General features: G+C 38.5%; 4 protein-coding genes, 2 long non-coding RNA genes and 1 pseudogene across 6 annotated transcripts in view; 5 read left to right on the top strand and 2 right to left on the bottom strand.

The window, feature by feature from the left end:
* LOC121764152 overlaps positions 1–1,377 on the top strand; it is a 1,427-nt pseudogene extending 50 nt beyond the window's left edge.
* Positions 1,378–1,826: 449 nt separating this feature from the next.
* Positions 1,827–10,009, top strand: LOC121763982. The gene is made up of 5 exons (XR_006042535.1): positions 1,827–2,227; positions 2,302–2,362; positions 3,574–3,638; positions 9,323–9,387; positions 9,958–10,009. It is a non-coding gene; the product is annotated as an uncharacterized LOC121763982 (long non-coding RNA).
* A 1,876-nt stretch (positions 10,010–11,885) lies between these two features.
* LOC121764786 (LRR receptor-like serine/threonine-protein kinase RGI2) lies at positions 11,886–15,699 on the bottom strand. Its single transcript, XM_042160810.1, has 2 exons — positions 12,622–15,699; positions 11,886–12,526 (listed from the first exon to the last, which is right to left on the bottom strand). The coding sequence occupies exons 1-2, from the start codon at positions 15,488–15,490 to the stop codon at positions 12,048–12,050; spliced, it is 3,348 nt and encodes a 1,115-aa protein (XP_042016744.1). The 5' UTR covers positions 15,491–15,699; the 3' UTR covers positions 11,886–12,047.
* Positions 15,700–21,228: 5,529 nt separating this feature from the next.
* LOC121764151 lies at positions 21,229–30,569 on the top strand (the record flags this gene model as incomplete). Its single annotated transcript, XM_042160214.1, has 2 exons — positions 21,229–21,681; positions 30,531–30,569. Coding segments are annotated over 2 exons (492 nt in total), but the record flags the coding sequence as incomplete, so codon positions are not given.
* A 1,169-nt stretch (positions 30,570–31,738) lies between these two features.
* On the bottom strand, positions 31,739–41,684 carry LOC121765471 (sterol 3-beta-glucosyltransferase UGT80A2-like). Its single transcript, XM_042161648.1, has 14 exons — positions 41,462–41,684; positions 41,133–41,311; positions 39,358–39,597; positions 39,092–39,203; positions 37,563–37,733; positions 36,165–36,228; positions 35,788–35,845; positions 35,508–35,685; positions 35,171–35,301; positions 34,557–34,659; positions 34,387–34,463; positions 32,496–32,543; positions 32,260–32,409; positions 31,739–32,059 (listed from the first exon to the last, which is right to left on the bottom strand). Exons 1-14 carry the CDS (start codon positions 41,625–41,627, stop codon positions 31,895–31,897), a joined length of 1,842 nt encoding a protein of 613 aa, XP_042017582.1. The 5' UTR covers positions 41,628–41,684; the 3' UTR covers positions 31,739–31,894.
* A 2,106-nt stretch (positions 41,685–43,790) lies between these two features.
* Positions 43,791–45,114, top strand: LOC121764150. The gene is made up of 3 exons (XM_042160213.1): positions 43,791–44,106; positions 44,151–44,332; positions 44,587–45,114. The coding sequence occupies exons 1-3, from the start codon at positions 43,791–43,793 to the stop codon at positions 45,112–45,114; spliced, it is 1,026 nt and encodes a 341-aa protein (XP_042016147.1).
* A 22,730-nt stretch (positions 45,115–67,844) lies between these two features.
* Positions 67,845–72,089, top strand: part of LOC121763270 — a 4,391-nt gene continuing 146 nt past the window's right edge. Inside the window, exons 1-2 of the long non-coding RNA XR_006042417.1 lie at positions 67,845–67,914; positions 71,678–72,089. The exon at positions 71,678–72,089 is cut by the window's right edge and continues 146 nt beyond it. This is a non-coding gene — a long non-coding RNA (uncharacterized LOC121763270). The remainder of the gene's footprint in view (positions 67,915–71,677) is intronic.

Raw genomic sequence — 72,089 nt, 5'->3', positions numbered from 1 at the left:
CTATGCGATGCACGGTTCAAATGGGGAGAGGGCGATGAGATTCGACTCTTCTGCAACTAGAGAGGCCAGGAAGAATAGAATGGCGCGACAACGGCCCTCCTTGTATTCGCACCATAGCCGTCACTCGAATCAACAGCAAAACCGACTGAATGATCCTCGCCTGGGTGATGACGGCGGTGCTTCTCCGAGGGATTTGGGGTACTGGTCTCTGGGTGCCTCTTCCCCGATGTTCGCAGCAGAGCGACCTAATTCCGACATGCAACTGCAACGGCAGGCGGCGGCGGCTGCTGTTTATGATAGGCAGCAACAGCAGGTTGGTTGATTTTGTATGTTAGATTTTTGCATGATTGAGTTAGAATTAATATTTTTTTTTGTGTGTGAATAGGGTTGGAAGACTGAAAAGAACTTGGAAGTTTTTGCTGCAGAAAGTGTTGAAGCAAAGTGATGTTGGCAACTTGGGAAGAATTGTGTTGCCAAAAGTAAGTATACTTGTGCCTTCTTTGTTTTGTTTCATAAAATTTAATACTCTCTCCGGTCCCCTTTAAATATCTCATATTTTCTTATTTGGACGGTCCCAATAAATGTCTTATTTCACTTTTACTACTATTAGTAAATGAACCTCATATTCCACTAACTTTTTCCATCCACTTTCATTTACGAAGTCAAACAATTTCTTAAAACTAGCATGTGGTGCATTTAATGGGGACCGGAGGGAGTATGTATTTGGGTTGAATTCTTGATTCTTGGAAATTAAACAAAATTGCAATGGGGTGCCAGAAAGAGGCTGAAAGCCATCTCCCAGAACTGGAAACAAGAGATGGGATTTCCATTGCCATGGAAGATATTGGAACTTCTCGTGTTTGGAATATGCGTTATAGGTATAATTTTGAATTGAATTGGATATTAGAATTACACCTTTCTATAATTTCCATTCAGATTATATGATTTTGGAGGTTTCAGGTTTTGGCCTAATAACAAAAGCAGAATGTACCTTCTTGAGAACACAGGTAAGGTAACGAGGAGTACATCAATCCGACCATATTCTTACTACCAGGAAATTAATGATTTACCAAATCTTATGATTTTAATCATGCTTAGGGGATTATGTGAGGGTCAATGAAGGAGATTTCATTGTCATCTACTCGGATATCAAATGTGGCAAATATGTGAGTTACAACTTTGCCCTTGTAGTTGATCTTTTCTCGGCGTCCTATTTATTCTAATGCTGGCATGATACAGATGATAAGAGGAGTGAAAATGCGACAGCCGGTTGGAAAATTGGAGGCCAAGAAGCCGGCAAGGAGACACATACGGAGCTTATCCTCGCTTGCCGGTAACAGCTCCTCACTTGCACCTATCAGACAAGCTGTAAGATGAAATTGGAACAGGAATTGGGCATGAATTGTGATGTAGTATGATATTATTGGCTTCAATTAACTTCGTCTTGACTGGCAAAATCATCATGGTTTTAGAACCAAAACTGTGTTATGCATAGTCATGTAGTTGGGAAACGATTGCGGTACTTAAATATTTGGGTTCAAACTCTTGTATGCAGTTTGTATTGCTGTTAATTAGTATCCCTGTGTAACGCCCCGTTTTTCTAAACCTAATTTTTTTTTGAACCACAAAGTACTTGCATTTAATGCGATTAATTTTGTGAGGGCCCGTGAATTAATTGTTGAGTTGAATTTGTCGCTGGACTAGAAATTGTGAAATAAATTACTACGTGAAGTTAAAATAATTCCTTTCCGTGAGGAATAAATATATTGGACTCAATTCGCGAGCTAGATCGAATAAATGGGATAAATAATCCAGTCCGTGATAAATAAATTGTGGGCTGCACAATTTAAAATAAAATACAATGGGCTGTGAATTAAACTAATCTAATTAAATATTTTCCCTGTTGATTTGGTCCTCAATCAACACTAATTAAATTTTTTTCTTAAAGATTCTGTAAAGATTATCCTCCTCCGTGATGAGATTATCCTCCTCCGTAATCTGCAAATAAATTCCAAACAAATCCAAATTAATCAAAAATATATATAAAAAAATATGAGGAATTTGAATCCTCCCCCTCAACCCACGTTAAAAAAAACGTTCTCTCTCTCCCCTAAATCTCTCTCACATCTAAACCATCCCTCCCTCTATATTATTTCCTTCCCAAAACCGTTCTCTCCTATCTCTGCCATCAAGAAGACAAGACTTTTCCTCTCAACTTTAATTCAAGGTAATTCTGCAGAAATTTCCCTCGATTTTGCACGTTTCTTTTGGAAATCAACTCATTCAATTTTCTTCCGGCAGAAACCGTGAACCAAACTCGAAAAGACGGAGCTATCGGTTGTTTTCTCAAGCTCTGTTCAAGGTATACTCCCTCCCAATTCCAATTCCTACTGGAGCATACCATACAATTAGAACTCAAATACTGCTAGAACACATCAATTAGGCATCGAACCAAACTGAAAGAAACTGAAACCAACATCAAGCGAACTTTATAATCGAATACCGCGAGGATTAATCGGAAAATACGAAAGGAATATAACTTTGTAATAGACTCATCTTTCGGGGTAATCGGGACTGGTGAGGGGCTGTTCCGAATCAGGGAAATAATCGATCCGAGAAGCAAGTCAAAAGACGAACTTCATCCTGTTTCGGAGCTGTTCGGGGACCGTTCGAGCATTGTCAGCAACCGGACAGCGACAATACGGAGCAGCGACAGCAGGCGCCTGACTCAACGCTGCTGCTCGGCTGCGGTGACTCCACGGCGGCGAACCAGCGCTACCGCCGATGGTACAGCGGCGTGCGACGGAGGGGCGAACAGACACGGCGACGACAGCAGCGGCTGAACGCCGACCATTCCTCTCGCTGCAGCGACGGAGGCTGGCGAAGGCTGACCCGGCGACTACACCGTGATAGCAACATCGTTTCTTCCCGGTGAGCAGTGGTCGGCGGCGTGGAGTGAATCGGGAAGGCGACGGGAATTTGGGAGAAACTCTCTAATTTTGGGACTGAATTAAATGAAGGAGAATGGATGGGAAAGACGATGGTGAGAAATAATTTTTGGGCTACCTTTTTGGTTTGGGCCTCACAAATTGAAATGAAGAAATAATTGGGCTAAGTAAATAATTATCTTTGGGCCTTATAATTAAATGGGGGGATTTATTTAAAGTTTGGGCCCTCTTTTATTTTTATTTGGGGCCTCTTAATTAAATTGGAGATATAAGGTAGGGAATTAATTAAATTTTGGGCCGACAATTAATCGTGACGAATATTTAATTAATCTCCGGAATAATTTAAAGAGTGAATAATTTTATCGTATGTCGGAAATAATTAATTTGAAGAGAAATAATTGCGGGAATTTAGTTACTCTCTTAAATAAATATTGAGATTAATTTCTACATTTTGGAGGGAAGTACGAGGAGCCAACGGAGGGATTATGGGCACAAGCGGCCGCCGAATAATAAAAAAAATATGCGAAAATCGAGAAACGAGATAAAAGACTTTACTTAGGATGCATGCATTTTTATTTATTTATTTGAAGAGTGTGTTGATATATATATAATCTAAATGTTAAAGGTGAATCATTGCAAGTGAATCGTGATACCAAAGGGAAGAGAGTACTTGAGATTTAAGCAGTCGAGGTGGGCTTTCTTTTACTAAACTCCTTTACGTTTTCAAAAGTATGATTATGGTGTAATAAGGGTGGTTTAAACTGTTATGTCATGCCATGTTTGTTTTGATGATGAGATTGTTGCCTGATGCCTAGTTTGTGAGTTCGCTCCATTAGGCTATAGGGCTATGTTGTGATTGTTGCCTGATATACCAACCAGAAGTGTAGACATGACCAATAGAACGAGGCGATGAATATTTCGCATTTACGAACCGCTTGTAATGAGCTAGAAATTGAATGTCGTGTTATGTACATATTTGAGAGGAGGAAAAAAATGTTAAGAAAATTTTAGGCACATGGGCCTGATCGTCTGGTACGGTGTAAAGATCTAGGTGAAAATAGTTGATCGATCGATACGGCAAGTGTAGACATGACCAATAGAACGAGGATGATGAATAAAACTAAGTGAGCAGCGAGGAATGGAGTATTTAAAGATCACTGCTACAATACGGCAATTGTCGAGAAAATAGAGTATGTTAACAATGTGACACCATCAACAAAGAGAGAAACGTTCGAGTCAAGATATGTCGAGTAGGAAAGGAATTGAAAGAAAGAACGCATTGTATCCCCACCACCTCCTCAACCAAAGTAGAGAATTAGGAACATTATTATAAGAATTTTCGCAGGAAAATGGAGGGAATGTTGGAAGAAGTTTTCAGTGATATGTTCACATCTTGATGAAGTAGACCGAAAGTGAAAATGGCAAAATAAGTTTGTCTCTATTATAGACATGAGATTAGGACCGTTAAAATGAAAGTCATGTTGGATTACCTTTCCTAACAGATAGACAGTCGTATATTACAATTGACTTGGAACCATGATCAACCCTAAATATCTAGGACATCATACAAAATGATGACTAAGGAGTTGGAAGAACTCAAGATGCAACTGCAAGAACTGTAAAAACCTGGATTTCATCAAATTCAGTGTGCCACCTCGGGGTGCACCAAAGCTATTTTTGAAGAATGACGGAACGCTGAGAATGTGCATAAAATATCGAGAGCGGAACGAGATGACACTTTACAACATGTTTCCGCTAACGGGAATAGATGATTGGTTTGTTCAGCTTCGAGGAGTCGGTGTCTTTGTGAAAATGGAATTGACATCTGAATACCATCAATTGGAGTCCGACAAGATGTATCCAAGACGGCTTTCCGAACTAGATATGGTCATTATGAGTTTATAGTAATGCCTTTTGGACTAACTAATGCCCCGGCTGTGTTCACAGACCTTATGAATCGTGTGTTCCAGCCATACTTGGACAAGTTCGTTCTAATTTTCATAGACGATGTCCTTATCTACTCAAAGAACGAGGAGGAACATAAAGAACATTTGAGGGCTACCTTGGAGACGTTAAGGGCCGAGAAACTCTACGCCAAGTTCAGTAAGTGTGAGTTTTGGCTCAAAGAAGTGAATTTCCCTGGGCACATAGTGAGCACAGATGGAAATTGAGTAGACCCCGAAAAGGTGAAAGCTGTACAGAAATGGAAAACACCAACCACACCTAACGAAATTCGGAGTTTCCTAGGACTGGCAGAATATTATCGGAGATTCATCGAGGGATTTTTTTTAAGATAGCAAGGCCAATGACTCAACAACTCAAGAAGGGGTAAAAGTCAATTGGACCCCGGAGTGAGAGGCAAGTTTTCAACTGTTGAAGGAAAAGCCAACTAGTGCACCGATTCTAGCTGTGCCAGAGCCTAGAGCGAACTACGTGGTATACACTGACGCTTCGAATGAGGGACTTAGATGTGTGTTGATACAGAACAACAAAGTGATTGCTTATGCATCACGACAATTGAGGCCACACGAGTTGAACTATCTAACCCACGACTTGGAGCTAGCAGCGGTAGTACACGCCTTAGAGTTGGAGACATCATCTCTACGGAGTTCGATGTGAGATCTTTACGGACCACAAAAGCCTGAAGTATCTCTTCGAGCAGAAAGATTTGAACATGCGGCAGCGAAGATGGCTTGAATTGGTGAAGGACTACGATTGTGGCATCAACTACCACTCCGGAAAAGCAAATGTAGTGGCAGATGCGTTGAACGGGAAGGACCATTCCCAACTGGCCACTTTTCTCACCAAAGAAGAAAGCCTGATTCGCGAGTTCAGCAAGATGCGTTTGGAAGTGGTGAGGGCACCTGAAACAGTGGAAGCACGAATCGTCACTTTAGCTATTGAACCTGATCTAAGGTTGAGAATTAATGAAGCAAAACGGATGGATGCGAAATTGGAGGAAATTCGTGTAGAAGTGCGAACCGGCGAATCTATGAATATTAGTGAAAAGTGTGACAATGCCCTTACTTTCGAAGGAAGACTATGCATGTCGGATAACGAGGAACTCAAAAACGAGGTTATGAGTGAAGCGCATGAGACTCCTTATACCGCCCATCCAGGAAATACGGAAATGTATCAAGACCTGAAGAAGTCCTTTTGGTGGAATGGTATGAAGAGGGACACAACGTCATTCGTCGAGAGATATTTAGTCTGCCAGCAAGTGAAGACTCTACATCAACGACCGTATGGAAAGTTACAACCGCTAGAGATTCCTAAGTGGAAATGGGAGCACAGCGCCATGGATTTCGTGACGGGATTGCCGAGGACTCTGAGAGGGAACACCGCTATTTGGGTAATTATAGATCGACTTATCAAGAGTGCGCATTTCATACCGATTCTCATAAGCTATGATCAAACGAACTGGTTCAAATTTACATAAAGAAGATAGTTCGATTGCATGGAGTCCCAGTGACTATCACGTCCGACCGTGACCCAAAATTCACCTCAAGATTATGGATAAGTCTACAGAAAGAGCTTGAAACCAAATTGAACTTCAACACAACGTTCGACGCGCAAACCGATGGACAGTCCGAAAGAACGATCAAAACTCTCGAAGATATGCTGAGAGCCGTAGTACTCGACCGAGGAGGAAGTTGGGAGGCAGCACTACCACCGATTGAGTTCGCCTACAACAACAGTTTTCCGGCAACGATAAACATGGAGTCGTATGAGGCATTATACGGGAGAAAGTATAGATCACCGCTCTACTGGGACGAAGTTGGCGCGAGAAGAATACTTGGACCCGATACAGTTGAAGAAATGGTGGGAATCGTTCGGCAAATTCGAGAAAGGATAAAAGAAGCTCAAGACAGATAGAAATCATACGCGGATGTTCGACGAACCGACTTACAATTCCAAGCTGGCGATAAAGTTTGTCCTGAAAGTATCTCCGTCAAAAGGGATAACACGATTTGGCGTCAAGGGCAAATTGAAGCCGCGATTTTTTGGGCCTTATGAATTTCTTGAAGGAGTGGGTCTCGTCGCATATCGGTTGGCGCTACCACCATACCTTGGAAATGTGCACAACGTTTTTCATGTGTTACAATTACGAAAATACGTGTTCGACTCGAAGCACGTGATCCGTTTCGAAGAAGTCGCCTTGAATCCAGATTTGAGCCTCGAGGAGAGACCTCAATCTATTTTGGACCGAAAGATCCAGAATGTGAGAAATAAACATGTTGCTTGTGTAAAAGTACTTTGGGAAAATCATGGGCATGAAGAAGCCACATGGGAGAATAAGGACAAGATGATGGAATTGTACCCAGAACTCTTCACTTGAGGGTAGCAAATTTCGGGACGAAATTTCTGTTAAGGTTGGTAGGATGTAACGCCCCGTTTTTCTAAACCTAATTTTTTTTTGAACCACAAAGTACTTGCATTTAATGCGATTAATTTTGTGAGGGCCCGTGAATTAATTGTTGAGTGGAATTTGTCGCTGGACTAGAAATTGTGAAATAAATTACTACGTGAAGTTAAAATAATTCCTTTCCATGAGGAATAAATATATTGGACTCAATTCGCGAGCTAGATCGAATAAATGGGATAAATAATCCAGTCCGTGATAAATAAATTATGGGCTGCACAATTTAAAATAAAATACAATGGGCTGTGAATTAAACTAATCTAATTAAATATTTTCCCTGTTGATTTGGTCCTCAATCAACACTAATTAAATTTTTTTCTTAAAGATTCTGTAAAGATTATCCTCCTCCGTGATGAGATTATCCTCCTCCGTAATCTGCAAATAAATACCAAACAAATCCAAATTAATCAAAAATATATATAAAAAAATATGAGGAATTTGAATCCTCCCCCTCAACCCACGTTAAAAAAAACGTTCTCTCTCTCCCCAAAATCTCTCTCACATCTAAACCATCTCTCCCTCTATATTATTTCCTTCCCAAAACCGTTCTCTCCTATCTCTGCCATCAAGAAGACAAGACTTTTCCTCTCAACGTTAATTCAAGGTAATTCTGCAGAAATTTCCCTCGATTTTGCACGTTTCTTTTGGAAATCAACTCATTCAATTTTCTTCCGGCAGAAACCGTGAACCAAACTCGAAAAGACGGAGCTATCGGTTGTTTTCTCAAGCTCTGTTCAAGGTATACTCCCTCCCAATTCCAATTCCTACTGGAGCATACCATACAATTAGAACTCAAATACTGCTAGAACACATCAATTAGGCATCGAACCAAACTGAAAGAAACTGAAACCAACATCAAGCGAACTTTATAATCGAATACCGCGAGGATTAATCGGAAAATACGAAAGGAATATAACTTTGTAATAGACTCATCTTTTGGGGTAATCGGGACTGGTGAGGGGCTGTTCCGAATCAGGGAAATAATCGATCCGAGAAGCAAGTCAAAAGACGAACTTCATCCTGTTTCGGAGCTGTTCGGGGACCGTTCGAGCATTGTCAGCAACCGGACAGCGACAATACGGAGCAGCGACAGCAGGCGCCTGACTCAACGCTGCTGCTCGGCTGCGGTGACTCCACGGCGGCGAACCAGCGCTACCGCCGATGGTACAGCGGCGTGCGACGGAGGGGCGAACAGACACGGCGACGACAGCAGCGGCTGAACGCCGACCATTCCTCTCGCTGGAGCGACGGAGGCTGGCGAAGGCTGACCCGGCGACTACACCGTGATAGCAACATCATTTCTTTCCGGTGAGCAGTGGTCGGCGGCGTGGAGTGAATCGGGAAGGCGACGGGAATTTGGGAGAAACTCTCTAATTTTGGGACTGAATTAAATGAAGGAGAAGGGATGGGAAAGACGATGGTGAGAAATAATTTTTGGGCTACCTTTTTGGTTTGGACCTCACAAATTGAAATGAAGAAATAATTGGGCTAAGTAAATAATTATCTTTGGGCCTTATAATTAAATGGGGGGATTTATTTAAAGTTTGGGCCCTCTTTTATTTTTATTTGGGGCCTCTTAATTAAATTGGAGATATAAGGTAGGGAATTAATTAAATTTTGGGCCGACAATTAATCGTGACGAATATTTAATTAATCTCCGGAATAATTTAAAGAGTGAATAATTTTATCTTATGTCGGAAATAATTAATTTGAAGAGAAATAATTGCGGGAATTTAGTTACTCTCTTAAATAAATATTGAGATTAATTTCTACATTTTGGAGGGAAGTACGAGGAGCCAACGGAGGGATTATGGGCACAAGCGGCAGCCGAATAATAAAAAAAATATGCGAAAATCGAGAAACGAGATAAAAGACTTTACTTAGGATGCATGCATTTTTATTTATTTATTTTGAAGAGTGTGTTGATATATATATAATCTAAATGTTAAAGGTGAATCATTGCAAGTGAATCGTGATACCAAAGGGAAGAGAGTACTTGAGATTTAAGCAGTCGAGGTGGGCTTTCTTTTACTAAACTCCTTTACGTTTTCAAAAGTATGATTATGGTGTAATAAGGGTGGTTTAAACTGTTATGTCATGCCATATTTGTTTTGATGATGAGATTGTTGCCTGATGCCTAGTTTGTGAGTTCGCTCCATTAGGCTATAGGGCTATGTTGTGATTGTTGCCTGATGCCTAGTTTGTGAGTTCGCTCCATTAGGCTATAGGGCTATGTTAAACGAATTCGGGTCTGAGTAGGGCCGCAGACCCTATCAGGCTAGTGTACACAGGTGGGATCGTGAGCCGTCCTTGCTAGTCGGCCGGTATCGTGGGCGAATAGTGTGGCCACACTTTCGTCGCACCATGGAAAGAGGATGTGATTGAATGATTGATGAGAAAGTGGGGAGATTGTTTTGACTGACCAGTCTATGAAATTGTTTTGTGATACTCGATGATATCTATTTTCTAAATGTAAAACTCGAGTTCACTATGGTATGGATGACATAACTTTCATCAAATGTTTTCGGCATAAGCCCACTGAGTATATTAAGTACTCAGCTCTGCATGTATTTTCCCTATGTGCAGATTGAGCGGCGACGAGCAGTTGGTGGTGTTGAGCAATTTAAAATTGAAGCATGGTTTGGTTAGTTGTGAACTACGAGTGTCGTTGTGTCTCCACACATGACGTCACTCTTTCTCTTGAACGCTTCCGCTGAGACATTGTTTTTATTCATCAACCTTTTAGCTTTGAACCTAATTATTTGGATAATGTCAACCCCTTGACCCCTTTATTAAATATTAGTTATTGGTCAAACTCTTTATTAACCCTAGTTTCCTTCGTCTGTTTATTAAGTTCTTTTAATCACGATCGCCCGTATTTTATAACCCTAAAGGGCGGTCGTGACACCCTGTGTCAGTAAGTTGACTGTTATGAGAAGATATATATGTTCTGAATTCTTACATTCTGTTTTTCCAACAGAGGATGTTGTATGATTAGTGCCTGTTCGGGCACTATAAAGGCCTGAATAGAAGCTTGGATATAGTTAGTATTCCCTCCATACCACTTAATATAGTCCGTTTTTCTTTTTGGATTTTTAGTTTATCCCATATAAGATTGACATGTTTTTAAATTGAGAATAATAATGCAATTTTCTCTCACCAATTGTTACATTCAACCACTTTATTCTCTCTAATTAAAATATTCTACTCTTTTGTTTGCAAAATGTTGTCCACATTTGACTCGTTACGAGTTTTAAAAAATGTGAAAAAAGTGAGTGCAAAAATTTAGTGGAATGTGAGTTCCACATTTATATAGTTTTTTAGTAATAGAATGTAAGAGTAATGAGTTAGTGGAAAGTGAGCTTCATCTATCAAAAGTGAAAAAAAAGAAGCAAAGTGGACAACATTTCGTGCACGGACCAAAATGGCAAAAGTGGATAACATTTCGCACACAGAGGGAGTACTCTTTTTCTCTCTTCATTAAATACTTATACTCATTTTTTCTTTCTTCAGTTAAACACACTAGTCAACGATAGTCTAATTCTCCCATAATTTAAGGCAATCCACAATCCTTCCCTTTAATTTCATTTCTTCACTTAATTAATCATGGGCTACACATCAATCTTTACTCCATCTCTTACTCAAGAGATAACACCCACAACCCTCCCTCTCTTTCTTAACTATTTGTCACACCTCAACCTCTTTGACGTATGCATTTATAATAAACAAATACCACTTAAAGTAAGGTAATTACATAGGAATAACAAGACCACCCATGTACTATAACTATACAAAAGAGAACATTTATAAGATGCATATTTTAAAGCATTTTGGATTGTGGTGGGACCCTCTCACTACTACTCTATATGTTAAGCATTTATGTACATGCAAAATGATGAGGAAAAGGTTGTCAAAATGCGTCAGTTGCCGACCATGATAATACGTGGAGTTTGTATAACTCACGTTAGCCAAAAATAGTATTCCATATATCCCGTTAAAAATGAAATGTTTTCCTTTTTTGGATTTCCCATTAAAAACGAAATAATTCCTAAAATAAAAACAACACCATCTATATTTTTTCATCTCTATTACTTTATTCTCTTCTTATTTAGTCATAAAACAACACTACATAAAATTCTATGTAGAAAAACAAATGTTTCATTTCTAATGGGATGGAGGGAGTAATACCTTTTGAAATGATATAGATTTTAACATATAATTGGTAAAGTAAATTGAGGATGAAAGAGAAAATGAAGTGACAATAATGTTAATGAATTGTAACATTCGTATTATTAATAATGTTTATTTATATTATTAAGAGTGTTTATTTAAGTTGTACTCCTATTAGTTGACAGTGAGATTCACAACATATTATATTGTTAATTGTTAGTATGATATAAGATGTAAATTAAATAATGTGTAGTGTATTATGTTGTTTAAAAATTACCTAAAATAAAAAAAAATAGTTGTACATAATTTTAAGGGCATGCAAAAATGAAATTAAGCTCTATTTGTTATTTTTAATGCACGACGTTATTCTATTATAATTTCAACTTTACAAGGTGTGGTCATTGGCTTTTGTAGTGCAAAAGTTTTAATTCTTTCCATCAAGTTGGAGTATAGCACAAAGAATTACCGTAGTAAAATTACAAAGGCAGGTATTAAAGGAAAAAAAATTATTCCTTAGCAAGGCCAAATTTGGCAATAGAGGAATTGGATTGCAGCAATGAAGATGCAGAGTTAGTAGTAGTCTTCAAACACAACCCCTGCATTGCTGATGATGGCTCTCCATTGCAGCTCCTCTTTTCCTGCATCTCTGACCCTTTGCTAATCTCCTCCCTCTCTTGCCTGATCTCCTTCAGCATCGCTGCCACGTCCCTCATTGTCGGCCGGTCCTCCGGTGTCGGATGCACACACAGCATAGCAACTCCTACCGTCTGCATCATCTCTTGAATCTCCACCTCCGTCGTGTGCCTTAAGCTCCGGTCCAGCACCTCGGCTCCCTCCATTCTCTTGCGCCGCATCCAATCCACAATGTGAAGCCCTTCCGGTATGGTGGGGTCTATCGGTTGCTTCCCCGTTAATACCTCGAGCATCACAACTCCAAAGCTGTACACATCGCTCTTCTCTGTGATCTTCATTGAGTACCCATACTCTACACATTACAAAAATGCACGATAAGAATACACATTTTAAGTTATTTTAGGTCAGATAATTCCTATCTAGCAAACGGAAAGCGAGAAAACGGACCAGGGGCTATATAGCCATAGGAGCCAGCGACCGTGTTGGAAGATCGCGTGAAATCCCGATCATGGACGAGCTTGGCCAGTCCAAAATCGGCGATGTAGGGCTCAAAATGGAGGCCGATCAAGATATTATTAGCCTTTATGTCGCGATGCACGATGGGCGGGGTGCAGTCGTGGTGCAGATAAGCCAAGCCCTGAGCAGCTCCGACTATGACTCCGTACCTGACGTCCCACTCCAGGCACCCTCCGTTCCTCCTCTCGTGTAGGAAACTCCCGAGGCTCCCGTTCGGCATGTAGTCGTACATGAGCAGCCGCGTGTTGTCGTTCCAGCAGCACCCCAAGAACTTGACTATGTTCTTGTGTCGTATCGACCCCAGCGTGCTCACCTCGGCCGCGAACGTGTCACGCACCCCGCCCCCCACCGTTGTCGTCGGCCACAGCTTCTTCACTGCGATCACCTCCCCATTGTCCAGCTCCGCTCGATACACAATCCCCGAGCATCCCTTCCCGACCGCGTTCGACTCCACCAGGCACTCCACCACTTGCTCGATTGTGAAATTCAGCTTCTGAAACGGAGTGAACTTCCAAGAAAACGCACCACCACCACCACCACTTCCCAATTCAGCATCCCTCTCATCTCTATTTATTCTCCTAACCCTCACAACCGCCATTGCCCCGACCACGGCCAACACGACCGTCACTGCAGCAAGCAGCGCGATGGCCAGTTTCAGCCTCCAGGGCCACCCCGAACGAGTCATTTGCGCACGGTCTCTAAGAAAGCACGAGTCATGCCCCCGCCCGCACAAGCCCTGGTTCCCGGCCAAATCCGTGCTCGATAACTGCCTAAAAAGCTTGTTATCCGGAAGGTAGCCGGTGAAGTTGTTGTACGAGATGTTCAAGGAGACGAGGTTCACGAGGCCGGAGAGAGGCGTGAGTTCTCCGTCGAGGCGGTTGTGCGAGAGGTCCAAAACAGAGAGCTTGCTCAAAGCCACAATCTGAGGCGGAACTTGCCCTGTTAGGGCGTTCCAGCTCAAATTCAGGGCAATTTCAAGAGCCTCGATCTGAAATATCTGCACCGGAATGCTCCCGAACAGCTGATTCTGGCTCAGCTCGAGCAACTGAAGCCGCGAGCAGCGACCGAGGGTGGCCGGGATTTCGCCCGACAATAGATTGCTGCTGAGCAAAAGCCTACTCAGAGAGAAAAGTTCACCGAAGCTGCTAGGGATTGAGCCAGCAAGTTGATTCACCGAAACGTCCAATTCCTCCAGCTTACTGAGATAAGAAATTGAACTAGGCAGGTTTCCGGTGAGCGAGTTTCCGGCGAGGTTGAGCATCTGCAGCTGGTTGCAGTTGCCGATCTCATCCGGAACAGGACCACTGAGACGGTTGCTGGAGATATCGAGAAACATCAGATTGCTTAGCAATCCGATTCCTACCGGAATTCTTCCATTGATCTTGTTCCCGGCCAATCGCAACCGGATAAGAGACCTGCATTGGCCTATCTCTGGCGGAATAGCGCCGGATAAATCGTTGTAAATCAGGAGAAGCTTGGTGAGATTCGTGAGCTTGAAAATGCTCGGGGGCATGATTCCGGTGAGCGAATTGCGCGACAAGTCCAGCGCCTGGAGGCTGCTGCAGCCGCCCAATCCCCCCGGAATGCTGCCCTCGAGCTTGTTGTCCCACGCGAAGAAGACCTGGAGCTGGTTCAGCGATCCAATTTCCGGGGGAATGGAGCCTGAAATCTGATTGCTGTCCACCTGAAATTGAATCAGGCTTGACGTGTTGGAGAGGACGGCGGGGATTGAGCCGGAGACGTTGTTGCTGCTGAGCATCAGTTCTTCGAGATTGGTGAGATTCCCCAACGATTGAGGAATAATTCCCGTCAATGAGTTCAACGAAACGTCAATCACGACTAAGCTTCTGCAGTTTCCGAGCTCTGGAGGAATGGAGCCGACGAAATTGTTCTGCCATAGCAGCAATTTCTCGAGTCTCTGAAGCTTCCCGAGCTCGCGCGGCAGCGCGCCGGAGAGGCTATTCTCGTACAGATACAATTCCACGAGCTCCGAGCAGTTCCCTATCTCCGCCGGAATCTCGCCGGAGAGCATAGTCGTGTAAAGCGACAGAACCTGAAGTTTCCCCAATTTACCGAAGGAAGCAGGAATTTCACCGGAGATCTTCGTCTCCGCCAAACCTAAAACCTCCAAATTCTCACAATTAGAAATCTCATCAGGAATTCTCCCATCTATATCCTGATTGCCGCCGGCGCGGAGGATTTCTAAACTGGATAGCTTCCCGATCTCGCCGGGGATGCTTCCGCTGAGCCTGTTATCGAACAATAGGAGATTTTTCAAACTAAGGAAGCTGCCAATCTCGGGAGGAATCCTCCCCGTGAGCTGATTAGAGTTGAGAATCAAATCCTCCAGGTTTTTCAACTTTCCGATCGTTGCCGGAATTGTTCCGGTGAGGCTATTGGAGCTCACATCGATCGCTCGGAGTGAAACGCAGTCGCCGAGATCGGGAGGGATTTCTCCGGTGAGATTGGCAGCGGAGATGGTGAGGGTTCGGAGAAATGCGAGAGAGGAGAGATTGGAGGGGAACGGCAACGCGAGGTGGAGAGACCGGATGTCAATGTCCGTCACGAATTTGGCGGAGGAGCAGGAGATGAATGACCAGCCGCAGGGGTCGGGATCGCGAGGGTTCCAGGTCGAGAAGGCGGGAAAAGAGGAGGAAGAGGAGTGGAGCCACGAATAGAGCAGGGCGACCTCGGTTTTCGCGGCGGAGATGGGAGAGAGGGATGTGTGTGAGAGGAGGAGGAGGAGAGAGATGAAATAGTGGTGGTGGCGGCGACGGAGGTGGGAGGAATGCCTCGGCATTGCGGTTGGCCTCAAAATCAAGATGATTTTCTGGGGTTTTGCATTCGCATTGGGTCTCTCCCTTCGCCTCCAACTTTTCTCGATCTCTCTGCTTTCTTTCTTCTATGCCTAAATCTTGTCAAATTCATAATACTATAAATTTGATTCGTTAATTTACAACTATGTGACAAGGAAATGTGTGATTTCACATTTGAGTTACTGAAGTTGGGCATTTTATTCCTCGGGATTCTGTGTTCCGTAGTTTGTGCATTCTGTGTCTTTTAATATTGAGGAATTTAAATTCAGCAGAGAGGTCATGTGGTAATGCATTGTTTTCCTCAATTAATCACTAAAGATTAATGTCTGGGCCATACTATTAAAGTTTGTCTACCCTCGATAACTTATTCTTTCCAAAGTAGAATTTTTCTTACCGGCTTCCATTCAAAATTTTACTGTAATTTCGTTAGTTAGTATACACATCTGAATGTGCTAGTTTAATAGTAGTATTCTTCTTCCAAAAAGGTTAAACCCCAACTCCACGGGTTCCATATCCCAGCCTGACAGTATTTTTTTTAGAGAGGTTTAATTAAGGTATGCAGTGGTCCGCTACGTTAACTCACTGTCTTGACAGAAGCCCACCTCCCAAGGATTCACACTTGTGCCCTGAAGATATTGCAACTACACGGCAGTAGGGGAATCGATCCTTGTCCATTCTTACAACTCTGTCATTCGGAAACCAATTGCGCTACCCATATAGGCTTATTTTCTTGTATAAGAAGTCTTCTTCTCTTCTTGTTGGTCCACTTCAATATGGGTTTGATCAAGTGTTTTTTTTTCCTCTCTCTCAAGGCTAACACTAGGCTTAGGTAATATGGGTTTGATCAAGTTAGGAGCAGAGGAAATGGGATCACGAAGATAAAGGAGGTCAAACATGTAAAATAATTATTTAAAAATATTTCGGCGGGCTCAATCACTTTTTCTTGCTAAACCCTATACTTAACCTAATTTACTAACTTTATACTAAAACCGTGTAGTCCACTATTAAGAGACAATTGATAATGGACCAAGGAAGAATAAAATATCTTGCACTAGTTTTAATGACTATTCACATTTATGAATTATAGTAATATTCAACAATTTATTATTTATACAAAAAATTTCTTTCAACTTGATTTATTACATATAATTAGATTATATGAATATTGTTCGATTTGGTGGTTTTGTTTCAATACGTACAGTGCATTAGGATTAGTTATAGTTATGGCTTGTGAGTTCTATAATTTGATTTAATGTATGTAACAACACTCCAATTATATACTCACGTTGACTTAAAAAACACACATCGTCCCCGAAATAATCTTGATTTCATAAAGAAAAGTGTTCGACCAAAATGTTTAATGGAGAATTAAGCATTAATATAATCACTGGCGGATCCAGGTGGGGTCGGGCGGGGTCGGCCGACCCCACCACCTGCCACGGAGTGCACCGAAAAGCTACTTTCTTCGGCCTCCGACCCTACGGCGTTCACGTCTCCGCCACCACCTCACGTCCTCACGCTGTGTGAGATGATGAGGAGACTGATCAGAGAGAAAGGAAGGAAGTGAGGCAGCCGGATGGGTAGACTGTTGTCGAGAATGAAGGAGTCGGAGGGGAAGAGTCCTTCCGCGGTTTTTGTTTTCGAAGAGAAAGAGGAATGGTATTGGAGATGTCATTATTGTTTTCTCATCCCTATATTCACTCGTGAAATAGAATAAACCGGCATCAATAAATTTAACTAAGTTTAAAAGATTAAATATCTTAAATATGTTATCTAATTTTAAAATGGGCTTTGAAATATTTTCTTTATTTGAATTAATTCTTAGAAGTCCATTAAAAATATTTTCTCTATCTTATCAATTAATGTTAAATAGTAGTAGTAGTAATATTTTTTTTACAGTATATAAAAATCAATTTATCTAAATTAACCACCTACTTATATAAAGTAAATATTTCTTAATTTCTTCTACTCTTAGTTTTATAATTTAAATTTTCAACCTTATTATTCATATTCAATTTTTTAAATCTTTAAAAATTTGGTATGTTACAGAAAAATTATGCTATGTGTATGTCATTTTTTTGTCAAAATACGTAATATAACATAATTCTGTATTTATCTAAGATCATATTTTATTCTTTCTTCAGTTAGCTCCATAAACGTCTTTTTCTTAAATTCTGTATCCAAAAGAAGCGTCTCGCTTATAACGGGACGAAGAAAGTGGAGTATGTTGTTTTAAGAATATCGATACTCGCATGAATTATTTATATTAAAAAATATATTTATAAAAATAATTAATTTAAACAATTATTTTAAATAAATATTTACTATCTTGTTCGACCCCACAATAATTTGTTCCTGGATCTGCCATTGAATATAATGCTTGATTCCATACTCTACTCAGCCTCAGATGAGCATATAACTCATTCTTTGCGTAACCAAAATGAGGAGATTGCTAAATCCAAAATAAAAGATTGATAATAAATTAGTTCTTCTGTAATTATATACTATATCAAAGAGTGACTAACCTAAACAAACCTCAACCTTTGCTTCACTACAAAAGAGTCTTTTTTTTTTGTTAATTATGTAGCCTAAAAGGAAATGAATTGATCCACGACCATATCAATGATTTCCATACAATTTATATTTATGCCCAACGAGATTATTGTTATGGATAGAATTAAGATTTGCTATTTTTGTGTATAATAACCAGTTTTTATTATAATTGTCAACGAAAATTATAAAGTGAAACCTCCAATTTAGCATATATAGCCCTTAAACATAGCTACATATCTTATTGAATTAGGTAATTAATTTTTCCATTTATCTCATTGTTATGCATAATTATTTTCATTTATTTCCTAACATTTTTAAGATCAAAAGATCAACTTGTGGACAAAATTAATTAAGTGAAACTACATACAAATTTATGTTTTAATCATACAGTTTTTAGTTATATATACTCTTCTTTTGATCGTAAGGGAATAATTTGATGTTTGTGTTCTCAAATTGTCTTGTGGAAACTGAGAGTTGGTTTTTCATAATATTCAAATGAATATAAATTTAAAGGTCTTGCTACAGTAAATTCGAACCTAAAGTAAAAAACTTGAACCGGAAACATTTCACCTCGAGCATTACGGCTCTACTGCTAAACCCAACTCACATACATTAAGGTGGCGTTCGGTTGTCATGACTAATATCATGAGACTATCCATTTATGATTAAGTTGTGGGATTATTTTAATTGGATGGAGGAGACTATGACTAATTATCATGAGACTATCCATCTAGGATTAAGATGAATGGTTCAATCTTATGAATGAAACATGATACATATTTAATCATGAGATTTAATCTTGTCAACCGAACACCCCTAAATTGAGAGGTCGCTTAGTTAAAAGAAGCGTAGTTAAGGTATTTGGGAGAAATACCCTCTTCTTGCCTAGCTCCAAAGTTTCAAACAAATATTAGCAAATTAAGAGTTTCGGTGATAAAGTTCTTTGACAACCAAATTATAAAAAAGGGTATAGCAATGAAGACTTGATATATCTCAAATAGTCATAATTTTTGTAACAATAGCTTTTTTATGATAGCAGTGGTATTGGATCAATTCCCAAATATGAAACTTTCTAATTTTAGAATAGTTAAACAACATATTACCTTTAGACGTCATTTTATTTATAATTTATACCATTATACTATATTACTAATGAAGTTCATACCATTTTTTACTAACCCTACTTACTCCTTTTACTTTATCAATTATACATTAATATCCACATGAAATCAAATATTGACACTTTTCAGAGATGGATAGAATACCAGTATATTGGTATCGATGGTTCACATCATATATTAGGCAATCTCCAACCATTTACACCAAATTCAAACCAATTTTTCCAGTTCTGTCACATCAAACAGTAATTCTACTCCAACCATTTACACAAAACCCAAACCCAAAAGAATATTCCATATTCACCTATTTTTTTACTTTTTCAATCTTACCTACATATTTATTTAAATTACACATTAACCCCACAACACTTTATCAATAATTTATATTCCAAATTTCATATATATTTAGTTTATTTACTTATATACTTATTATATTTAGAGTACAATCTTACAAATGATAAAAAATTTATATAAAATGAATTTTAACTAATTAGTTATATCGCCCAAAACCTAAAGGAGATCTCTAGTTAATTCATTTATGCATACCTATATTTAGTTTATTTACTTAATTAGATACAATTAAAAATAGGAGTACTAAATTAAACCCCAAAATAACGTGAGACTTGGTCTTCTTCATCTCTCTTTTTCGTTTTTCTTTCTTTGCGTCGGCAAATTTCTTCCTTCACTGGTTCCGCCAAATTCTCCATAAATATGGTAACTCTCTTTGCTTTATTCGAAAATAGATGAACAAGAAAGGATTAAATTGCAATTTCCAGAAATTGGAAAAGTGAATTTGCGATCGCTACAGTGCTACTCCATCTTTGGGGTAGCACTGTTCAAAAACGCAAAAAAATGACGATTTGGGATGAGTTTTGGGTATGATTGGAGGTGTTTTTCACTGCAAAATTGCGTTTTGGGGGTATTGTTGGAGATGCCCTTAGTGACTTCCCATACTTGGGAGGGGAAGTTCATTACGTATGCAAACGTGCACAAGAATAATTCAACTGATAAAAAAATAATCTATAGGTAATTTCTTGAATTCAAAATTTATTACTAATAATAAAAAAATACAAAATAATTAAACCCACTATTAATAAATAATAAGTATTTTGAAAACCATATTAACTAAAAAAGAAATAAAATAAAATTACATAAATTAGAAATAACACCGAAAAAATAATAAAAATACTTAACTAATGTTCAATATCCAAATTCCACCGTACACTGTAGCATATCAATGACTTTGGATCCTTAGAGCATGCGTAACGCTTGGGGCCGGGCCGCAAATTGCGAGTCCCGGCCCGTCCCATGCATTACACGGAAGTGCGGCACGGCTCAGGACCGTCCCGGTGACGCGTGACCGGCCTGGGGAGCGTCCCGCGTCCCGGCCCGGGACGGGGTTGCACGGAGACGGGCCGCAAGTTTCGCGTCCCGGCCCAGCATTGCACGGTGACGGGCCGGGCCGCAACCAAATATTATTATTTTTTTATTTTAAATTCGAAATTTTTTTCTATAAATACTACACTATTTTCATACACATTCAACTTCACATTCAACTTCAAATCTCTTCCTAAAATTCGAAAAAAATGCCTCCTCGTCAAAGAATATTCGAAGATCAATTGACCCGAGTGTTAGGAGAGGCGGTACCGGCAATCCAAGAAGAAATGAACAACGAAGTTGAACGCTTCCAAGCTGCTATTCAAGCTCGGAACGAACAACGAACCCGGGTACCACGTACCCGGATGTATATTCACCGAGACCGTGAACAAGCTGCCTTGCGGCTTTTCACGGATTATTTCTCTAGAGATCCGCGATGGAGTGATCAGATGTTCCGTCGCCGGTTCCGGATGCGGAGGCCTTTGTTCATACGCATTGTCAACGCCGTTGTAGCTCGTGACCCGTATTTCTGCCAAACTACCGATGCTGTGGGCCGGGAAAGTATATCGACGTTGCAGAAATGCACGTCTGCCATTCGTCAACTCGCTTACGGAACTACATCAGATATGTTCGATGAGTATCTCCATGTAAGCGAGCCTACTGGACGGGAGTCCCTCGCTAGATTCTGTCGGGCAGTCGTCGAAGCATTCAAGGATACGTACTTGAGAAAGCCAACGACCGACGACGTTAGCAAGTTGGTCGACATGCACGAGCGGGCCCACGGCTTCCCGGGGATGCTTGGAAGCATCGACTGTATGCACTGGCAGTGGAAGAATTGTCCAACGGCTTGGAGAGGACAATACACTAGCGGGCACAAGGGCACACATCCCACGATTGTGTTGGAGGTCGTTGCCGATTGCAGATTGTGGATCTGGCATGCCTACTTTGGTGTCGCGGGGTCCAACAACGACCTCAATGTGTTGAACGAGTCTCCATTGTTCAACGACTTGTGTGCTGGGCGAGCACCGAACGTAGAGTTCACGGCCAACCACCGTCGGTATAGTATGGGGTACTATCTGGCAGACGGGATCTACCCTCGATGGCCCGTGTTCGTGAAGACTATCACAGCTCCGACAACCGATCGGAGGGCAATGTTTGCCCAAAGGCAAGAGGCGGCTCGGAAAGATGTCGAGCGTGCATTCGGAGTCCTCCAAGCGCGGTGGGCTATCGTGAAGGGAGCGGCCCGTGGTTGGCAGCGGTCAAACATCGCCGACACAATGTATGCATGTATCATAATGCATAACATGATCGTTGAGGACGAACAAGATAACGTCACTTTGTGGAGCGACGATCCGCTCGCCAGCACCGGGAGTAACTACGTTGTCACCGAGCCGCCCGTGCAGGGCCTTCCTCACGACATCCGCAATGTCATGGCTCGTTCAGCTGCGATGCGCCAAGAGGAACAACACACTCGCCTCCAAGCCGATCTAATCGAAGAAATTTGGACTCGCAACAACGTTTTCCAGCATTGACGTTATGTTTTCATGTATTTTATTTTCAGTTTGAAAATTTATATGTTGTAATTTTGCAGTATTCGATGAAATTAAATTTTCCGTGTTATAAATTTACAGCGTTTTTTATTTTACTTTCAAAATAGGTTGGAGTTGTGAATAGTGTCATTTATTAGTTGCGGCCCGGGCCGCAACCTGCAGGGTTACAGCAGTTGTGGCCTGGGCCGCAACTGTAGAGGAATGATGACGTGGAGGGGACTTGGGGCCGGAAATGGGGACGGGGTTACTGATGCCCTTAGCTGATTTCACAAACTAGGGCGAATTTCAAGTCACTCCGACATAATTGATTTTTTTAGCATCGGTGTCCTTTCAAATGGAACTGCGTCAGTTTGTGTCAAAATAATGGAGTCCCAAAGTCTAGTCCATTAGTCTCATACCTTTATATATCTTGTTGATCCACTTCATGGATTTAACTTTTGTGCTTCTCTCCGCTTGCAATAGTATGTTTTAGCTCTCTAACTATTTTTTTATTACTTCTACATTTTCATTTATTTTTTGTTTATATGAAAAATGTAGAGAGAGGTGTAGTTGAAAGAAAAATAAAAGTCGAATTAATAAAAAATAGCTGCTGCTAAAATAGCTACAGGTATCATATTCATATATACGTTTAACATGCATCAGTAGTAATCAGTTAGAGACTATATTTCCAGTAGTTATACTACATAATCATGTATCATTAATTGTTGTTATGGAAATAGGGGTGCGTTAAGGTGACACTACTCTTAAAGTGACAACGTGACAACAACTAACATGCAATCTACAATACATATACAAGCAATATGTGATACATAGGCAAACAATTCGGTATATGGTTCCATGCAATATGAGATACGAAATCAGAGCACTATCGTGACACCATAGTTAAAATGACAACCTAGACAGGCTATCTGGATACATAGGCAAACACCTCAGCATATGGTTACAAGCAATATATGTGTTAGAAATAAAAAATAACCAAGTAATCTACGATACATAAGCAAGCAAGTCTGCCACGTGACAATCTAAGATTGAATGTGCTTCTAAATCTAAGGGTTCTTATTAGTGGTATATTGTCATTTTAAAAGTGGTTGTCATCTTAATATAACCCTTTGGGAATATATTTTATATAATCTTGTATATTACAAACCCTATGGGAATATATTTTATATAATCTTGTATATTACAATGTACTCTTTTGATAGCTACTGTAGATCGTGTAAAAATCAATGGTCCAAAATTCCAAATTCAATTCTATATAGTATAAAAAACGAATGTTTCAATACAATTATTCCTCCGTTATACTTTTTCCATTTTCAGTAAATATTAGTACTACTAGCTTTTTACAAATATATATACTCACGAAGTGTGTAGTTATACTAAATAATTAAACTTAATATTGGATTCGTGAAGCTCTAATTCGAATAAGGAAATTCAAAATTGGCGGTTTACAAGAAATTAATCTAGTGGTTTTGAATTCGGCTGGCATGTCTATTACTTGAATTAATCTGTTAATCGCATCCCAATTATGAGAATTACTTGATAAAACTATATATGCACTGAAAAATTTAATAACAAGTGAATCAACGGCCTAGTTTGTTGCTTCTATATTCAAAGATAATTATTATTTTGAGATGTTAGAACATTTTTAGTAATTTAGTAACACGGTTGATGTGGGATTCTGATATTATTATCTTTTGTAAACAAAAGAACAAAAATAATCAAGACTAAGATAAGCTATTGTCACTAGTGCTCTGGGTGGACTAAATTAGATTTTAATTAGCCACTACTTCACGTGGTCTCCCTCAAAATCTGGGAAATGTTGAGCTTTGCTAATTCACCTTTTCTTTGATAGTATAAAATAGAGGTTTATGTAGTAGGATAATTTCTGAGGTCATAAGTAACACAAAATATGTACTAATTGTTAGATAAGCGAATATAAAGAAATATTAATGCCAACTAAACCAAGTAGAGTACTTTATTGTTTCAAAATTACCATTTTGTAATTATCATTATCAATTCGTATCATCTATTACATCCTAATATAGGCGTACTTGTGAATTAATAATGATATTATAAATATTTTAATAATATTATATTAAGATGACAATCACTTTTAGAATGATAATGTATCATTAATATGAGAACCTTAGATTTAGGAGCAGATTCAATCTTAGCTTGTAACGTGGCAAGCTTGTTTGTCTGTGTATCGTAGATTGCTTAATTATCTTTGATTTCGTATCACATATTGCTTGAAAATGCCGAGTTGTTTGCCTATGTGTCACAGATTGCTTCCCTACGTACCGCAAATTGCTTGTCTAGGTTGTCATTTTAACTATGGTGTCACGATAGTGCTCTGACTTGTATCTCATATTGCTTGGAACCATATGCTGAATTGCTTGCTATGTATCATATTTTGCCTGCATACGTATTGCAGACTGCATGTTACTTGTTATCACGTTGTCACTTTAAAAGTGATGTCACCCTAACGCACTCCTATTTTAATAATTATAATATCTTTGAGATGAATTTATTTTTTTCTCTCCCGCTTTATAATCCAACCGATTTGATCATAGATTGCAACACTTTAACTCGAGCTACAAAAATTATTAAATAAGAAAAGAGAGAAAGGAAAAGGGAAAAAATGATGAAATAAAATAATTAAATCGAATGCACACAAAAGAAAGTTAATCAACTTCCAGAAATTAAGGTCACACGTGAAGTCCATATTCCTTTTCATGAATAAATTAGAACGAAACATTAACTTTTGGTGTATCACTGTGATATAATGCATTATAAGTCAAGAAAGGAACGATACGAAATTATTTCTTTTTTCCAGTTTTTCTCCACTAATCTTTAATTAAATGGCAAGATTTTGTTATAAAAGCACTTTATTTTCAGCATCTTCAAAATCAAATGACAAATTATTGACGTTGTTTTCCATGCATTTATTTGATACATCATATATTTCGAATCCATTAGTTGCAATTTTCAACACTTTCGAAATAATTTGTCATCTGGAGTTGTGTATTGAACACAAAAGGTTGAAGGTCTGAGTTTCATGACGATAGCATTACAACTTTATAATTCACCGACGATGTTGTATGACGATAACATTACAATTTTATAATTTACAGACGATATTTCATGACGATAGAGCATTACAACTTTATAATTTATCGACAATGTTTGATGATGATAGCATTACAACTTTATAATTTATCGACGACATTTCATGATGAAATAGCATTACAACTTTATAATTCACTGACGAAAATAAATCATTAATATATACCACAATTATAGAGAATAAAGTGTATGCATATTAGAATATAACGTGCGAAGAGTGATACGAGTATCTGAAGATTGGAGCGAGAATTCACCGGATAAAAAGAGAACTGTTCGCTGAAGGAATTCCGTCGAGCAACCTATGAACAAAGACAAGAAAAGTAAATAGCACAAAAGTAAAAGACGATAAAAGATAATTGTTACTATATTATTGATATCGAAATGCAGTGAATTATTAAAGGGTCTAAGTCCAATAAATTCTGAAAAACAGTTTAAAGTCAATGTTAATTTGAAGCCCTAAATACTTCGTTATACCCAATAAGGCTCAGTTAATTTCAAGCCCATGTAATTGATTTCTTCATTTCAACACAAATGCACTAAAGGTTAGGCACCTTTTCAACAAATCCCTTTAATATTGACATCGAATAGCTGTAACTTTATGGATCTTTAAGAACTAGAGTAAAATTACCAAAGTTGAAAAGAATCAAAGAATTTCGATTCTATTCAATATTTGGTTCACCTACATCGAATCATCTGTGATTGGAAGATCATCCCGACATAGAAAAAGGAAATCAATTAATCAGAAAAATCATTGTATCTTTCTCCATAAAATTCTACGGAGGAATTAGCCACACATGTTCATAACAAAATTCAAATAAATATTCAAGAAAATATTCAATAACATTGTTCAAACGGAAGCAAATTAAAAATATGAACTCCTGGAACTCGATTGAGCGGATTGGAAGCCTCATCTTCGATCTTTCGATGAATTGTCGTCCTCCGTTCGTTCTTTTCTTATTCCAAGGAGAAAAACTGAGTTTTGGAGTGTGGGGCCATGAAAAGGTGAGTTGGGAGGCGTTACCTAGGTATTTATATACCTGAAGTTCAATTTCAGCGCGTAAATGAGGAGGACGATCCCGGTGGGTCGTTGGGTTCGTTTGCATGCGAAACCTGGCCGGTCGCCGGTTTTGCTTCTGCACAACATAGTTTTTGTAAAACGGCTATAACTTTCTCTTCCGAAGCTCTTTCAAAAATGAAGAGAACGATATGCATTAGTGGCTGATTGGACTTCAAAATCGCCAGCAAAATTGTCTCGAATCAAGGCTGATGCACATCCACATATTTTATGAAGTACATTTTTCTAAACATTCTTTACACAATGGTCCAAATACCAACATAATAGAGAAGTAGATATAAACACGCCCAATAATAGACGAAATGCGATCAAATTCAGAAAAAATTACCCTCTAAAACCTGCAAGTATGTCAAAAATCCGTGTTTATCAACCAAACAGCATGGGACGAATCTTGACAATTGAAAGTCACAATAGGGGTACATATTTAAGTTATATGGATTAACTATAGCATGGAAGTCAAGCTTACGGTATGTGGTGGCTCTTTCCACATATTACTCATAGAGCATATGATTGAAGGGTATTGTTGTTGAGTTCAGCATCAAGCATAAGAGAGTGGAAATACACTATGATAGTAGTGACTTATTTTCATCTTCATGACCATTTCTTATTTTTTATATTTCAAATCCCTTGGCATCTTTCTTAAACAAAACATTAAATATGAATTGCATTCCATTTTACAATACTAAAAAATGCGTTTGGCTATTCATTTTGCGCATGGTTGGGTTTATTTTCTTATTATCATTCAATATCCATTTTCCAAAAGAAGACCTACATCATATAGATATAAGTTGTAAACCATTGGCCAAGAGGATTTAAGAAAAAAACATATTTTACCTTTCTTCTCTACTTTCTCTCCTCCCTCAAATATACTCTTTTTTATTTTCCAAGTTACTATCCAAATCTGCTACTGTAAATTACAGAAGATCATACAAAAAATATCTATCTTGATAGCAAACACAATACCTTTCGAAATTAGCCCAACTTTCTTGTATTATGTCAATAATATTTAAAAACTTACTTGTTTGATAAAATACGAAATAGAAATTGATAGTATAATACTCTCTCCGTCCCATAAAAATATGAGCGGATGAGATGACACGGGAATTAAGACAAAATTGGTAAAGTAAGAAATAAGAGGAGAATGGTATAATAAAGTAAGATAGATGAGGAGAATGATAGTTAAAGTAGAGTCAGTGGATAGTGAGACCTATATTATTAAATTGATATAACTTTTTAAAAATAGAATGCACATATTTTTATGGGACGAATGAAAATGAAAATTGCGCTAAGACAGAGGGAGTAGTATTACTTAATTCATTTCAAATATATGGCCAACTTGATGACTTTTGGATTATAGTATTTTATAGTACGGCTACTCTATCGGGTTAATCGAACTGGGTTGCATCTAGCAAATTAAAAAAATTAAAAATTAAAAATTAAAATTGTTTATTACTGTTTATGAATTGAGCTATAGAGAGATTTGTATAGTAAAAATAGCTTAAATTTTTATAAGAACGGTAAAATTAGTTTGAACTCTAACGAAACACAACACATGATTTAAACAAACTATCATGAAACACTTTAAAATGACTACGAAAAATACCCCTTCGTCCCATGCTATTTGACATACTTTTTTTTCGTAGTCATTTTAAAGTAATAAATACTGTAGTTCTTTTCTAAGCTATTATCTTCCTTAAATATGGAGTATCATTTTTTTAAAAACTGCAAAAAAAAGTGTGTAAAATATCATGAGACGAAGGGAGTATAAAATAATATAAGTATGTAAATCGCGAGCTCTTCTAAACATATGTGTGATACATAGTTCGAAAATGCCATACTATATGATGTAAATTCAAAAATTCGTTTAAGTCAGTATCAATTTTTATCTATCACTCTTCGTATATAGTAGCTCTTAGGTGGGGCAAATGCCCCCCTAAAATATTTGCATTTTGACTAATTTATCTTCAAATTTACACATTTATTTGAATTCCTTCTTAAATGCATCTTTTCAATTGTTCAAATTGCTCCCTTTTATATTGTTTTCAAATACTCTACAATACAAAATATTACACTTTTTTTAGTTTGTCCAATTAAAGATGTCACATTTTCATTTTGAAAAAAATTCTCTCTTACATTAATATAAAAATTATATTTTTTCTTCCACTAAATATACAAAACAAAACTTCCTAAATTATCATGTTATAGATAGGTGTGACATCTTTTGTGAAACGGATGAAGTATTTGTTTACGCATATTTTCGCCACTCCTAAGTTTAAATTAATTCTTGGCACTGGTCCTACATATGGCTTTTCATACTTCCTGTCCATAAACTAAAAATAGTTTCATTTATGAAAATAAAATGCTTTCTCTCAAATTATTAAATTCTATGCACTTTTCAAATTGCCATAAAATTTAAAAATAGTCACTCAAACAAATTTTTTTCCTAATTCAAAATCAACCATATTTTCCCTATAATTCACAACTAAAAACCTTCTTGGTCGCGAATTAATTAACTGTATTTTACGTACAATTCATCGTCACAAAAGTTCTCTGAATTGTGAATCCTCCAAGTAAGAGCATCTCCAATGGCGGCGAGCGGGCCGGCTAGCCGATTTCCGGCGCTCGCCGGTCCGCTCGCCGCCATTGCAGGCGGCGGACCGGCAAGCGGTCGGCGAGCGAATTTTAATTTTTTTTTCGAAACACTATATATACGCGATTTGCACGTCATTTTCATTCACACCACTTGTTTTAACGAGTACTCTCTCTATCTTAATTTCTGTACAAGATCAATAACGCGAAATGGAGAACAACAACGAAGGTACTCCAGTGACGAGCGGGTCTCAAACTCCCCCGGTACCCGTGGGAGGTGGATGGGGTCCGATGCCCGGGTACTACAATATGTACTCGTGGCAGCAGATGATGCCCGGGATGGCAACCGGGGGAGTATGCCGGGGGGTTTACCGGCTATGCCGGGGTGGACACCAGGGATGCAGATGATGCCGGGAGGGGTACCGACGACGCAGGGGACGCCGCGGGGGTACCGGCGACGCAGGGGACGCACCGGGGGGTACCGGCGACGCAGGGGACGTCGGGGGGGGGGGGGGGGGGACGTCTATCGCCCCAGTTTTGATTTTTCGACTGATTCTTCACACACATCGACCCCAACGGAGGCGCAGTTCACGCAATATGAGACTTTCTCCTTAGAGGAGTTGGGGTTTGATCTTCTCAGTGTTCCGGAAACTCCCGTTCAAACGGGGGGAGTAGGGCGGGGTCGGGGCCCGCAAAGAAGAAAGGCAAGGGGAAGGACAAGAGGATCGGCCAGTCGTCGCAGCCAGTTGAGGATGACCCCTCGGTGCGGAATTGGGCTCGAATTATTATTTTCTAATTCCCTCATCTTCTTAGCCCAATAACATGCAGCCCAATTCCTAAAAACACTAGCCCAAAGGAAAAAAAATGACTACTACATAACACTAAGCCACCATCTTCTCCCTCATTTCACAAAATGCATGGCCTCTCTCTCCCCTCTCTCTCGTCGCCGCCGATCCGCCGCCCTGCCAGCGCCGCCGCTCCGGCGGCGCCCCTTTCTCCCTCCCTTCTCTCCCTCTCTCCCTCTTCTCTTTCTTCTCTCTTCCTCACGCCGCCGCCGTCCCCTCTTTCTCTCCAGATTCGCCGCCACCGCCACTGTGCATGCACAAGCGGCGGCTTCGCCGTCCTCTTCCCGGAGTCCGGCCATATCAGCAGCGGTCTCTCTCCCTCGGTCGGTCTCTCTCTCTCTCATTGTTTATAAAGATATTATTATTATACTTTTTTTATGATAAACTTTGTTAATTACATTCAAAATTTCCAGATTCAAAGGAATGAAAATGGACATATGTGTTTTTGGAGCGTGGGCTGTTATTGTCGGTGACGGAGTGCCAAGCTCGCTGCCGGAAGTTCTTCGGCAGATTTACATATTGCTTCAAGATAAGTTCCTATAATTAATTGAGAAACTGCCATTTTATGCTTAGATGTGTCATAGCAACTATGTTCTTGATTGGTTATATTACCTACTTGCAACATATTGAATATTGTGGCTATGTTCTTGATTAGCTATGTTCTTCAAGACTAAGTTTGCCTACATGTACGGTTTTAATATGTGGATAAGTGAGTTGTGGTACTTACTTTTGTTTGATTGTGAAAGAGAGTTGTTGAATTTGTGCTTTCGTGTGATTGTGAAAAAGTGCAGCTGGATTTGCTTCCTCCTCTTGCTTCAGCTTTGTTGTAAGATTGATGTGGGGTAAAAGTTTATGTGGGGTTTGTGAGGGGAAATTTTAGGATATCTGATGGTGATGTGTTATGGTGAAAGAAAGTGCGTAAATGTACCTATTCATAAAAGATGGCAAGTGCCGTATCTTGCAATTATTCTTCAGAGAATGATCACCATATGTGTCAGAGGATGACGATGAGGATTTTTTTTTCCATACTTCATTAACGCAGCACTCTTTATTTCTACTACTCATTAAGGCAGCATTAAATGTTGCCATGACAATGGTTCCTTCTCGGATATTAATTATTTTTTATTATTATTAATTATTTGAGTATTTGCTTACTTAATCATTTAATTTGGTGTAGGAATAATTGGTTCAAGTTCGTGGTCTTCCGCGTTAATGTACCCGCTTTCTTAAAACATACGATGTATAAATTTTGTTGGACTTTTGTTGGATGTATCGGACACTAAAATTTTTATTATGGGACTTTATTTATTTATTTAAATTTATTATATTCATATAGGTGTAATATTTTTACGTGTTCTATTTACTTGCCTAACGTCAAAACAAACAACAACGAAAATCTATCGTAGCTCGGATTTAATCGCATAAAAGTCACTTATAGATAATCAAGCTAATAATATTGTTTCTAATAATATCGTCTTAGCGGGTCGTTACATTAACAACAAGTAATGCTGACATTTGATCTATTTGTGGAAGCATATTAACAACTTGAACTACTTATCATTTAAATCGATACATTTGTTGAGCCTTAGCTTTGTCAATGGAATATCATTAAACCTACTCAAATAAACTAACAACAGTGTTTCCAAAAAAAACTAAGAAAAGTGAAAGTCCAATGCAGCACAAAAGATACATTTGGCTCTATTTTTGGTTTACATTCTTGAATCCAGAATCCAAATGTATATTCTCTGGCACAGGATCATTTCCAAGAATTAATCAATTCATCTACATGCTGATATGCATCTTGTACCAATTATTTAATTTTAGTTTTTTTGTGATATTACCAAAGAATGGGAATTCGAATAATGCAATAATCGGTTCTAACCCAATTTGGCTTTCAATAGAATCCCAGGTAATCGACTCATTTATTGATTCACACAGCAAAACCCAAAACTGGCAAATATAATAGCAAGAAGATGTCAGATACTTTGACAAACTCAAAGAGGATATAACTAACTCTTCTTATTGCTACAAAACACATTGATACAACAACAGGGGATGCAGTGGCAAAAGGGGTGAAAAGAATCAAGATCAAATAATAATTGTTAACAGAGGGATCAATTTATGAGGGAATAATAAATACCTCATCTGCCCAAACCTATGAACAACCAAAGCATGAACGAACTGAGAATAAGCTCGATTTTGTAGATCTGCGGTCAGGCTCGAGATTCCTGCATAGATGTTTGAGAAATGCATTTACTGCTCCACTAACCCCATCTTCATTTTGCATGGCTTTTGCAAGTTCAATTGCCTGCTCCTTCACCTGCACAAAGTTAAACATATTTGAAAATCTAGCCACGCAAATCATCTCCTATATTTACTAAAATTGAACTCGTATTAAGTTAACAAACCAAAAAAATTTAAAAGATTTCTTGCTACTTTTTGTATTGAAAAGATTTCTTGCTAGCTCTTTTAAGTAAGCTGTTGAGGAAGTAAATAAAAATATTAGAAACAAAAAAATACCTTCGGGTCTAACATAAATTTGATTGCATCAACCAACTTTTTAAGTGAAAACTCATCGACTGGGATCGGTGGAGGACCTACACCTCTGGCATGGACTCTCTCACCCCAGAAAGGCTGGTCACCAAAGAAAGGGATGATAGTTGTTGGACACTGCATCGACATCAAACAAATAAACCACGTAAGTTGTTAATGACTAAGTTGAACAGATGTGAGCACCACTTGAGCTAAAAAGTTACCGCAGCTTTAAGGCCAGCAGCAGTTGTACCGGCTCCCCCATGATGCACCTATTTACAAATTGAAACAAAGTTTATAGCCAAAAGATGAAGATTTGAATCATCTTGGTACTGCATAAATAGGATTAACAAACAACTGTAATAATAGTTTAAAATAAATGTATGAACTTTTTTTCTGATCAGTCTCTTAATCACAATATCTGAACAAGTGTCCGTGTTTTCTCTATAGATGAACAGTTAGTGCACCCCGATTTGTTGGGGCGTGCCCCGTCGTGCCGTGCCCAAGAATTTTAACAAATCGTCCTGGTGCGCCCCACGCGCCTAACAACACTGTAGCCATACAAATTGATCTGCAACTGATTTGAGATTTTTACTTTGTCATTTTAAATATAACAGGGGTGAACTCTCTGCATATCTTTAATTAATCTGAGATTCAGACTATCCTTGGTCACTCATGTATTGGTGAATGGCTGCTCTTCAGGGTTGGATTTAGTGTAAGCTTTTCTAACATGCATACTATATTACTATTTAAGTACATTAGAATGAAAAAATAATTAATTGTAGGTGAAAATGACATTAAATATAGACAGTTAATCTTTAGTTTCAAAGGGAGAAATTAATAAGTGAATTTTTGTTTAAAATATCAAAAGACACATTACCTATGTGTAAATGACAATAAAAATAAAACTATCTTCTATTTTCCCTGTTCCCCCACCACCTTGAGACTTGGGCCGACGCCAGCCACACCTCGTATTTCAACAACACTGGATGACAATTTTGTAATTAAAGATAAATCATGGTCACAGTGTGATAGATTTAATTTTAAGGGAGCTGAGAACAGTTGACAAAATCTAAATGCCAGGAACTCAATTAACTAGCCATTAAAATCCAAATAAAGCGGTTTCTTGCAGTTGATTCTGCCTTTTCTCTTCTATCACCCCCCTTTTCTCATCTACTTTGATATTCATCTGTAGAACTCTGCACTCTGTCACCAATCGGAAAGCAAGAGATGATGGGTGATGCATAATTAATTAGATTGATTTTCCTTCCTTCTATGAATTAGGGTTTCCTAAAGTTTAAGTTATTTTGGTATTTTTTGTTTTATTAGTTAATTGGAATAAGTATGATGAAAAAATATTAACGAATAATAATTGGCTTTGATACCATTTCCATCAATTAGGGTTTCATTTTAGTTTATTTCCTTATGTTTATGAAAAATATAACTTGAAGGAAATAAACTAAAAGGAAACACTAATTATTAGAAATAAAGAATATCAAAGTCAATTAATATTGTCAATATCTTTTCGTCTACTAATTCCAATTAACAAATAAAGCAAATAAATACCAAAATAACTAAAAACTTTTAAAACCTAATTCATAAAAGAAAAGGAAAATCAAGTTAATTAATTATGCATCAAATCTTAGAGGCAGCAGGTTGCATACCACTTGGACGCAATATACTTATAATTAATTTTTATTCAAATTGGTGCAATTGCCGCGTCCGCCAGTGCTGGTAGCAGGCAGCAAACCCCATACTTTGGAACTAAAACAACCAAAATTAGTACCAATTCTATTAATGGGAACTTTCTCAAACACTTTTCTCTCTCTCTCCTACTTCACCCACCTTCTCTCTCCCTCTATCTCTCTCATATTTTACCAATTTCGCCTTAAAACTCATGTCATCCACAAATGAGACTATTTTCCTATGACAAATGGAGTATGTTCTATTGATTCCTCAATTGGTTGGCTACAAATGGTTGGGCTTAGGTTATTAGTTAGTTAAAACAAATATAAAAATATGTTCCTGGGTACAAATACTAGTGTTCGAATATAGAATGTAGCCAACTACACATAATCAAGTGTCAATGCGATAAGTGAGAATAGAATAACTGACCACAGCAGAACATTGCAAGAAAAGCCAGTCATGAGGAACATTATCCAACAAGTATACAAAGTCCTTCCCTTCTGCCACTGCGATCATTTATTATATTCCAAATGAGCTTAGAAATATATACAACAAATATTAAGTAGAGTTAGCCAATAAGATCATAAAGGGAAACTCACAGTCACCAAGGCCGCCCCAGCCTTTGTTAATTATGCCCCTTTGCTGAGTTGTTTCTAAAGCCTCAATAATTATTTTTGTCATTTTCGCTGGTTCTTGAACAGGCTGAAATTATTGAATTTGACATCCATATTATTCTCAAGAATAAAGGGATGTTGCAAAACATAAAAACCTTCACAAGACCAGAATTCATTACTCCTTTTAGGACATGAAATTCTACATGTGCATTCAGAATACATTTCGCACTACCTGAGAAAAGACCATTTATCATGAGTTTATATTATCTTTCGTAATTGGCTGTTCAGAGTATCCATCCCATTAAAATATGAATTTGTGCGTGATTGGTTTTGTAAAAGTGGAAGGATTCTTTTGAAAATATAAAATGAAACACTGGCAATGATCAACAATAATCTAAATGCGTGTACACCACAATTAAAATAGCTCTAACATATCATGAGAGCAATATATCCAAATAATACAGCAAATCATTTCTTAAAAACTAGAATCTAAGAAAAGAGAAATGTGAATCGATCATTTACGTACTATAAATGAAAAGAAAACAATCATAAAAAAATCAATTAATGAGAGTTTTGAGGGGCTGGAATTGGATACTCACAAGACTGCCAAAACCAATATATATAGGCTTTGGACCAGCTTTAAGCCAGTTTAAAAGAGACTCGGGTGGCTCGTAATTTGTCGCAAGATCAAGAAAGCAAAATCCAACAACATCAATCTTTGGTCCCCAATCTGCCAAATAATACTGCCAGGAATTAGCAATTCTAATGCAGACATGCTACGGAAGCGTCTTTTACAGTTTAAACAGAAATCATATGCTGCAAAAGAAGAAAATTAAGAAGAAGATTACAAGTTTGGAACTTCTAGTTTAGATATGAGTAGGGTCACTTAAAAAGGAGCTAAATAAGTTAATAATGTAGATTATTTTGAGATGAAACCTTTGGGTTTAGGAACAAGATGAGGACTCCAGATATATCCATGTGGAATATCAGATTCAGTGCCCTGTGATCCACTCAAGTATGTTACTGGGCGTAGCTTGAGTTTTTTTTTCCTAACATCATTTATCATATCTCTTATTCCTAGCCAGATCAAGGAGTCAACTATCTGATAAGATAACTGCAAAACCATTCATTAAAAATAATTAAATTCAAAGCACAATCGCAACATTCTTAAACAAGTATAAAATGCAGTAAGAAGAAAACAAAGGAAATCACTCACTCTATATCCAGCTGACTGCTTAACACGAGATAAAGGATGGGGGAATTCACTGGTTGGCCTGGCAGAGAAAACTATCATTTAGACAAGATGACTGTATTTGTCATCACGGGGAGCCAAGCAGCAGGGTTTATTTTATTACTGTATTTTTTATTTATGATGTATTTTATATTTATCTCAGGCTCCGCTTTACATATATATATACAAATGTAATCTCCCTTGTGCAAATTTTTTTTACAAAATGTAAATGTAATCTCGTCTGTCCAGTTTTAAGGATCCTAGTTCCGTCCCTGTTTGTCATAATTTTATGTCAAACTTTTAGTTTTCAACAGTAGAAAAAACAAATATATCCATCAACAGAATTCCAAGAGAAGACTTACGTCCACGGCATTGTAAAAAATATATGAATTGGTATCTTCAAAGCCTCTGCAACATGTATATGACCTGTATTTAATTAAAGATAAGTAGGTCCATATTTATGACTGCGGATGACGATAAACTCCACATTTGATTGTGACCCAAAACATAACTTAAAAAACACCTACAATACCAGCACATCACTCTCATTACTTGAAAATTGCCATCACAGAAGGTCTAAGCAGGCAGGTGTTCAACTTGTTTGGTTATTGACCAGCAATTTAGAATGTGTCACAAGTTCATAGAGCATATAATGTATGGAACATGGAGAAGAAAGAATGCAAACATGTAATGTAACAATTTAACAAAAATAATATGATACAGCGTAAAGGCTGAAGATACAAAAAATAATCCAAAGGAGGCCAATCCTTAAGAACGTTGACCATCAAGAGGTCTAAGGGATCAATTGGTTTGTTCCAGCAAGAGCCGTGACGGTTAGGTATTCATTCCTTTCTTGGTTAGGGTTCATCCCTTTTGTTTCTTTATCAATTTCAGTTTCTATATTTATTTCCAGAATTTGTATGCATGGTTTAACACGTTTCATATACATCCATATTATTGAATGCACTCGGTTCTTCCGCATTTCACTCAGTATCATAATACTTATAAAAGCAGCCAGATTTACTAAGAGCAACTAAAACAATAAGCACAACCAATGCAACGTTAATCAATACGCAAATATGTGTAAATTATCAAGGACCTTGATTGGATATTGAAATGAAAGAAAAAGCTCATGAACTTAATTGGAAGAGAGAAGTCAAGTGGAGCTCAGAACTTGGAAATATACTGTTTTATTTCAGATATCCTATTTACCTCAAAACATTAGTAAAAAACTACCACCTACTATGCCATACCAAAACAAGCCATGTCCACCAATTTGCTTAGTCTAACACCATTTCCACATACAATCCAGGATGCCTGAATTATTGTGGTGTCACCAATCTCTAGCCAATGTCTTATCAACATTCATGAACGCAAAGTAACAAATTTTTTAGGTGAAGAAGCTAAAGGAACTGTTTTCTCATCCCCAAAGAAATGAGTAAACATGGATATATATTAAGTGATAAACAAAAGTCAAACTACCCTTGCAACTTCGATTTTCATCTTTATGTCTCCTATTAATCTATGACTACAAGCCAAAATGTGAGCCCAATGATAACTCCATAAAGTTATCCTTATACATCTCATAAATATACACACTATCAGCCCACATAAACAACTTGGAGAGGCATACCCATCTCTAAAAGTTCCTATGAAGTTTATGCAAAAATATAACCGTATAAGTAATCAATCAATAAAAAATAAGGAAAGCTAATTAGAAGAGAAACAAAAAAGAGAAAGCAAATGTTATGTAGTCTAACCATATGCTGGAGGATTAGCAATAATTGCATCTGCTTTGAAAGGAATCCCAGAATCAAGGTCGGGCTCTTTGCATGCTGGAAGTAGAGAGAAAATTATCTCCTTCATTTGATTTCTTTGTACAGGTATTTCAGAAGGCCCAGACGGTAAAAACCCTTTGTTTTTAACCATGTCTATAGAAGAAAATAATAAATTTATCAGTACACTTTTAAGGTGTAAACTGGTCAGCTGCCACTAAAAGACATTCAGACTCAACAGTTGCAGCAAAGTGTCACGCTGAAACTGAATATAGGTCATAATTAACTTGAATAGCTATTTTCCGCTATTTGCACATATGACATAACTGAAGAAAAGAAGATGATTGATGTTTAGAATCACATAGAGAACATGCTAAGAAAGTATTATGAAAACGAGTACCATTTTAACTAGAAGGAAACACTTCAAGTTACATGATTTAGTTTGCCTGCATGTTGTTCCTTCTTCCTATACCGTGGAAATTTTGGAAACTATTCCTTTGGAAAGGAACAAACATAACTAAAATATTAAAGCAAAAATGAGGGGACACATGAATCTTGTTACACATATCAATAAGGTCTAATAAAACCCTAATAGAAGAATAATAAGGAGCTTGATAATATCCAAAACGTTCAGCAACACGGAATCTAATATAGCATTTTGAACATATTTCGTAAATCCTAAAGGAAGTAAAAATGCCACGGATAAAACCCCATCACTGTATCACCTTTCTTGTCTTCTAAATTTTTTTTTTGTTTCATACTAATATACATGCAAAAATACTTAGTTGAACCTAGAGACTCCTGAAGATAAGAGATTTGGCCAAATAGACCATGGAAGCATTAACTAATGATAGACGGAGCTAAATGCAAAACTTCTACCAATAATTAGATATCTGGTTTCTCAATATAATGCAAGAAACTGTTGATCTTTCTGAAATTAGTGGAGCCTATTGTTGTTAGAGTTAGAGAACTGCACTCCAACAAAGAACAGGGAAACAAAAGGAGGTAAAAAAGTGCAAAATTATTAAAAGGTTCAGAAAAAATACAATTTGTCAAACTGAAGGGTTTATTAGGTGTTTCCCATCGGAATCATTGAAATATATTTTTGCATGTTCTCATATTCAGGTTCAGGAGTTGGTCCTCCAGTTTGCAAAAGATTTACTCTACTCTGGCTTTAAGGAATAAATATAAAAATTGATACTTTTAAAAGCTGATCATGGCCAATATTTTTGTTAATTACTTCAATTTCTGAATGTTGGGTAGCATTGTGTAATAAAAGGGCAAGACTGATTAATTAAATAAGTCATGGTTTGGTTCTACTAAGCGTTACCCACTGGACATAAACCCCAAGTGGCTTGGAATCATAAAAAATGGTATACACAGACACAACACCGAATTGATAGTCATATCTGTTTGAAAAAGTTACCATGAAAGGAGGGAACCAAAAATCAAAATTATGAGAGACACACTTCCTCAGAACTAGAGCCGATAAAGGAATGTTGTTAGGAACTTACATCCTGCAAGAACTTTAGGATCACCACCAAGAGGATAGAATTCCAGCCCAGAAGACAAGACAAACTCTTTGAAATTAGAATGAGTAGCTAATCTTACACGATGTCCATAATCCTGCACCCAAGTATCTACATCAACAACTCTATATAGAACTTGCGTTTGGGCGTTGGGCATTTCACCCTTTATAGTAATTTAAGTTTTAATCAAGCTTTCCTTCAATTTGCCTTCAACTATATAATATGATCTTTATATTAAACTACTTATATACCTGTAGTCGCTTTCCAATGGCCACAAATGGCTGTACATCCCCACGAGTTCCAACAATAAGCATTACAATTTGCAATGGAGGAATATATTGCAGCTCTGTATCATCAATAGGCTCTTCATCCACTTCATTGTACACACTTTCAGTATCAATTCCAAGAATTTGAGGTTCAACATCTACTGGGACTTCAAACTCTACAGTTCCGTCATGTTTAACAGTAGCTATTCTGTTCAACAAGCTGAGCTGCAGTGCTTAAAATATTTAATAGAAAGCCAAGGAAAATTCTATATAAGAATTTTGGATGCATTTTTTTATCATCAAAAGAAAATTCTAAAGCATGTAACAGATATGGTGTCGAACTCCACAATATGTAATTCTGCCAAAGCTGAAAGGATGTAAAAATAGAAAATATAAAAACACATAACTGTTTAAAAGAGCCGAAAACTAATTTTAGCCTTGCAAGCCTTGGCAATATTCAAAACAAAATGAACTACCAAGCAATCCACAGATAGCTTTGAATGAAGCAATTATGCTAACTCGCTAAGCGAAAGTTTCCATCGAATATTGCTTCATACAGACTGCAATATCATACGCTTCACCCAGTGCTTGCAACTTAGCCAAAACATAAAACTTGTTGATCAATCTCTAGTATAGCACAATAGACCAATCTCTACCCTAAAGAATACTCCCTCCGTCCCATAAAAATATGGGCAATGAATATGGCACGAGAATTAAGACAAAATTGGTAAAGTAAGAGAGATGGAGGAGAATGGTATGGTAAAGTAAGAGAGAAGAGGAGAATGGTAGTTAAAGTAGTGTTAGTGGATAGTGGTACCTACATTATTAAATTGATATAACTTTCTAAAAATGGAATGCACATATTTTTGTGGGACGGACGAAAATAGAAAGTGCACAAAGTTTTATGGGACGGATGGAGTAGAATTTAGGCTAGGAATAGCCATCCAGAAAAGGTACTGATATGGAGTGAAAGGCGGAAGTAAAACAAGAACTGGAATTCAATATAAAAGAAGAACAATCTTCCGAAGAGGCCTACGGCTGATACCGTCCTAATACACTTTATTTTCCAAGATATCTAGCCCTTCTAAAGAGGAGCTATTTGTAGGGATCCTACGAACTCTAATCTAGGAAAGTGAATCAACCTATAAATAAACAAGGAAACAAATCCTCAACATTTAAAGTAATCTTTCAACAATCTCCATAATAATGAAAATAATCTCAAGATATAATGGAGATCATTAGTTTGATCTCTATCAAGTATTCCCTTCGTTCCTTGTTAATTGGAGCACTTTTTTTCGGCACGGAGATTAAGAATAGAATAGAGTGTAAAGTGGATGGTGAATAAAATAAGAGAGAGGGAAACTTTTTGCCAAAAATAGAAAAATGACTTATGTTGGAACTTCCCAAAATAGAAAAATGACTCAATTAACATGGAACCTTCTAAAAATAGAAAAATGACTCAATTAACATGGAACGGAGGGAGTATTTATTTAGCATAGCAGCACACGAAGTAGATAATCGGATCATACCCCTTCCCTCATCTGTAAAGCAACTGGTCGTACACACATACATTGCTGCATAAATGAAATATCTAAGCCCCATAGAATGACGGAATCTGTATTAGCTTACCACTAAAGAGTGCTCTCAAAAATGAACCTACTCGCCTCAAGTGCTGAGATTAATATTTTCAATTTTAAGAAGCATTAAATATGCAACACCGTCTATTGATCAATATGATAGAGTTTAGAAAGAATGTTGACCTTCTCCTGAACAGAAATTTGGTTGTCATAAATCCGAGCAGCTTCTTCAGGGAGTATATTGTAAAGCCTTTGCCCATCAGTCTTTGACCGTTCCAGCACCGAAGGAGACTCCAGTTCCCCACAATTCAAAATTTTTGCAGGCGTAGTATTCACTCTAGTGAAAACCGCCTCTCCACCCCCTGCCTCTCCAGCAAATTCCAATTCACTCAATCAACGATCCAACAAACATAGCTCCAAACAAACACAATTACTGATCATAATTGAAAAAAGCAAATCATCGAAAACATCTGATTCTAATTAAAATTCTACTATTCTAGCCCTAACTTCACCTGAAGAGTTGCTGCGACCATTGGAAGGGGGAGAAGCGGTAGCGACATCCTTGGCGAACTTAACGGAGAGGTGAGTGGAGCTGGAAGAAGAGGTGGCTTCTCCTCCAGGGGGTTCCATCGGCAGCGGCGAAGTCCGGTGATGATCTAGATCTACGGAGCCATCCATAAGCAATTACGGGTAGTTGTGTTCATGTCTAGTGCTGCAGATGCGCAAGTCAGTGCGCTGGCAATGTGCGCCGCGTTTCTATGGACGGTTGGCATTTTTATTTTCATTTTTTTAAAATTGAAAATAATATTTAAAATAAAAAAATATTTTCAAATTTCAAAAAAAATAGTCATTTTATTATCATTTTTTTTTATTTTTTTGAAATTTAAAAAAAATACTCTCAAAATTATCTATAAATACACATTAATCATCCATTTGGATAAAATTCGGCCACGAGTGGTGGGGTTTTTTTTTATGAATTTAATTATGTAATTTTTAATTTTTAGAATTTTAATTATATAATTTTAATTTTTTTTATAATTTATAATAGCATTTTAAGTATTTTTAATATATTTTAATATGATAATCAGCACTTCACGCGATCATTGGCGCGTGGTATTAAGCTATGTCAACGTCGTTTTATTATCGCCCATTTATGACTTCTAATTGATTCAATAATCCAATGGATAACGCCCGAGTGTTTAGTAATCAAATAAATATTAAAAGTTTTATAAAGTTGACGTAATACTTCAAATCTGATTTTTATATAGTATTTTTTTCGAGACTTTTAGCAACAAATTGATCATATCAAGAACTAGGAATGTCAATGTAGCCCGCAACCCGTGGGCTGGCCCGAATAGCCCGCCAAATTTATAGGGTTAGGGCTGGAAATTTCTAGCCCGATAAAATTAAAACCCGATTAGTCCGCACCCGATTAACCCGCGACCCGTTGGGGCTAGACCCGAAAACCCGATGGGCTGGCCCGAAAACCCGATTTTATTAATATAATAATTGATAAATAAATTAAAATTTTCAAATTCACTTAAAAAAATATTTAAATTTCTAAAACATACATTAAAATTTCACAAAATATTTCAAAATTTAGTATTTGATCATGTTTATGATTGAGTTTGACAATATATCTCAAATTTATCATAATTAAATATTTTACATTTTATGAATATAACTAATTTTTATCATTATTTATTGGATTGATCGCATGTTAATCTTATCGGTAGCAACCCGATTAACCCGCTGGGCTAGCCCGAAACCCGAGCTTTTAGGGTTAGGGTTGGACTTTTACAACCCGAAAGAATTCACAACCCGATTAGCCCGCACCCAATTGACCCGCAACCCGAGTAGGGTTGGCCCGAAACCCGATGGGCCAGCCCGATTGACATCCCTATCAAGAAGATAAATATTACTCCCTTCGTTTCGCCATAGTTGAGGCGGAACTTTTCGATACGGAGTCTAAGAAAGGAATGTTTAGTGGATTAAGTGGGCAGATAATAAAGTAGATGAAGTAGGTGGACTTTTTAAATTTGAATTTCAATTTTGGATTTGAATTATTAATTAAACATGAAACAATAATGCTTTTTTTAAATGATTTATTTATTTGTTAATTATTCACATTCAATATTTAAATACTGTGGATAAAAAAGAGATGGACCTACAATGTGCAAAATGAAATCTGTAACATTTGAATATTTAAAACAGACAGTAGATAGAAAGTTGTTCTTTTATTAATTCAAAATTGATTCTGTAACTTTACAAAATTCACAGCCAAACACATTACAAACAATTCACCAAAATACTGGCGCCACTTTCCATTAACTTTAAAGGTGGCGCCACTTTCCATTCACTTTAAAGGTGGCGCCACTTTCCATTCACTTTAAAGGTGGCGCCACTTTTCAGCCAATGTATTAATACTCCACTACTACCAAATCTCTATCCAACCACTGCCATTACACCAAATAGAGTAAATGCTCTCTATCCAGCCACTGCCTTGAATGCTCTCCATCTAAAATCTGTCTTGAATGCTGTGTATCCAGCCACTGCTCAACCACTGCCTTGAATGCTCATAATGGGGCACCAAGAGTACTCCTCAGAATTCAAGAACCAAGTGGTTCAATTCATCATTGGAAGGTGCATAGGCATTGTTCCTCCTCGCGGCACACTTAAGGAATCACAACTCAAATTCAAAATCTCCCGTCAAACCTGTACACGGTGGTGGAATGCTGCAAAAAAACAACAACAACGAGGACAATCAATGCAATTGGTAAGTTTAAAAAAGTGAGAACTTACTCCAAAAAATTGCATCTTGATGTTGAGGTACTCAAGAGTATGCATTTCTCAAAGAGATGCAACCTCTTAAGTGTGGAAGCCGGTTTGGGTTGTTCAAAAGCCACTGTTTGGAGGTGGGTTAAGGCTGGCCTAATTAGGCCACACACATCAGCCATTAAGCCCAGCTTAACAGCTGCAAACAAGTTGTTGAGACTGAGATTCACAGTTGAATCTTTAGAACTAGACAGGATCTTGAACAAGATCAAGTTCAGGAACATGTACAACACTATACACATTGATGAAAAGTGGTTCCACATGACAAAAGGAGCTCAAAGATTCTATCTTGCTCCAGGAGATGAAGAACCTCATAGAACATGTAAAAATAAGCAGTTCATATAAAAATTATGTTCATGTGTGCAGTTTGTAGGCCCTTGTTTGGTGTTAATGGTAAAGTCTTGTTTGATGGGAAAATTGGAATTTTTCCATTTACCAAACAAGTTCCAGCAAAAAGGTCAAGCAAGAACAGAATGGCAGGCACTTTGGAGACAAAACCCATAGAGAGTATCACAAAAGATGTGACCAGGGACTTCTTGATCAACAAGGTAATGTTTGCATCTCTTTAATGCAATTAATTTGTGCACATCAGTCATTACAAACTAGTGTACCTACCTACATACTCATGATACACTAGTAATGAAGCTTTGTAATGTTGTGCAAATGAGGTAATGTTTGCATCTCTGTAATGCAATTAATGTGTGCACATCGGCCATTACAAACTAGTGTACCTACATACTCATGATACACTAGTAATGTTGTGCAAATGATGATTTAATGCATGGCACCTTGTTGGGAACAGATATTACCTGCCATCATAGCCAAGTGGCCTGATGGAGCAACTAAAGTTCTCAAGATACAACAAGACAATGCAAGACCACACATCAAAGACAATGATCCAGCTTTCAAAGAAGCTGCACAACAAAGTGGTTTCTCAATATCACTTGTGCAACAACCACCTAACTCTCCTGACACTAATGTCAATGATTTGGGTTGGTTTAGAGCAATACAATCACTGCAAACTCAGACTGCATGCAAAAATGTGGATGATTTAGTCAATGTAGTGGTGCAATCATTCAATGACTTACAACCACAGACTTTGGACAATGTTTTCCTAAGTCTTCAAGGCTGTTTCATGGAAATCATGAAAGTCCAGGGTCATAACAGCTACAAGCTGCCCAACATAGGGAAAGCACATTTAAGGAGAACTAATCAACTTCCAATGGATCTAGAAGTTCCAGTGGAGCTGGCTATGCAAGCAATTGCTTACCTGCAGGACCAAGGGAGCAATCAGGGATTGGAGATGATTGCTCAGTCATTAGGATTATGAAGGTATAGAAGAAGCTTTTGTGTTTTTTGGATAGGCTGCCTTTGTGCATGAATGATGCATTCGGTGATTACACATGAATGCACATATCATGTTAGTGTTTCGAATAGGCAGTCAATAGGCTGAAATGATGCATTTTGTGTTTGTACAATGTTGTAATTGTGCAGAAATCATGGATTATGTTTATCTAAATGCATGTAACTGTGCAAACAATTCATCACCAACCACATTCACAACAGCACCATCACCACCAAAATCACTACATCAAAATATCCCCAGAACCATCACCAACCAAATTCAGAACATCACAACATCACCAGCACCAGCACCAACGCCATCACCAACCAAATTCACAACATCACAACATCACCAGCACAATCACAGATATATAAACCAAAGACATCTCATTCAATTAGAGTGAATATCACGGCACACAAACATAACAACCGATGACATATCAAAACACAAATGACAATCCATAACCCTAAAGTCAGCCACAGAAAGATCTCACCCATATTACAGATCCAAGCAATTTTCACCGAAGAGTGCCTTCACCTCCCTTTCTGCCTCGGCCTTGTTTCTCTCCCATGCTTCCTTGTCAGCCTCGGTGATGACATATCGCCTTACAAACTCTTCATCCGACATTACCGGGCTGTCAGTCACCTCATAGATGGCGTCTCCTTCACCACCACCGTTAGGTACGCCTCCAGTCGGGGAGGCGCTGCCTTCATCGCCAATTACGCCACCGGCTGGAGTTCAGGAGCCGGCGACACCACCCGCAAGGCCTCCAGTCAGGGGAGAGGCGCCTACGCTTTCGGTGGGTTCGCCGATGTGGGAACGGCAGATGAACGAGAATAGATGGTGGATTAACCCTTCATCATCTCAGGCTGATTGTCGAGATCTACGGCGAGAATTGCTCAAAATACGACCTCTCCCCCGGGAACTCGCCGAGATACGACATCTTCTCCGGGAAGCGGACGAAATCGGCCCTCTACCGCGCGAGCCGGCTGGAACGCGGGTGATACGAGGGTTAATCCATCCATCGCCATCAGGGTAGTGCGTTCTGTCCATTGTGCGGTCGGCGAAATGAGAGAGGATGAAGGCAGCGGATCTAGGGTTTCAGAATTGGGGAAGAGAGAAGGAATAGTTGTTGTGTGGAGAGAGAAGGCAGACGCGTATAATGAGCCAAACAAAAGGGCGATTTGTTTTCTTCATTTAATTACACTAATTAAGTGAAATTAGGGTAGTTAATAAATATGCATAAATCATCATTAAATCAGCTAATTATTTCATTTTTTGGAAGTGACTCAACTATGAAGAAACTGTTGAAAAATAAACTTGATTTTAAAATCAAGACTCCACCGACATGGAGAAGAACCTAGAAGAGTTGAGACTATGTTAATTAGGAATTAAATATGGCGATGTGTGCTGGAGGATTTGAGAAGAGTAAAAGTTGCATGGCAACTTGAATTAGTAAATTAATTAAGTACTAGCTAGAATATTCTAGTTTGTGAATGTCGGCTAGTATAACCGACATAGTTAGCTATAAATTGGCAATTACCATGATGTATTGGGTTTACAACAAAATAAGAGTGTGTAGTGTGTAAAAGAGAGTATTCCCCACATCAATATATTTCTCATATATTCTAACAAAATTATTCTCCTAAATATTTCCTTCAAGTCAAATTAATCCTCCAACATATCTTCTATATTCCAACAAAGTGGTATCAGAGCCATAAGTCCCTACCCATAATATGGCTAACTTGCCGTCATTCCAAGTCCCCATGCTCAATAAGAGCAATTTCGATAATTGGAGTATCAAGATGAAAGCATTATTGGGAGCCCACAACGTTTGGGAGATCGTGGAGAGTGGCTACGAGGAGCCGCAAGACGAGGCTAGTCTATCCCAACAACAAAAGGATAGATTGCGAGATGCGAGAAAGAGAGACAATAAGGCTCTCTATCTCATCTATCAAGCTCTAGGGGACGACGATTTTGAGAAGATTTCGAGTGCAAGCACCGCCAAAGAAGCGTGGGGAAAGCTCCAAATCTCATGTACTTGAGCAGAGAGAGTAAAGAAGGTACGTCTCCAAACTTTAAGAGGAGAATTTGAATCTTTGCATATGAAAGTGTCCGAGTCAATTTCGGATTATTTTTCAAGAGTCTTGGCGGTGTCAAATCAAATCAAAAGAAATGGTGAAAATTTGGAGGATGTTAGAATTATGGAAAAAATATTGCATTCTCTAACTCCTAATTTTGAGCATATAGTAGTTACAATTGAAGAAACAAAAGATTTAGAGGAAATGAGTATCGATCACTTATTGGGATCGCTACAAGCATATGAGGAGAAACAAAAGAAGAAACAGGAAATTGTGGAGCAACTTTTAAAGTTGCAAGTGAGCCCTAAGGAGAAAGAAGAAAGTTCGGGCAATGGTGGTGGTCGACAAGGAAGAGGTCGCGGACAAAGACAAGATCATGGTCGTGGCCGAGGATATGCTCGTGGCCGAGGATATGCTCGTGGACGTGGACGAGGATATTTTCTGAATAATGAAGAAAGAAAGAAGTTCCCAAATAAGGGACGAGGAAGGAGTTCCCCACAGTCGAGGTACGATAAATCCTCAATAAAGTGTTACAATTGTCATAGATATGGGCACTATGCTTCCGAGTGTAGAGACACAAAATCAAAAGTTGAAGAGAAGGCCAATTATGTGGAGAATACGAATGAAGAAAATGGATGTGTTCTTCTAGCTTATAAAGGAGAAGCTGGAAGAAAAGATGATATGTGGTACCTCGACACAGGAGCGAGCAACCATATGTGCGGGAACAGGAGCATGCTCGTAGAGCTTGATGAATCAGTAAGTGGCAATGTCTCCTTTGGTGATGAATCTAAAATTCCAGTTAAAGGAAAAGGCAAGATTCTAATTCGTCTGAAGAATGGAGCTCATGACTTCATTTCTAACGTATATTACGTGCCCAATATGAGAAATAATATATTAAGTCTTGGAAAACTCTTAGAGAAAGGTTATAATATTCATATGAAAGATTATAGCCTTTCAATAAGAGATGGCAAAAATAATTTGATCGCCAAAGTGCCAATGTCCAAGAATAGAATGTTTTTATTAAATGTGCAAAATGATGTGGTGAAGTGTCTTCAAGCATGCTACAAAGATAAGTCTTGGTTATGGCATCTTCGATTTGGGCACCTGAATTTTGGTAGCTTAAAATTGCTATCAAATAAAGAAATGGTACGGGGATTACCGCCCATCAAACATCCCGATCAACTCTGTGAAGGATGCTTACTTGGGAAGCACTTCAGAAAGCCGTTCCCAAAGGAGTCGAGTTCGAGAGCTCAGAAGCCATTGGAGTTAATCCATGCAGACGTGTGTGGACCAATCAAGCTAAGCTCTCTCGGTAAAAATAATTATTTCCTACTATTTATCGATGATTTTTCAAGAAAGACGTGGGTATATTTCTTGAAGCAGAAATCAGAAGCATTTGATGCTTTCAAGAGGTTCAAGCCTACCGTAGAAAAGGAAATCGGTCTAGAGATCAAAGCATTGAGGACCGATCGAGGTGGAGAATTCACATCCGAAGAGTTTCAAGAATTTTGCAAAGAAAGAGGAATTCGGCGGCAATTAACGGTTCCAAGATCCCCCCAGCAGAATGGAGTGGCCGAACGAAAGAACAGGACTATCGTTGAGATGACTCGGAGTATGCTAAAGACGAAGAATTTGCCCAAGGAACTATGGGCAGAAGCAGTGGCGTGCGCTGTATACCTGTCTAATCGGTCTTCAACCAGAAGTGTGTGGGGAATGACTCCTCAAGAAGCTTGGAGCGGAAGAAAACCAGGGATCGCACACTTGAGAGTGTTCGGGAGCAAAGCCTATGCACATGTACTATATCAAACGAGGAGTAAACTTGATGACAAAAGCAAGCCATTCATCTTCATCGGGTACGACTCTAACACTAAAGGCTATAAGCTATATGATCCAACTTCGCAGAAAACAATGATTAGCCGAGACGTGGAGATCGATGAAGAAGGAGTATGGGATTTCGGCTCGGACAATGACACCACTTCCATACCTCCATTTGGAGATCCAAGAATAGACGAGCAAATAAGAAAGGAGCAACAAGAACAAACAACTCCACCTGCATCTCCTGCTACATCCGTTGGAGACTCGCCGCCATCTTTCTTGAACGAAAGAGCCACACAACGCGCACAAAATTTGGCTGAAGTGTATGAAGACACTGAAAGATTAGAAGATCTTACCTTATTCTGCTTATTTGTTGATTGTGAACCAGTCAACTATGAAGAAGCTGCAGAAAGTGAAAATTGGCGAGTCGCAATGGATGAAGAGATTAAGGCTATAGAGAAGAATGATACGTGGGAGTTGGTGACACTACCAAAGGGTCATAAGGCCATTGGAGTTAAGTGGGTGCATAAAATTAAGAAGAATCCCAATGGTGAAGTTGAAAGATATAAAGCAAGACTCGTCGCAAAAGGATATAGCCAAAGAGCCGGAATCGACTATGATGAGGTATTTGCTCCCGTTGCTCGCCTAGAAACTATTAGACTAATACTCTCTCTTGCAGCCCAAAATAGATGGAAGACCTATCAAATGGATATAAATTCAGCTTTCTTGAATGGATTCCTTGATAAAGAAGTTTACATCAAGCAACCTGATGGCAACGTGGTGAATGGCCAAGAAGATAAAGTTCTAAAGTTGAAGAAAGCCTTGTACGGGATAAAGCAAGCACCAAGGGCATGGAATAGCAGGATCGACAAGTATCTTGAAGATAACGGCTTCACCAAATGCCCACATGAACATGCGCTCTATGTGAAAAGTAAAGGAAATGATGTCTTAATAGTGTGCTTGTATGTGGATGATCTCATTTTCACAGGAAACGATCCAAGCATGTTCGAGGAATTCAAGAAGGCCATGACTTACGAATTCGAGATGACGGACATTGGGATGATGGCATACTACCTCGGTGTGGAAGTGAAGCAACTTGAAGATGGAGTATTCATCACACAAGAGCACTATGCAAAGGAGATTCTGAAGAAATTCAAAATGGAGGATTGCAAGCCAATCAACACGCCGGTGGAGTGCGGGGTCAAGCTATCTAAGAACGACAAAGGAGAAAAGGTAGATCCGACACTATACAAGAGCTTGGTTGGGAGCCTACAGTACTTAACTTGCACAAGGCCAGATATATTGTACGCTACAGGGCTCGTAAGTCGCTACATGGAGAATCCAACCACTACCCACTTCAAGGCAGCAAAGAGGATACTACGATATCTCAGAGGTACGATCGACTATGGCCTATTTTATTCACACACTAATGATTACAAGCTTGTTGGCTATAGCGATAGTGATTGGACTGGAGACAATGATGACCGAAAGAGTACAAGTGGATATGTGTTCTACATGGGAGACACTGCATTCACTTGGATGTCTAAGAAACAGCCAATTGTCACACTATCAACATGCGAAGCCGAATATGTGGTCGCCACCTTCAGTGTTTGTCATGCGGTTTAGCTCAAAAGCTTATTGGCGGATCTCGTGTGGTCACAAGAGGAGCCAACAACTATTTGTGTGGATAACAAGTCGTCGATTGCACTCTCCAAGAATCCAGTATTCCACAACCGAAGCAAGCACATCGACACTCGCTTCCACTACATCAGAGAATGTGTTGCGAATAGGGATGTCAATGTAACCCGAACCCGCGGGCCGGCCCGAATAACCCGATAAAAATACAGGGTTAGGGTTATAATTTCACAGCCCGAATTTAAAATCGGGCCATTCGGGTTGTCGGGTTAGGCGGGCTGACCCGTTCGGGTTACGGGTCGGCCCGTCGGGTTGAAGGCTTCTACACAGCGAGCAGTTTTTGTAACGGTCATAACTTTCTCTACAAAGCTCCGATTGAGGCGTGCAATATATCCACGCGAAGCTCTTTCGAAGACGAAGAGAATGATATGTATTAGAGGTTTATCAGACTTCAAAATCGCGAGAAACATTGACTCAAACAAGGCTGCTGCACATCCATATATTTTGTGTACATTTTCTAATCAATTTTCTATCATTTCTCAACAAACATGTAAACATACCAAAATATAGAAATATAATCAAAATCATCCAAGACAACCCTCTAACACCATGCAAAATCCAAATACGTCAACCGACTATATAAGATCACGAAAAAAATCACCATGTGGTTCATGGATTTATAAATACTCGTATATAGAAGCTTTCTTTTAGTATATTTCCAATATAATAGTGCAAAGTGTTTTGACGCCGCTTCGTCATTGAATTATGCGTACTTTGATGATTCTTAAAACAAAGATAAATTATTATTTGACTTATTTACAGCCGGAATAAATTAAATTTGACCAATCATAAATCAAGAAAACTTAGAGTTACTCCAATTAGCTAGCATCTTGATAATTCACTCTTTAACAATTCAAAATATTTTTGTTACATCTACGATGCACCTCTCACGTTATAAAAATTTTATTTAATTTTCTACGAATTGATTTGTGTTTGAATTTTGAAACAAAGTGTTAATTTATGTTTTAAATACATAAACATAAACATACTATTGATAGATATTTTGTAAATAATTATGTAATGAATAAGTTATTAAAATTTAAATAACTTAATCTTTTTAAAAAATATAAAAGAAAATTAAAAATATGTATTTCATTGTTGAATGATTAATTAAAAATATGTATATAATTAAAGAAAATTTAAAATATGTATTATTTTTTGAAAATATTAAAAGAATTAAAAATGCGCATTGGCCCGAATAACCCGGTGGGTTAGCCCGAAACCCGAAGGGTTAGGGTTAGGGTCGAACTTTTATAACCCGAAAAAATCATAACCCGAATAGCCCGTACCCGAATGGCCCGACAACCCGAACGGGTTGGCCCGATTGACATCCCTAGTTGCGAATCAGGAGATTCAAGTTGAGTATGTGAAATCACAAGACCAAGTTGCTGATATTTTCACAAAGCCCCTCAAATTCGAAGACTTTATCAAGATCAGGACGTTGCTCGGAATGACAAATCAAGTTTAAGGGGGGGTGTTGAAAAATAAACTTGATTTAAAAATCAAGACTCGACCGACATGGAGAAGAACCTAGAAGAGTTGAGACTATGTTAATTAGGAATTAAATATGGTGATGTGTGCTGGAGGATTCGAGAAGAGTAAAAGTTGCATGGCAACTTGAATTAGTAAATTAATTAAGTACTAGCTAGAATATTCTAGTTTGTGAATGTCGGCTAGTATAACCGACATAGTTAGCTATAAATTGGCAATTACCATGATGTATTGGGTTTACAACAAAATAAGAGTGTGTAGTGTGTAAAAGAGAGTATTCCCCACATCAATATATTTCTCATATATTTTACCAAAATTATTCTCCTAAATATTTCCTCCAAGTCAAATTAATCCTCCAACATATCTTCTATATTCCAACATAAACTTCTCGAAATGGTAAAATGACTCAACTATGGCGAAACGGAGGGAGTACTAATTAATTGCTTTGTACTTGTAAACAAAATTGATGGATTTGTATTCCGGCGTACAAATGGTTATTTTATAAAACATCTTTCTTGGGACGAAGGAAGTAATTAATTGCTTGGTACTCGTAAACAAAATTGATGGATTTGTATTCTTGGTGTACTAATGGTTATTTTATAAAACATCATTAATCATTTGATACAGATCCATCAATTTCGTACGTAGTTCCTTGTGTACTCATGATTAATATGCTTTATATTCGAAAAGTACATGCAAAATAATGAAGTACGCACAGAAATTATGCTTCGTTACACAAATGGGAAAAAACAAAATCTTCTTTTTTTCTTAATTAAGCAACCAAAAATAATAATTTCATAATATCCTACAACTATCTTAATCATAGTAATTAATGCTAGCTATTCTCTTCCTTTCCTTGAAATTTTTCTTGATAAAGTATCATATATGGTTCAACTATGAAATCTTCTCTCAAACTCTAGCGACAGAGATGGGACAGAAATGATGGTTTGATAGTGGACGAGAGCGAATATGGTGTTGCATATAGATAGCAAAATGGACTGGTCCTTCTGTCCCATTAGAAATAAAACGTTTTCTTCTAAAAATAAAATGTTTTCCTTTTTTGTTTGTCTCATTAAAAATGAAACGTTTTTAAAAATAGAAACAACATTCTCTCTTACTTTACTTGCTCTTCATTAATTCAAAATACAAACACTACACGGTGGCGGAGGGAGAATAAAACTAGGGTACAATTATACCCCAAATATTCATAATAATAATTTAGAATATCCTTTTTATACGTATGACTTGAATGGCCTACTGGTAGAATTCTCGCCACTCAACGTCTAGGCGTGGGTTTGAGTCCCAATAGTGGCATTTTATAACTTCCTACTCTTCTGATATTAATTTATGATTTTACCAATTACTAATTCATTTAAAATATAAAATGCCTCTAATTTTTATTATATCAATTTTTTAAATATTCTGTTAAAATAATAAATTTTGTAATCTTTTCATTATTTTCTTATAAAATTTAATGCTTTTGATATATTTAACTTTTTATATTGTCTATTTGTCATGCATTAAATTTTTTAAAGTGTTTAAATTTTTTTATAGTTTATTTATTTTTGTAATTTCCCATTATTATCATTGTTTAGATAGTGAGTCATCTTACTGAAAAAATAATACTAGCATATTAAACTGAGGATAAAAGATCGATTCTGATGCTCCAAATCGGTATAATATTATCGTACCCCATACCGAAAATCCTGGATCCGCCACTGACACTACATAAAATCTCGTACCGAAAACCAAATGTTGCATATTTAATGAGACAGAGGGAGTATATATTTGGGAGAGAGACTTTTGTTGTTAGGGTATCCGTAACGCAACTTGCCAACGTGTACATCTCGTCTCGCCGAGACGACGACGAGCTGGTGTTGAGAAAGAGAGAGAGTTGGCGCACCACGCACTCCGCCAGTTGCGCGCTTTTATTGGCAGTGAAGTGTGTTGATTAACTTGATGAGGTATCTTAGAAATTTTGTGTGGTGTTAGGCATTTTAGAATTGCACTCAATTGGCTGAAACTATAGTCGTATGCGAATTTGTTAAAATTTGATTGTTGAATTTATATGTTGTGCACAAAGAGTTCCAGAAACCACTAATCAGCCCTCAGCAAAGGAGTATAAAGGCTGGGCAAATGGGCACAAGTGATGCAGCTAAAAGATCACAATTTGCAGTGGTTGTTGGACCAGTCACGAGAAGCCGAGCCAAGAAGTCATGATATGTTAAATCAAGAATTAGCTAAGAAGTTCATTGAAGATGAAGGAATAAGCAGTACAAGATGCATTAATTTAATCACATCCAAGTGGATCAAAGATTTGACGACTAGTAGACTGGTTAATGAAGAAATAAGCCTAAGAGAATTAGATTTATTATTGTCCATTCGTCCCTCATTAATTGTCCACTTTTGCCATTTTTGTCCGTCCCCCATTAATTGTCCACTTTCACTTTTTTTTACAGTAAATGGTAAGTAGATCACACATTACACTAACTTATTTCACTTAATTTTATTATAAAACTAATATATTATGGACTTGTTTTTCAAAAAGTAAATGTTTTGGACAAAGTTCGTATTTTAGCCATATGTTTATGACCAAAATTGACAATTACTCTAAAACTAATATATAAAAGTGAGAGTCATATTCCATTAACTTTTTCAACTCAATTTCTTTTACATTTCTTAAAACCTGTGCTGGAACTAAAGTGGACCATTGTTGGAGGACGGATAGAGTATTTATAATCTAGTTATGGTGTGTTTGGTCTGTATGATAGGTCATTTAGTGGCTGCTAACCATCCATTGTTGGTGTTTTGTCTGTTAGTTGATGATGAAAAAAACAAAGGCTTGAGTTATGGAGGCCTTTATGCTGTTAGCGTATCTTCATATTTGGCTGCGATATGTATCAAAATGGCCCACCCATATTAGGTTACACTGCCCCCAACTTTGCCCTAAGTATTTGATTCTTCAATTCATTTGAAAGAGGGAGTTTTTGCAAGACAGACTTTTCGCAGAAGAAAAAGGCAGGCTGAAATTTTTAGCACGTTTTCCCACTGCCTTCTAACAGATGGGGGCGACGAAAGAAGGAGGTTGACGAGAAATTACTGGAGGTGGACCAATTGGCTCCAACTAGGAAACCAACTTTTCATGTTTGGATTGTAGCGCAAGAATAGACACCAATCTCGGTCGAAGTAGCATTCGCGATCGATCACTGTGAACCTGGTGAAATACCTTATGCCCAACAGTATTCGAAGTTCACATCGTGATGGTAAATCCGCACCATGCAAACGAATCCATTCACGGTGTTGTTTTTGGTTTAACATGAATGATACATTAAAAATGTTACCAAGTTTATCAACTTATGTAATTTGATAACGCCCATAGTTTAGTATTACCAAAGAGCAGAGAATTCGCCATCCTTAACAGCCACACAGAATGCGGGTGTTATATTCATGTACCGATAAAACAATGGAAAGCTAATTACCTTTGCATCTTATATAGATCAATATTAATTAATCAAAGTTAATCTATTAGAACATGCCACTAATAAACCACAATCAAACGAAGCCTATGAATGCTTCATTACTTACGAAGGGAAATCCCTCAGATTCATGTTCTTGGTACGCAATTGAGGCTAAGAGCATCTCCAATGGCGGACGTCCGGTAATTAATTTTTTTTTTAAACTCTATATATACGGCTCGTTGAACTTCATTTCATTCGCACCACTTGTGTTAACAAGTTTCTCTCTTCTTTTACTACAAATTTCATTTCTACTTAATGGAGAACGATAGGAACTCCCCTGCCACGAGCTAGTCGCAGACTCCGGCGTTTCCCATCGACCTGGAGGGAAACATTAGCGGAAATGCGACAACAGTTCCGACAATGTCAGGGATGGGTGGAATGGGTGGGATGATGTCCCCTTATATGTACAATTGGATGAGTGGGATGGGTGGTATGATGCTAGAGATGCCCACCGGTTCCGGTTCCGTTCCGGCGGTTAACCGGCGAACCGGAACCGTGGCGATTTCCTCGAACCGGAACCGTCGCAATTCGGGTCGAGGTCCGGTTCAAGTTCAAGATTTTTCGGACCGGAACCGTCACCTAACCGCCGGTTAACCAGATGAACCGCCGGTTCGGGCGCGGAAACCAAGGCATCGGGGAGGGCAGCTTTTCGAGAGTGAAAACCGGCTGGTTCCGGCGGTTTTTGGACCGGAAACCGGCGGTTAACCGCCGGTTAACCGTGAAATCCGGCGGTTCCGGGGGTTTTCCGCCAAAAACCGTCGGTTTTTCCAAAAATTCAAATTTTTTTTTCAGATTTCAAATTCGAATTCTTCCATTTTCCCCCCATTTTTATCTATAAATACCCCAATCTATCCTCATTTACATTCACCCCACTCGTGTGTTAATAAGAGTTTCTCTCTTCAATCTCTCAATTCTCTCTCTTTGTCTCCAATTTATCATTTATGCTATTGTGCTTCCATTTAATTACTCAAGTGCTACTCTTATTACGCATTGTTATACACTTATACTTGTTCTCGTAGTTCTATAAGTTGTCTTTCTTTCTCAATTGCTTAAACAATAAAATATATATTGTTCCATATTTCTACATTTCTATTATATAATGTTGTATACTTGTATATGTATTGTAAATTGTAATGTATCGTTGTCCGTTACAACTCAAATTCAATAAAATTGATATCATTTTCATCTTATTCGTCTTATTTCAATTTAAATTATTCATTGTCTTGTTCCAATTTATTGTATAAGTCCAAATTTCAAATTTATATTATATTATTGTATGTTGTATACTTGTATATGTATTGTAAATTGTAATGTATCGTTGTCCGTTACAACTCAAATTCAATAAAATTGATATCATTTTCATCTTATTCATCTTATTTCAATTTAAATTATCCATTGTCTTGTTCCAATTTATTGTATAAGTCCAAATTTCAAATTTATATTACATTATTGTATGTTGTATATTTGTATATGTATTGTAAATTGTAATGTATCGTTGTCCGTTACAACTCAAATTCAATAAAATTGATATCATTTTCATCTTATTCGTCTTATTTCAACTTAAATTATCCATTGTCTTGTTCCAATTTATTGTATAAGTCCAAATTTCAAATTTATATTACATTATTGTATGTTGTATACTTGTATATGTATTGTAAATTGCAATGTATCATTGTCCGTTACAACTCAAATTCAATAAAATTGATATCATTTTCATCTTATTCATCTTATTTCAATTTAAATTATCCATTGTCTTGTTCCAATTTATTGTATAAGTCCAAATTTCAAATTTATATTACATTATTGTATGTTGTATACTTGTATATGTATTGTAAATTGTAGTGTATCGTTGTCCGTTACAACTCAAATTCAATAAAATTGATATCATTTTCATCTTATTCGTCTTATTTCAACTTAAATTATCTATTGTCTTGTTCCAATTTATTGTATAAGTCCAAATTTCAAATTTATATTACATTATTGTATGTTGTATACTTGTATATGTATTGTAAATTGCAATGTATCGTTGTCCGTTACAACTCAAATTCAATAAAATTGATATCATTTTCATCTTATTCATCTTATTTCAATTTAAATTATCCATTGTCTTGTTCCAATTTATTGTATAAGTCCAAATTTCAAATTTATATTACATTATTGTATGTTGTATACTTGTATATGTATTGTAAATTGTAATGTATCGTTGTCCATTACAACTCAAATTCAATAAAATTGATATCATTTTCACCTTATTCGTCTTATTTCAATTTAAATTATCCATTGTTTTGTTCCAATTTATTGTATAAGTCCAAATTTCTAATTTTTAAAAAAATCGAACCGCGAAACCGCCGGTTTTCAAACCAGAACCGTGTAAACCGCCAGAAAACCGGCGGTTCCGAATCGGAACCGGAACCGGCGGTTTTCGAACCGGAACTGGAACCGTGAAATAGCCTCACGGTCCGGTTCCGGTTCCGACTTCGACAAAACCGGAACCGGCGGTTCTGAACCGGAACCGACGGTTTTGGAACCGTGGGCAACACTATATGATGCCCAGGGCTGCGGGGATGGGGGGCATGACCCTAAATATGATGATGCCGGGGATGATGGCGGGGATGGGGATGGGGGGCATGACCCCAAATATGATGATGTCGTGGCTGGGGATGGCGATGGGGGGCATGACCCCAAATATGATGGGGGGAGGGGGTGGCAGGGGCCCACAAGCGGACGATGTCTATCGGCCAGTTATCGATATGCTGTCTACTGATACCCCCTCCACTTATGTTCCGGAGACTCAGTTCACCAGCTTGGAAACTTTCTCTTTAGAGGAGTTGGGGCTATCTCCAGTAAGGGAGACTCCAGGCAGGGGGAAGGGACGTGGCAAGGGCAAGGGGAAAGCCCCGGGCTCTTCCTCGCAAACGGTGGCGGAGGAGGAGGATGAGGATGAGACGGGAAAGAGGACGGTTTGGAGCCCGTGGGAAAATGTCGCGCTTGCGAAGGCTTGAGTTTCAGTAGTCGAGGATCCCTATGTCGTTGCCAACTAACATATTGACAGACTGTGGTATCGCATCGCTGAAGCCTACTACACACACAAACCGGCTGGGGCGAAGCATCGCGTTCCCGAACAGTGCCGGAAATAGTGGGAGCGGTTGAGGCCTAAGCTTAGTCGATTTGCGGGCCTCTACCAAAACAATCTCCGCCAGGAAAGCAGCGGTATGTCCGAGGAGGATGTCCGGAACCGTGCCTTTGCTCAGTACCCCGACAGAGCCTTGAAGTTCAAACAATTCGATCAGTGGGAGGCCTTTCTCGTGGTGAAGGATTCCCCAAAGTTTTGTGGGGGAGTCGAATCGGGCTGGGCGAAGCGGATGAAGATCAACGCTTCAGGTGAATACAGCAGCAATGCTGGTTCGCACGAGCTCCCAGAAGCCGACGAAGTGTCCCCGCTACCTCAATCAGACTCTCGCCGCTGTCGTCGCCCGGTTGGGCAAAAGGCTGCGCAGCGGAGGGCTAGGGGAAGCAGCAACGGGTCGTTCGAGGTCCAATCGGAGGCCCCTGCTCTCCCAGAAGATATCGACCGACGGGGGCGACACGGGCGACGAGGACAGCGCGGAGTGAGCCGGGGATATTGGACTATGTATTTTTCTTTTTTTGAATGACTATGTATTTTGTTTTTTTTCTAACTATGTTTTTTTTATGTTTTATGACTATATATTTTTGCCCGTATTTTGCTTTCCCGTATTCCGTGTCAAAATTATAATTCCGTTTTTACGTAATTACATTATTGTAATTTTTTTTTATTGCGGGGAAGTCCTAGTGGGAAAGGCAATGGGAAGGGCGGATTGTGCAGGGGATGTCCTAGTGACGTGGCAGTGGGATGGGAAGTCCTAGTGACGTGGCAGGAGGTGTTTTTGGGATGTCCTAGTGGATGTCCGAGTGGGACATCCGCTCACTGGAGATGCTCTAAGCAGAGGTATAACAGTTGCGTGTAGATGTAGAATTTGGGAGTTGTTGCCGAAATCCTTCAATTTATCAACATTAGCAAACTAACATAGAATCAACTCGTAAGTAGAGTTTATAAAGGTTGAATTTTGTTTAAAGAATCACGCAAAGGTTGTTCTTTTCATGAAGTACATATGCAAATGGACAAAAATATGAGAAATAGGTAATATTACCACACTCACGGGTTCCTCCAACCATGCATGGAGCTTAACCTAAAATCACATGGAAAATGTGGTTTGAGCTTTTACACATAGGGTTTTCTAGTACCACTCTCAATGGGTTTTCTAGTACCAATTCTTTGTCGTTGTCCACCTTTAAAACCATCCACTTGGCAAATCAAATCACAAACAAAAAATGAGCAGCAACATCCCACGACAAAGAACCTTTTTCTATATGGCCAAATGGTCGGTCGAGGTCGATTCGCTGCGATTGTCCGTCATTGTTCGGGCAAAGAACATAGCCCGATGAAGTGGCACCATCATCCCCATCCCTATCCCCATTCTCGAGGAGCCCCCGTCGAGTCCATTAAATCTGAAATTGGTGTGTCAAACTCATGGCTCAAGCTCTACGATAGGTTCCAGTTTTTTGAGCAGCGCTTCCTTGCATTCAAGCTCAATCGGCATACCCACGACGTCTATTGGGATATGCAATAAACCACAATTAGTTTGCTAGAGACCTGTTAAAGGTAAGTGCATATGATTGTTGAGAAATGTTATATCAATATGTAATTGTCGTGTGATACATTCCAACGATAAACTGTTGACTGAAATTAATCCTCAGAAAAATAAGTTGACCGCAGCGTACTACTACGCAGGTGACATTGATTATCCCAGGATGGCGATGCTATTTGGTATGGAAGAGGTGAAGAACGAGAATAATACCGGAATGGTTGTCATTTCTGATACCATAGTCCCCATATCTAGGCCACGACCATTACCTCAACGTGGAATTGGTCCATCCTCACCTTGTGGTGAAGCTAGTGGGTCGGCCTCATCACCTTTAGCTGAAAATTTGGCAAGCACTCGAAGAAAATTATTCCCTGATGCTTATAAACGATTGGATAATGAGTCTTGTAACACAATGATGCACTTTTTATTAGCATTATAAATACCTGCAAGTATACAGAGTAGGAATAGTATAGCTAAAGGTTAGTACCGATATCGATCACGGGGAAAACAAACACAGACTATCTATATTCTACTAAAACTCAATCACTATTTGGAAAACCAAAAGTTTTGAGAATTTTTGAAAACAAAGAACTTTTAAAAGCAAAGAAACAACTAATTGCAAATAACCACGGAGATAAAAGTATAGAGATAAGAGAATTTCAGGGATATGCTTTCACAATTATAGTTATACAAATTCCAACTACAACACCTTAGCACAGTTAGAACGAGTCACCTAGTTTATGCTCATGCGATACAAACGTTGATTACAAACATTATGGTTGTCAATCCTAAATACGTAACTCGTAAAAGCTCCTACCCTTAAAAAGTCATCACTCTCAATTAACAGTGCCGTTTTAAAGGAAGATAATTGTAGTGTCTATTAAGTGGATCTAACTCGCCAACCTCCTCTCACGATTATGTAGCAAGTTATATTAAATCATCACTGAATGTATCACTCAAGCGTGAAGAACTCTCTTCTAGATGTGTCCATTTGGTCAACCCGAACTCTAAGCTCGGCCAATTCCTTAGCAAAACAACTCTCTTCGGCCTCCTCTATGGCTGCTACTCTCCTTGAGTTGTACCTCTCTTTCGACCACCCTCTGATATTGGTGGCGAACTCCTCTATCACTGCTATGGCATCCGGTCCACTCTTCCTTAAGAATCCCCCATTGGCCCATGAATCCAACATAGCATAAATTATTTTCGTTAAAGCCATTATATAGGATCCCTACCTGATGGTCCACGGTGAAACCGTAGTTGGGGCACTTGCGGAGTAAGCCTTTGAAACGAGAAACCTCCTCATAGAGGGGCTCGTCGTGGCCTTCCATGAATTGGAAGATCTCGCTCTTGAGCTTCAAAATTGTGCCTGGCGGGTAGTAGTTGTCGAGGAAGGCAGTCACTATATCCTTCCACGTAAAGACTTGCTCTGTGGGCAGACACTCAAACCACTCTTTAGCAGAATCAATCAAAGAAAAGGGAAAGAGTCTTACCCTAATGGCGTCATCATTGAAACCATTTAATTTGAGCGTGGTAGCAATCTCTACGAACTTCGAGATGTGGCGGTTGGCATCTTTTGTGGCCGTGCCTGCAAAAGGAAACTGCTTAACCCTTTGAATAAGGGGCATTCGCAGCTCAAAATTGTTAGCATCAATGGAGGGCCTTCGGGAAAAGTAATCATATTCCCGTGATTGAACATGTGCATCACGTGCACTCTCTCCTTATCCTTCTTTTCTTGCGCCTCGCGGGCAGCCCTTTCCGCCTCTCTCTCATCCATCAACAACTTGACTGTGGCTTGAAGCCTCTCTAACTCTGTTCTGTCTCCCATTGATCCTTGCTCACTTCTTATTTTCCTACGGGTTCTTTCAAGTTCGAGATCGAGCGGCTCTAAGATGTTCTTCCTAGAACGCGTTCGCTTACATAACCTGAAAGAAACAAAACTAAAAACAAATTAAACAAAAATTAAAAATAGAAAGCAATTAAAATCCAAAGTAGTAAAATATAGTCCGTTTGAAGATATCAATCCCAAAGTGAATTGTCTTCCCCGGCAACGTAGCCAAAAACTTGATGCACTTTTTATTAGCACTATAAATATCTGCAAGTATACAGAGTAGGAATAGTATAGCTAAAGGTTAGTACCGGATATCGAAAGCAGGGAAAACGAAGCAGGGAAAACCGAAAGTTTTGAGAATTTTTTAAAACAAAGAACTTTTAAAAGCAAAGAAACAACTAATTGCAAATAACCACGGAGATAAAAGCATAGAAATAAGAGAATTCCAGGGATGTGCTTTCACAATTATGGTTATATAAATTCCAACTACAACACCCTAGCACAGTTCTTACTTTGATAGAACGAGTCACCTAGTTTATGCTCATGCGATACAAACGTTGATTACAAACATTAGGGTTGTCAATCCTAAATACGTAACTCCTAAAAGCTCCCAAGACCCTTAAAAAGTCCTCACTCTCAACCTCCTCTCACGATTATGTAGCAAGTTATATTAAATCATCACTGAATGTGTCACTCAAGCGTGAAGCATTATCCATTAACTTAAGGAAGAAACAAAGTAAGAACAAACGGATGCTAAATAGAAATAGGAATTGTATAAACCAATAAAAGTTACAAACACATCCCTAGAATCCTATGAGTTTAGTTACACATGATAGAATAAGCTAAAAACATAGATTGAATGGAAGATAATGAAAATATAAGAACTAAAGCAATAAAACCCAAAGGTTGAATCCTTGTAGCCTTGATGATCTTGATTCCTTCTTCAACTCCTTACACAATGAAGCACTCTAACTTTTAAGCTCTGAAAATATTTGACAAAGAGAAGATCTATTTTTGATGACGCTTTGGGGCTATTTATAGGGGAAAACTCACCCCTCATCATATAAGGAAAAGGGTTGCAAAATATGGTAACTCTTGGAGAGAAAAAGTAGGGCAAATTCTGCTCGCCGCTATTTCCCAACGGTCGCTGTGGGTTGGTCTGAGGCTTCTGTCTCTTGGATGGCGGGTCGCTGCACTTGTTTTAGCGGTCGCTAGCCATCATCCCGTAACTCTCTGGACTCTTGGTAGCGGTCGCCACGCATTCTTCAGCGGTCGCTGGGCGTGTCTTGACTTCATGCACAACTTTCCCGGAGGAGGCCGCTACTGGCTTAGTTGTCGTTGGGCGCCAGCGGTCGCCGGCAGTGTTGCAGCGGACCGCTGGACATGCAGAACAGCTCCGGATTTCCAACTTTGCATTTTGACTCCCTTTTTAGGCTCAAATATGCACAGACGATGAAGATCCTTCGATAGAATAGTACTTGGATGCGACGTGTCTCCATACACGACGTTATCTGCTTTTGACTCTTCCGCTGCAATGTAAAAGTCGAGTTTGCGCTCTTTGTATCGTGCACTCTGATATATTATTTGAGTTATTTCAGTTCAAGTTTCAGTTGTGCCACAGTTTTTCCCCTTTCTTCCCCGCTTCTTTCATCCTCCCCTAGTCGCGATCAACCGGGCTTTCTATCCTTAGAAAGTGCGGTCGTGACAGAGTGGTATCAGAGCAATTTTCTTTCTGCTCTGGACCCAAGAGTCTTCTTTCAGTCTTAGTCTAGAATCGTACCTCTAGACTAACAGGTTAAACGTCGACGGCTCAACACCCCGACTCATCACGCTCAACTAGGAAAGGAGGTGAGTTTACATTTTCAAAAAAAAGGGAGATCAAAAAGTTTTATGTAGTAGAGAAAATATATTCCCTTTGTGGAACAATTTCAGTTTAAAAAGGAGAAAAGTATTTTGTTGTGTTTTTTCAAAAAGTGAGTTTTGAAGTGAGAAAATAGTTTTGTTTTTTCAAAGTGAAAGTCAGAAAGTCTTTCCACGGTGATGTTTACTGTCAGTCAGAAAAAAAAATTTTGAAAGAGAACATGATATATTTTATGAGTTGGGTTTTCAAACAGCGAGACATGTAGAGTAGAGAACTTAGATGCTTCTCACAGAACATAGGGTGCTTTAGGATGCATGCCTTCTAGAACATGGTTCGACCTCGAACTTAATGGAATAATTTCCAAGATCACTATTGCTTTCCCGAGCGATAAAAAGAATGAGAATATCAGAAGGAGTAGAATATGAGAAAGAACTCAAAAGGAAAGGATAAGAAAACCTGATTGGAGCTATGAAGAGAAGCCTGAATTGATTTTAGCCGAGGGGCTCAATAGTTGAGGAATTGGTCGATTCCTTCAGTTAAAGTGTGTTGAGAACACACCGCGATTAAGAAAAGGAAACATGAGGATTGGAATAAGACGAAGGAGAAAATGGAGAACGGTTGTAAAGGACATCAACAAATTTCGGGACGAAACTTTTATTAAGATGGGTAGAATGTAACACCCCGAGTTTTCGTGCTTGGATTTTGGAGTATAAAAAAAATTTTGGACGAAGAGATACTTGGAATCAAAGTACAAATAAATTAATTCAAGGATAAAAGTTAAACATATACTTTATTAGAAAAATACTTAGAGGAGTATTTTTACAAGAATGATGGAATTTGCAAGTAGTATATGAGTACTTTGAAAGGGACTACACAATTGGATGAATGAAGCTACAATCAAGCATAAGAGACCCTTCCAAGGAAGGAAATGAAGTAGTAGCTAATCCCACTCTATTGGAATTGTAGTAGCAAAAACTTAGATAAAAGTTAAGGTTGCTTTGGTCAAAGGAGCTACAATAGGAGATCTTCTACCCCTCCTCAATCTTCTCTCCATCTTTCTCGAAAATATGGCCCCATGAAACTCCAAAAGAGGCAGCCCTAGACCTGCAAATTAACACAAAATGGGGTTAGAAAAATAGACTTATAAGAAAGGGGAAGGAGGGGCAAGCTCGATTAAGCATTGATAGGAGGCAGGTTGAATAATACAGCCGAGAGGCTGCCTCCTTGGGCAGAGAAGCAGTTATTTTTGTCACATTCCCGTCTTACACCAAAATGGAAGCTAATACAAATGAGCATAGTAAAATGAGCTCATTGAACATGCTCAAAAGGAACATGGATCAGATACTCCTTCCCAACACCAAGGCCGGGAATCCAGCCTAAGAACAGCCCCAAGCTTACACCAATATAGTATGATCAACATAATTATGGAGCTCAAAAAGAGAGGTTAGTTGTTAGCTCAAAATAGAAATTGGAGCTCTCCAATGCCTTACACCAATTTAGTAGTGAAGCTTTAAGCCCAAAATCAAAAAGAAGAGAGAATCTTTAACCCAAATTAGACACAAAGTGCCAAGGAGTTTTGGCTATAAATACCAGCCCCACCACCATCTCCTTCCTCACACCTCTCTATATTCACAATACACAAGAAGTGCAGCAAGGGAGGAAGGAGTGGTGAAGACCGAGAGGGCAGTCCGGCGTTCGAAGGAGTCATCGAGAAAGAGGTAAAACACTAGCACACCCTCTGCTTTTGTTTCGAACATCATACTAGGCCCAAGAACATAGAATCATGGCTGTAGCAATCTCATGACAGTAGCAACTCTTAGAACAAGTAGCAGTTGAAGTCCCCATATAATGAACTCATTCCAGTGAGCTAACAATCCTCCCAAAAGTCATAACTTGCTTCACAAGATGCAAATGGAACTCTCAACATGTTACTGCCATAACTCACAATTGAAAAAAAAAGTAGAAGGGAAAGGGGAGAGACTTAGCTTTAGGCCGAGAGGGAAACGGCGACGGCTGGAGCAGCGAAATCTGTCTCCGGGGACGGAGCAGTAATGCGGAAGCTCCTGATGCGCAGCGGCGGTGCTCGCCGACGAACGGGGCCGAGACCAACGACGCCGAGTCACCAAAAGAGATTGACGGCAATTTCGCCGGAGTGAGAGAGCGCAACGGAGTGGAAACCACCGCTGCTCTTCGTTCCAAATTGAAGGATTCTAAATTGGAAATAGAGATGAGAAGTGAAAGTGAGGAATGGGATTAGAGAGAGATTCGAAGTATGGCGGAGGCGGGCGCCGCTGGTTTTCCTCTAAATTGGGAATGATTTTTTGAAGATGAAAGTAGAGTGTGGGGGATGGTTTGACCGAATGAGTGGAGTAAATATCTTGGGTCATTGTTTAGAGTTGGGCCTACTCCACTAATTCTTTTGATGACTGGGGCCAAGGATTTAATTTGAGTTGGGCCTCTTGAGGAGTAATTTGAGGAATTTATATTGTGCCGGAAATGGTGTATGCTTGGGAAGAGAAGTGAAGTTGGGCTGCATTGGTTGGGCCGGAGAATAGGAAATTGAAGATATGCCGAATGGAATTAATTTACGGAGGAGCTTGGGCTTAAATTAATTTGGTCTTGTCCAAGAATTATAATTAAGTTCTTGGGCCATGATTATTTAGGGCATGCATTCTAATTCTAATTAAAGTTTAAGAATTTTCTTAAGTCTTGTTAGTAAGTGGTGCTGTTTTTTAAAAAAAGGTTATCTCCGCGAGCTAAGGTCGGAGTCAGGAAAAATCAAATTAAGGAGTTTTAAGCGAACGAGGTGGGCTTTCGAACTAAAGTATTTTAGTGAGCTTTCTATTTATTATGAGATGTTACGTGGGCTTTCTGTTAAAATCACAGTTTTTACGAAAAATATTTTACGGGCTTTCTATTGTGATATATGATTGTGAGTTTTATGTTTAAAGTGCAGTTTTTATGAAAAGTACTTTATTGGCTTTCTATTTAAGATATAATGTTAAGTGCGAGCTTGCTATTTAATGTGAAGTATCATGAAAAGTGCTATTTACATAAAGTGAAAGTGATGTGATTTATATGATGTTATGTGTTGCCTCATTGGTGCCTATGAAGTGTAGCATTTGTTGAGTTTGAAAGTTATGTGTTTGGCTTGAAGAAAGAAAATGAGTTTTGTTCCAAATATGTTTACGAGGAAATAGAAGTTTTGAAAGATTTGAGTTTGGCTTTGACCGATAGAAAAATGAGTTTATGTTTCAAGAGTGTTTTATGAGGAATGGGATTAGAGAGAGATTCGAAGTATGGCGGAGGCGGGCGCCGCTGGTTTTCCTCTAAATTGGGAATGAATTTTTGAAGATGGAAGTAGAGTGTGGGGGATTGTTTGACCGAATGAGTGGAGTAAATATCTTGGGTCATTGTTTAGAGTTGGGCCTACTCCACTAATTCTTTTGATGACTGGGGCCAAGGATTTAATTTGAGTTGGGCCTCTTGAGGAGTAATTTGAGGAATTTATATTGTGCCGGAAATGGTGTATGCTTGGGAAGAGAAGTGAAGTTGGGCTGCATTGGTTGGGCCGGAGAATAGGAAATTGAAGATATGCCGAATGGAATTAATTTACGGAGGAGCTTGGGCTTAAATTAATTTGGTCTTGTCCAAGAATTATAATTAAGTTCTTGGGCCATGATTATTTAGGGCATGCATTCTAATTCTAATTAAAGTTTAAGAATTTTCTTAAGTCTTGTTAGTAAGTGGTGCTGTTTTTTAAAAAAGGTTATCTCCGCGAGCTAAGGTCGGAGTCAGGAAAAATCAAATTAAGGAGTTTTAAGCGAACGAGGTGGGCTTTCGAACTAAAGTATTTTAGTGAGCTTTCTATTTATTATGAGATGTTACGTGGGCTTTCTGTTAAAATCACAGTTTTTACGAAAAATATTTTACGGGCTTTCTATTGTGATATATGATTGTGAGTTTTATGTTTAAAGTGCAGTTTTTATGAAAAGTACTTTATTGGCTTTCTATTTAAGATATAATGTTAAGTGCGAGCTTGCTATTTAATGTGAAGTATCATGAAAAGTGCTATTTACATAAAGTGAAAGTGATGTGATTTATATGATGCTATGTGTTGCCTCATTGGTGCCTATGAAGTGTAGCATTTATTGAGTTTGAAAGTTATGTGTTTGGCTTGAAGAAAGAAAATGAGTTTTGTTCCAAATATGTTTACGAGGATATAGAAGTTTTGAAAGATTTGAGTTTGGCTTTGACCAATAGAGAAAAATGAGTTTTGATCCAAATATGTTTACGAGGATATAGAAGTTTTGAAAGATTTGAGTTTGGCTTTGACCGATAGAAAAATGAGTTTATGTTTCAAGAGTGTTTTATGAGGAAATGGGAGTATTGAAAGTTTTGAGTTCGGTTTTGACTGATAGAAGTGAGTTTTGTAAGTATGTTTATGAGGAAAAGGAAGTTTCGGAAGTTTTGAGTTCGGCTTTTGATGAAAGAAATATGAGTTATGTTAAAAACAGTTTTATAGAAAAATAAAGTTGCAAAGGTTATGTCAAGCCATGTTTTGTTTTGAACGTTTGCCTATCCGACTGACTAGCAAGGACGATGTCCCTACTAGACCAAAAATTTCAGTTTTTGTGAGTTCGGGTTTGTAAGTGGGGTGAGCCCATATATTCCGTTTCACCGGGAGTTTTAGTTAGTGAATTCGGGTTTGTAAGCGGTTGAAGCCCATACATTCCGTTTCACCGGGAGTTAGTGAATTCGGGTTTGTAAGCGGTTGAAGCCCAAACATTCCGGTTCACCAGGAGTTTCGTGAATTCCGTTTCACTAGGAGGTTAGTGGGCTTCTGTTCCCCAGGAGTTAGTCAAATATGGCATATGTTCCAAAAAAAATAGATCGAAAGATCGCTTTTGAAAAAAAGAAAAGAAAAGAAAATGTTTTAGTGTTCTCGGACTTTTCCTAAAACCCCGAGTTCACTCAAAGAGTGGCTTGACACAACTAGTTTTTCAGTAAAATATATTTCGGCACGTGTCCACTGAGTACACCAAGTACTCAGCCCTGCATATGTTTTAAAAATGTGCAGGTTGAGCAGTGATGACGGCGGGCGGTGTTGAGCATAGACGATGAAGATCCTTCGATAGAATAGTACTCGGATGCGACATGTCTCCATACACGACGTTATCTGCTCTTGACTCTTCCGCTGCAATGTAAAAGTCGAGTTTGCGCTCTTTGTATCGTGCACTCTGATATATATTATTTGAGTTATTTCAGTTCAAGTTTCAGTTGTGCCACAGTTTTTCCCCTTTCTTCCCCGCTTCTTTCATCCTCCCCTAGTCGCGATCAACCGGGCTTTCTATCCTTAGAAAGTGCGGTCGTGACACTACTTCATCAATATCAAACTATGCCGGCCAACAAAAAGAAGGGGACTCACCGCCCACGGTCTCATTCGTACTTCGCTAGAGTGCGGAACACATATGCCACACGATCATCGTCTTGCATACCCAGAAAGAAATCAAGATGCTTAACCTTTTGAAGGATTATTTCACCAATATCAAACTTTTGCTTGCGAGAAAGCCCTAGAAGATGGCCAAGAAGGTGATACACATCTTTACGAGCCTTGCTTAAATCAAATTCATACCATATCCTTAGTGAGAGGGAGTCAAGTCGGGTGTTGGTGTAATTATGCATCTTACCAAGCATCTCAATCAGACCTTCAACGTTGTCATTGCTATTCCGCTTCTTGCTATTCCGCTTCTTGCCATTCCTAGTAGAGGTTGTCCGATGAGTGCTCTATTCAGTGTTGTCACCAAAATCCTCTAGAGTAGCATTCTCTTCTAGAGTGTTGAAAGGCATCTCATTACCTAAGCTCATCGACTGGTCGGGCCTACCACCATTGGAGTTGTTATTGTTTTGCGAGTACAAATTGTTGACAACTTCCATAATTTCCTCAGCAATAGTGTCATCAACCTGATCCTTAAATAACATGTCAATGCTTCCAATATGGCCAACTCTTTCCCTTCATAAATAGAGCATTAGGCTCTGCCTAAGAATATTAAAGCAATGTGTTACTACATAGCCGGAATGTGCATATGTGATTCAAAGTTTAAATGAACAACCACCTTCACAATCGGGTCCCATTGATCATCGTTGCATTCAATCTTGTAGTCATTGTGCACGTTGAAACCCATGCCAGTACGACCAAGAATATCCTTCAAATACGAGTACTTTTTTCCCACACGGTTATCTTTGAATTAATATGCGGACTAATTATGATTTCAAATTTGGGAAATTGTTGTTTCAAAGCATCCTCTAGCTTGAATAGGTACTCTGACCTAAATCTGTTGTCGGATTTCCAGCCATTCACCACCAATTCCTTCAATGCGAGTACCAATGTCTCCTCCTCACGATCAGTCCAGCTCCTACGAGTGTAGTCCCCCTTGGCCCTTCGTCCCCGACCAAGATATTTATTCACCACATATTCATCGTAAACACAGACACATGTCAATAATTGAAACTCACAGAATGTTTTAGGAGGCGAGAATCATGATACATAATATGGAAAACATAAATTGAAAAACCAACATACTGTTAGCTCCCATCATATCATCAGACGAGAACTTCGACGGCCTTGAGTCAGACATTATACTGAACAACAAAAATACAGGCGTAGTAAGCATTTTAAGCGTGAATGTAGTGCCGTGTCATTCATTCAAAGAAGGAGCTAACATTTTTTCAAAGGATGCATACAAAACAAAACAACAAAACAAACATATCGAAATATCACAAAGACAACACCAAAAACACATTTACACAACAAGTCGGTTGGGAAAACAAAATAGGAACAAATCAAACACCAATACGACAACATTATTGACTATTTGCGAGTATAAATCTGTATCGAGCTCACCTCCTTCTGGAAACACGCGGTGCGTTGTGCTGTTGAAGAGGTCAGCTGCTTCGTCAACAAGGTGCGGCAGCTTGTGTGAGAAAAATGGTGAAACGTTCTAAATATATATTAGGTCATTGGATGATATTCTTGTAAATACAAGAAAAGTAAGTGAATACGTAAAAAGGACATTTCTCTCGCTCACTTTGTAGTAACACAGATACCAAACAACAAATACTGAAAATCAAGAAATGTAAAATGAGAAACCAAATAAGCGGTGCAGTTACTGTAACCTAGATAAAGTTTACCATTTCATGCCCACCAAATTTTCTTAAGGAACGCTAACTGCCATACAAAACACACCCTTAGTTGAATGGAAAGATATTCGTTGTGCTTCCTTCTACCAGATTAGGGTTTCCTCTTAAGTTATTCCTTCTAGTTTTTTTTTCGTGCTAGTCTTAAAACTAGTGCCTATAAAAGGCCATCATGTGGAGTACAAAAATTACACAATATTTTATGATATTATTTTGGTAGTTTTATCTGTCTTGAGTTCTTTCTCAAATTTTAATTTATTGAGTTCTCTTTGTTCAACTTATCAAACGATATTTACATAGTCATTCGTAGAGTCAATCATTCCACATCCTAACTTTTTAATGGTTTCTTAATACTCGTTGTGGCGTCCTTCATCCAAGAAAGTTGCTTAAATGTGCAGGAAAAGGGGTACAAGTCAGTAGGAGAGGCATCAGAGGATTCAATTGGAAATTATGGACGCCAAAAGGGTGCAATACTGGTCAGGATGCATAACATAAAGCTCGATATGGAGAAGGAGAGATTGCTAGGAAATGACCAACTATTAAAGAGGGAAAAAACGACATTTCACATGAAGAAGCGGCCCTAAAAATTAGGGCAAACCACCCTATAAATAGGAGATCACATGAAGAAAGAAGGGACTCTCTAGGAAATCCCAAGTTCCAACCACGGAGGCTAGCTCCGACACTTCTCGTTCCCCGCCGTTAGTCAATAATCACTTGAAGACTCTGGTACTTTGCCGGAGGGAGTTCACGGTCGTTCTAGTCAGACATTGTAGTCGGAGGAAGTTAGTTGTTTCATCGCCCGCGGGCCAA

This window comes from Salvia splendens, chromosome 14, assembly GCF_004379255.2.
Source record: "Salvia splendens isolate huo1 chromosome 14, SspV2, whole genome shotgun sequence".
Lineage (NCBI taxonomy): Eukaryota > Viridiplantae > Streptophyta > Magnoliopsida > Lamiales > Lamiaceae > Salvia > Salvia splendens.
This window is presented reverse-complemented; position numbering and strand designations above follow the sequence as displayed.

Excerpts from the sequence above, each read along its gene's own strand:
- LOC121765471 (XM_042161648.1), bottom strand. The coding sequence starts at position 41,627 with ATGGATGGCTCCGTAGATCTAGATCATCACCGGACTTCGCCGCTGCCG. Across the intron at positions 39,204-39,357 it reads CCATTGGAAAGCGACTACAG|GATTATGGACATCGTGTAAG; the intron begins GTATATAAGTAG and ends ACTTGGGTGCAG. Across the intron at positions 35,686-35,787 it reads AGCAGTCAGCTGGATATAGA|TTATCTTATCAGATAGTTGA; the intron begins GTGAGTGATTTC and ends ATGGTTTTGCAG.
- LOC121764150 (XM_042160213.1), top strand. The coding sequence starts at position 43,791 with ATGCATTTCTCAAAGAGATGCAACCTCTTAAGTGTGGAAGCCGGTTTG. Across the intron at positions 44,107-44,150 it reads TGAAGAACCTCATAGAACAT|TTTGTAGGCCCTTGTTTGGT; the intron begins GTAAAAATAAGC and ends TCATGTGTGCAG. Across the intron at positions 44,333-44,586 it reads GGGACTTCTTGATCAACAAG|ATATTACCTGCCATCATAGC; the intron begins GTAATGTTTGCA and ends TGTTGGGAACAG.
- LOC121764786 (XM_042160810.1), bottom strand. The coding sequence starts at position 15,490 with ATGCCGAGGCATTCCTCCCACCTCCGTCGCCGCCACCACCACTATTTC. Across the intron at positions 12,527-12,621 it reads CTATGGCTATATAGCCCCTG|AGTATGGGTACTCAATGAAG; the intron begins GTCCGTTTTCTC and ends TGTAATGTGTAG.